Genomic DNA, 70,787 nt, shown 5'->3' with positions numbered 1-70,787 from the left:
GAAGACATGATGCCATATCGTCATTTTTTTACATCAAAAAACATGTTTTCAAGTGTATTATTAGTCTACAATGCACCAACTCTTTTACTCACATGACACTTCCAACGGCCAAAAGTCATCTTCGTTGAAATGATTGGCCTAAATGACACACCCTCCACCACCCACTCCTATAACTATGCACTATAAAATAAACAAGATAATTTTTTTCATATATCAAGAACTTTCTATGAGATAAGACATATGTGAATTGATTTTGTAGCTTTCACCCAACACATACTTTTAAGAAAAATGTTAGGTGAGAACATGCACTATTTCCTTAAAAAAATAACCTATATGTGCACCTACTCGATCTACTTATCATCGTCATCGTGTAACATATGCAATAACCTAAACAAATCTTCATTGAAATGAGGTCTAGATCAGCGCGACGTACTCGCTCCACCTCTCTCCTTCTATAATTATGCACTATAAAATAAAGAAGACAAATATTTTCTATATCAAGGACTTTTTATAAAATAATAAGACATATGTGTACTAATTTTGTTGCTTTTACACAACATACACATATGAAAAATATTATGTGAGAACATGCATTCCTCTAAAAAATAATCTATCATGAACAAACTCATTTTACTCATCATCGTCATCGCATTCATCGTCATCATCGCATGACATATCCAACACTAAAAGACTAATCCCCGTGCGCGTGCCGGCGCATCACACGGTACTTTTCTTTTTCTTTTTTTTACTTTATAAAATATTTTTTTAGTTTATGTGTACAAAGTTTGCGTATATAATTTATATCTATAAATATTTTTCTATGTTAAGTTTATATCTATAATATTTTGTGCAGATATATAATATTTATATCGATATATCTATGCAGATTTTCATATAGAGTGTCTGTATGTAAATAAATACATACATATATATATATATATATATATGAGAAAATCTACTATATACCATTAAGTTTGCATCGATTCAACGATCAGCCATTGACTTTGTCGAGTTCTAAGATATACTCTCGGTTAGCAGTTTGCTCTACAATATACCCTTAGATCCTATGCATTTGTAATAAATGTCCAAAATATACTTTAGACATACAAGATTGACTATTAATTTATCGTGTTAGAAGATTGAGAAAATTATGAAAATTTCTGCCTAGCATCCTAACAAATCATTATAGTTTGTGGGTATGTTTTAAGATCGAGAAAATATTTTTCCAAAAAATAAAATATGAAAAATAATCTTAAAATATACCTACAAACTATAACGATCTGTTAGGATGCTAGGCAAAAATTTTCATAATTTTCTCGATCTTATAACATGATAAATTAATAGTCAATCTTGTATATCTAAAGGGCATTTTGGACATTTATTACAAATACATAGGATCCAAGGATATATTGTACAGAAAACTGCTAACCGAGGGTATATCTTAAAACTCAACAAAGTTAATGGCAGATCGTTGAATTGATGCAAACTCAACGGTATGGAGTAGATTATATATAGAGAGAGCAAGACTAATGCGCGCACCCCCTTAGTATAAGCTATTCTACACACTCCCTCCCTTCCAAGGCCTCCCAAGGCTCATCACATCTCCCATCCTCCTCCCAAGGCCCCAAAATCACCCCACCTCATTTAAAGCCTGGTCAAAGGGTTAACCCCATGGGTCAATCTCCTTATGGACTTACCCTCATGTCTATCTAGGCTTATCTCTCGCTTCACAGAAATTATGCAGTAACACGACAAATAACTACTGTATTTTTGTCGTCGTGTTATTGCATAATTCCTCTAAGACGAGAGATGAGCTTAAATAAACATGAGGGAAAGCCCATAAAGAGGTTGACCCACGGGATTAACCCTTTGATAAGCCTTTAAATGAGGTGGAGATGATTTTTAGGCCTTGGGAGGAGGGTGGGATGGGCCTTGGGAAGTCTTAGAAGGGTTGAGGTGTAGAATAGCTTATACTAACGGGTGCACGTATTAGTCTTGCTCTATATATATATACGCTAAGAGGGTGCATATATATATATAGAGAGAGAGAGGAACACTAATATGTGCACCCCTTTAATATAAGCTATTCTACACCCCCACCCTTCTAAGACCTCCCAAGGTCCATCTCATCTCCCGCTCTCATCCTAAGCTCCAAAAACCACCTCCATCTTATTTAAAGCCTGGTCAAACCCCGGTGGTCAATCTCTTTATGGGCTTTTCCTCATGTCTATTTAAGTTCACCTCTCGTCTCACAGAAATTGTGCAGTAACACGACGACTAATTTGCAGCAACAACGTCGAAACATACACATGAGAGATCTACTTTTTAGAACATTTTTTCAAACAATATGGTACAAAAGTTCTTAAAAATAATATATGAGGTGAAAGATAAAGTTGTTTAAAGTTCGAAATTTTAAGAAATATCTATACGTGCAGTAATGATGCGTCTTCTATGCACTAATAACGCTACGTTGCTTTAAAATATGTGTATTATAACTGCACAATTGCAGTAATGTTGTGATAGAAGTGCAGTAATATCGCGATATACGTGCAGTAACATGTGTGTTGCATAGTTGCAGTTACATCGTGATAGAAATACAGTAACATCATAATAGAAGTATAGTAACATCATGACTGTATACCGTTGTACAACTAATACATGTGAGAGAGCTAAAAATATTATATTTTTAATCTTTAGAGAGCAATATCTCATGTGTTTTATATTATTTTTTAAAACCATTTTCACCATATTGGTTAAAAAGTGTGATTTAAAAAACTAGATCTGTCATGACTATATTTTGACATTATTACTGTATTTTATAAGGCATGTTACTATTTTTTTTTGTCTTCGTGTTACTGCACTTTTCAGACAAACGGAACTGGACAAATGTGAGATATGAAGGAAGATCAAAGGACGGATTTAACTAACGAGTGGCAGCTTTAACCAAACAGGAAAGAGGTTTTGGGCCCTTTAAAGGAGGTGGGAGGTGAGTTTTGAGCCTTATGAAAGAAGGGGACGTAGAATAGGTTATTCTACGAGGGTGCAAGTATTAGTTAGTTATATATATATATATATATATATATATATAATGCGGTGGAAGCAATCTCGCCCGGACGCACATTAGAGCGCCCCTATCCAACGGCCTAGACTCATCTTCATTGAAATGAGCGGCCCTGATCGGCCTGAGACACTCAGCTCACTTATAATTATGAGGTTTGCTTAAAATAGTTGTTTTCATTAATTTTAGCCTGCAGGGTTTAAATTTTATGCTAATATTATATGTGAAAATAATTATTAACCAAAATTGTTCTGGTGTGAACTTGTCTACTGATTCTAAAATTAGTGTCAGAAATATGTGCGAGCCTACAATTAAATTTGTAATAAGACAATAGTTACTATTATTTTGCTGCTATTTTATTTACATAGACAATTTCAAATATTTAGATCATAAGATTGATTTAAAATAATTTATTTAGGTAGACAATTTGAAATATTTAGATAATAGGATTATATTTAAAATAGTTTAGGATATCTTACTTACGTTAAAGCAACTCTAACAGTTGCCCAAATGGTTGTTTTAACAAATTTGTAAATAATATGGCAAACGGAAAATTGTTTTATCTCCAACCATTAAGGATATTGCCAAAAACCGATTAAGTCATCGAAACGGTTGGAAGTTGAGAGAGATAGCAGATTGCCGTCTCTGTTGTCGCTCTCATCGCCCAGCAGTGGCAGCCACGACGTCCCTTCCGTGCCGGCCGCGCCGCGGCGGCCCTTCAGCGCCGCCCTGCGACGCTACCGCCCCCGTGACGCCCCATCCCGCGCCGCCCCGTGACGCCACCGTCCCCGTGACGCCCCATCCTGCGCCACCGGTAGTGTTTCAATTGCACTTCTCTGAGAAATGGAGCATGAATGAGCAAATAATATATCAGAACTAATCAACCAAAAAAAAGAAAGAAACTTCAGTTTTATGAAATCTTTTCATAGATCACTGGAAGAACACAGGTCAACGGCCAAGATGACAAATTGTATCGTAGCTCACAAGCACCAAATGCTCTATCGATCGAAATACGAAAGATTGGATGGAAGATGCAAACTTTGCCTGCACTTGAGTTGTATTGCACTGATAGAGAAAATGAGAACTAATGATGTTGACATAGTGTACAGTATGCAAGTAATCTAGGTGCCACAAAGATCTGATCTTGGCTGAAAACCTCCTCGTGACCACGAATCAAACATCACGAGAAAGCCTGAAACTTTCTCCGCTAAACCGAAAAGTAAAAAAAAGAAGCAAAGCAAGCACACTTCACACTAGGCCGCAAGGCAGCTCACCTTCTTGTGGTTCTCGACAGGGAGCGGCATCTTGCGCTTGGGCACGCAGATGGCGCGGAGGCCGACGAGATCCGGGTCCTCGACGACCTCAATGTTGGACGCCGCCTCCTCGCCGGCGTTGGACGACTGGTTGGAGCTGGAGCCGGCGACCCGTCGTTCCTCATTATCGCCACGGTGGCGGTGCAGCCGACCGTGAAGGCGGCGCGCGGCGGAGGGGCTTGAACCGTCGGATGAGCGAGCGCAGGACGGACGAGTTAGCGCCGGGGCGAGCGCCGATGTGGAGGGGCCGGCGGTGGCCGGGAACAGGCCTCTAGGGCGGCGGCGGCTCAGCCACTGGATGGCGACCAGGGTGACGGGACAGCAACGTCGGGACTCCACGGAAAAGAAAAACGTCAAAATTTACAGGCAGGCGTCGTAATTCCTGCATGCAAAGTGAAATCCGAATCCAGACTGCAAACTGAAATCTAAACGCAAACTGTTAGAGACGTCATAGTCAAGTAAAATCCGAACCCGGATAGCAAACTGTTTAAGACGATAATTTACCAAAAAACAGAGATAGCAAGTAATACTTTATGCCAAGTGAAATCCGAACCCGTATAGCAAACTGTTTGAGACAGTTTTTTTACAATTAAAAAAACAGAGACAATTTCCAAAAAAACAACAGAGACAATTTCCAAAAAAACAGAGATAGAGTAGGAAGCTGTTGGAGTTACTTACAGGGTGGCCCGTTACGTTGGCAGCTCAGACATGGTGATTATTTTCGCTAGTCAAAACAGAGAAAAGAAAAAACGATGAATTAAAAGGAAGAAATCTTAGGAAAATAAACCACACCATGTATACAGTGTCATCTAATCAAAACCGATCTTCAAGTGTCAAAACGTAAGAAAACACTTTTTTGGAGTGTTAATTTAGCAAATTTCTCACACGATTCATGGTGATCCAAGTTGGGGCAGACTCCAGAGTAGAATAAAAGAAAACCACCAAAAGATACGGCAGGTGTATCGCTGCTTTCGTAGATAATTCAATACGGCAATTGCAAACATAGAGGAGACGGCACCTAAACATTCTGTAGTGCATAAAGGTTCAATAATTCAAAATTTGGATTTTTGGTACATGAGTTGAGGGCAAGAAAGCAGTTCCTGCTGTCAAAAGGGCAAAAATTTCTTTATAAGCATTTTACTCCCAAAATTTCTAAGCCTCTAGCTTCTCAGCTGGTGCTTCGATCAAGAGCCCCTTTGTTGGCTTCGCCAAGAAGTCTGTGTACTCCTGGAACGGAGTCCTGATAAACATTGTCTCCCTCCAGAAGTCAGGAGTCAGGAAGCCATAGGTTTTCATGAGACAATCGAAGGTGGCCTGTCAAGAACACAAAGTTCAGGTTGTAAGAATGGTGCAAACTTCAATAATTACAATACTTGGACGAAGTGCATTAAAGATTGAACAGTAAGATACCATATTCAATATTCTTGACATGTAGATGAAAATAACGAGGTCTAACAACCCCATGTGACATGCAATGGTGTACATGAAATTATAATTCAGAGTCCAAGGGTGAACACTATCATGCACTGCTGCAAGTATGAAGGCTATTTTCAGCTAGCAACTACAAGGATGAAGCGAATCAGTGGCAACATTACAAACAAGGCAGATAACCTCATCAGAATTTGTAGCAAACAACAATCATCCCAATAATCAAACAAATCAGTCTACAATTCGCACACAATGATGAACCATCGTAGCAGGGAAGCGATTCTATGAATAAAACATAACCCTAGTCAACATACCTTGAAAAAATACTCATAAAAAGGTGTACTAGTACTTAAACAGAACGATGCACTTGAAATGACAATCAAAATGCATAGCAACAGTACTAAGCACATGACAATCAAAATGCATAGCAACAGTACTAAGCACAACAGTACAGAGTTCACTGGCAGAATATGTCCCAGATATCAAACGAGAACACCAAGCACACAACTGAACTGTACTCACATGAAAAAGATGTGTACTAGTACTTCAAACAGAACTATGCACTTGAAATTACAACCAAGATGCATAGTAAAAGTACTAAGCACAATAGTACAGAGTTCAATGGCAGAATATGGCTCAGATATCAAACGAAAATACTGGGCACACAACTGAATTGTATACCTACACCATGGGACCAATGTCAGAGTTCATGGCAGAATATGACTCAGATACTAGATTCTTGTTAATATTGTAGTAACAGGGATAGTATGACCGTGTGATAAAGGTCCGATACGTCAGAATAAACTATATACTACAATGACTACCTATGTTATTAATCACACAAAGTCATGCCATTTTATTGCAGTCAATGTAGATATCATCATTATTTTCAGCATTTAATCACAGTCATGTCATTTTATTGCATTCAATGTAGATATCATCGATATTTTCATCGAATATTTTCAGCAGTGGTATTATCTCAGGAGCAGATAAGGGATTTAAGATACCTTGACGAAGTTGCCGAGGGTCTTGGTGGAGCCGCGCGACGAGGTGAAGACATCCTCGATGCCGGCGAACTGGAGCACCTTCTTGGGGACGCGCGCCGCCACGATGCCGGAACCACGGGGCGCCGGCACCATGCGCACGGTGACGGAGCCGCACTTGCCGGTGACCTTGCACGGCACGGTGTGGGGCTTGCCGATCTTGTTCCCCCAGTACCCCCTCCTGACCGGCACGACGGAGAGCTTGGCGAGGATGATGGCGCCGCGGATGGCGGTGGCCACCTCCTTGGCGCACTTGACGCCGAGCCCGACGTGGCCGTCCCCGTCCCCGACGACCACGAACGCCTTGAACCTCGTGCGCTGCCCGGCGCGGGTCTGCTTCTGCACCGGCGTGATCTTCATCACCTCGTCCTTGAGCCCCGGCACGAGCTGCTCCACGATCTGGTGCTCCTTGACGGGGAGCGAGTGCAGGTAGATCTCCTCGATCTTCTCGATCTTTTTCTCCTTCACGAGCCGCCCCAGCTTGGTCACGGGCACCCACTTCTCCTCCTCCTGCCGGGGCCCGCGCCGCCCGCCGCGCCCTCCCCTGCCGCGGTCGCCTCGGCCGCCGCGCCCGAACCCTCGCCCGAACCCGCCGCGCTCCCCGCCCCTCTCTCCGCCGCCGCGCTCCGCCATGCTGGGCTAGGTCTACTTTGCTCTTGCGCCGCGATGCTCCGATCGCCGGGGTCGGTGGAGTTGCGGCGGCGCGAGGGGTGGTAGAGCGGAGGGGAGGAGGAGGACGGCGGCGGCCTTATATAGGGGTTGCCGTGGAGACGACGGGGTTAGGGTTTTTGCTTGGGCTTGTGATGTGGGCCAAGTTCGTGGGCCTAATTGGGCTGCCAGTTTGTGGGCCTGTTGGTAGATGCAGTCGGCCCAAAGTGAATGGGCTTTGGGCTTCTGGACATCTACTCCTGGGTAAGTCTTGGGCCGGTCATAGTGACCAATCTGTTTCGTCTATTAAACATGTCAAGACAATCAGCCCACTATACATTACTGGGCTATATTGAGCCCACATCATAAGACCATCTCCTACCATAAGAAAAAAAATGTCTAGGGCCTCATCACTTGGCCAAACGCGAAAATATGCAAAATAATTTATAGTTAAAATTTTTCTTAGAGACTTAAATGACAATGCTAAAAATAAACTACGATTAAAAAAATCTCAAAAGAAGTTCCAAAGTCAAGCTTTCAAATTTAAATATTGGCAGTGGCATATGTATTCTAGGCCAAATTAACTTGTCTCAAAAATAAAGGAGCATGTTAACCATTGAGGGCTCCCTGCAAGATGAACTTAAAGGGAATAAGGTTATGGTTGTCTTTCACCACTATATTATTTTAAGCCTGTGGAGAAAATATTTTTTAACAAAGGGAGCATGTTAACCATCTAGCTGTCAACCAAACAGTTTACATAACAGTCACCATTTTTTAAGCCTGTGGAGGAAATATTTTGATATAGGCAAGTGGTCAACATAAAAGTATACATACCTTGGAAAAAAATACCATCTAAAAAATTCCCATGCAAAAAGGAAGCCTTGTTCTTTGGCCTAACTTCTCATAAAATTTTTGTATTTAGCTTTTATAATTGCTTGATCTCCAGTCTCCACAGGACAGAAGTTCCCTGTTTCAAGGGGAGACAAACTTGGGCGGCTCAGCTAGCTAGCATGGAACTAAAAAGAAATTAAAGGGAGCAGGGCATGCAATTAATAATCTTGTATCTGTATTAAATGTACCTTAACAAGCTAGCATCAAGTATTCAAAGTGCTTCCCTGCCTCCAAGGTTGCACAACAGAAGGGACACAGTACAAATCATGTACAACATTAACACACTCATTCATCGATCTACATCACATCAGTAGCATGTGCATGTACTCAGCTTCCATATCCATCCTGCCATGTATATTTATCTACAACATATATCAAAGATAATACACTGGCGGGTGTATACATGTGGTGTGTATTGATGATTATCTCGTAATGTAAAAATACTTTGTCTGTTTCAAAATAAGTGACTACTTTGATCAATTTTAGACAAATTAGTACGCATATAAAATAACATCCATGTCGCTATCTACTTATTATTTTCGTGATAAAAACATGTGTAATAATTGTGCACACTCATATTTAATCTGTTTTATTTTCTTTTTAGCTCTAAAATAATCACTTATTTCGGGACAAAATTTTTAACCAAAATAATCATTTATTTTGAGACGAAAACTATATGCATTTCTATAAATTCGTCTACCAAAAGTTATTTGTCCAAAACATGGCCTCAAATAGTACCTACACCATCGATGCCCTGTGAACTGAATTGTATAGTCTTCATGTGCATTGACAACACTAGTAATTTCCATGAACAAAAGAAACCTATTAATTTTTTGGCCTAACCTCCAGAAAGGAAGAATAATTTCTTCTCCTTTTGCTGAGAGCATGCAAAAGATCCCATCATATTTTTAGCCTACCAGCAGGTTGCTCAATGGCCATGCTATAAAATCATTGTAATCATGATGGTTAGTGGCTGTCATTTACAAGCACAAAATGATGATTAGTCACACAAGGAATCGATTCATCTGCAAAGCTGATGATGAAATGGTCCAGAGAAAGAGGAAGGGAAAAAGGAATCAAATTATGGCTTATGAGGACGTAGCTAGTTACCAATCACCTTAATCACAAAGCAATGGAAAGAGGGCAAAAGAAAAGGTTAATTATAAGATAGAACCAGCATGATTACATCAGCACCATGCTAGTGCTAACCTTGGTTGGGAAGCCTTTCATCAATGCCAAGGACAAAGGCACCCTTAATGTCAGTAGACTTAAGACAATCCGTACAGGTTAATTAGAGTAATTTAACTGGCTGGCTGTGACTGTTTGGATCAAATCAAGGTAGGGAAAGGAACAGAGCACAAAGATTCACCGGCTCAACAGCCGAGAAATTCACTATGTCCATCCGCAAAATGCTAGATGCACAGGATATATTTGAGTTTTTGAGATCCCAGGGAGAGTAAACTACCAAGAGCATCTCCGACGGCTCATCTAAATTTGATCAACCATATCTTTATTTGGATGATCATCTAAACTAGTTTCATCCTTCATATCTCTATATACTCCATTAGATTATTCATATATGACATCTTTTATATCTTTTTGGAAGATAGAAAGAGATCATCCAAATATGAAGGTTCTCTAATATGGATGACATCTAAAAATAAATGATAGGATGACTATCCTGTTGGAGCTCAATTTATATTCATCATCCTCTATCTTCAAAAGATAGAGGATGAGATAAATGAGCTGTTGTGGATGATCTAAGGCCGCGTTCGGCTGGAGAAGGAATCCGGCGCGAAAAACACAGTAATAGATTAATACATGATTAATTATTAAAAAATATATAATAGATTAATATGATTTTTTAAAATAACTTTTCTATAGAAAATTTTTAAAAAATTACATAGTTTGGAAAATATACGTGTAGAAAATAAGAGGCTGAGATAATTTACTGCCGGTGCCGAACGCCGCCTAGGTTGACGAGAAAAGACTTATCTCTAACCTTGGAGACGATATATATTTTTAGGGTTTAACAAGCATCCTGATGATGATAAAGTAAAGGTGTTTTTTCTTTTTTATATAATGATAAAGTAAATATACATTGCACGATAAATTAATAAAACTCACTTAAATAATAATATTATGGACTTAGGATTTTATAATACTTTCTTTTTATGACACTACCATGTAGATAGGCATACAAGTGCATATTTGAAAATCCTTGATACTGGGAAACTTTATATGATTTTCACGTGTTTGTTTCTAAGGACTAAAGTTTAATCCTAGTTACATCGGATATTTGGACACTTATTATAAATAGTAAATGTAGACTATTGATAAAACCTATCCATAATCTTGGACTAATTCAAGAGATGAATCTAATAAGCCTAATTAGTCTATGTGATGTTACAGTAAACATTTACTAATTATAGATTAATTAGGCTCAAAAAATCCGTCTCACAGATTAGCTCTCGTTTAAAAATTAACTTTTTATTAGTTTATATTTAATACTTTAAATTAATGTCCAAATATTTGATGTGATATGGGGTTAAAAAGTTTAAGCGCATCTCAGCAACCAGTTAGTTTATTTGTTCTAAAAATCATCTAAGCTTAATCGATTTCCAAAGAAACCTCGAGAACAAAAAAGTATACACGATCAGTTTGTTAACGTGCCATTCCCTTGCTATAACAAATGTTCCATGATGTGATTTATCTAGCACACCAGGAATACTTAAATTAATATACTTGTCGCTGTCACTTTAGTTTGTGCAAAGGGAATCTTATTCCGCAAAAGATATTGAATAAAAGTCCCACGCATACTTTAGATTCCAAAATTCACCACTAGCGCTGGCAAATATACAACATTCACCAGACAAGTGTAAATTTTAATATTACGGTTGTGCTCTTTTGGTTGATGAAACGAAAAGATTATCTGATTTTTTAATAGCTATTTAATAGTATAAATTATGGAATTTGCTATTATAAAATTAAAAATCTACTCTGATAAAGATAAGATGATGAACTTTTTTATATAGAAACTTTTTTAAATATATCATTTAACGGTTTAGAAAGTATACATATAAAATCCGAGAAATAATATTGTCGAAAAGGAAACACCCTACGCGTCATTGTCACTTTAATTTAATAGAGTACTGTGCAATCTAGGAAGGATAGTCAGGCAAGCTGATTAATTTTACTTCATTTGCGTCTAATAACTTTTTACGCCTACTGTATAAAGCATATACAGGTAAAATTGATTCTAACCATAGTTAAAGACCCCTTTGGTCTGTAGAAAAAAACACGAGATTTAGAGGATTTTCATCCTATAGGAAAACTGACGGTAAGCTAGCTACAAACATATTTTAACAAGATATGAGAGAAGAAAAATATAGTAGGTTATAGATTTATAGTCAACTGTTATATAGACTTCAATGCACAATGTGTGTATAACAAGTATGACTATGTATTAATAATATAATATATGTTTTGTTGGTAACTATTGCATAAATTAATATTAGATTGACTATAGATAATTTAGAGCTAGTTCACTGTACTACTGAACTTGCTCGTAGTCTTCAAAATAAAGTATTAATTATATCCTTGCCTTCGAATTATTAAGAAAGAAAATTCTATAGACATTTTAGAGAAAAAGTTAGTAATAGCCGCAACCTATCGGAAAATTTTTTGTGAGTTCATTCCTCTCATTTGATTCATATGTTCCATACATGTTCAAACTACAATTTCTATATTTTTCTAATATTTTACGATCTCTATTTTGCACGTACAAACCTATCAAAACTTTATGTTTTTTATATTCCTGGATTATTTCGGCCATGTGTTTTAAATCGCCATAAAATCTGTCGTCGCATGGGACATAAAACATTAGACGACTCTATGTACAATTCCATGTGTTGACATAGCCTTTTGTAGTTCTGCCCCTAGCGCAAAAAACAGTGCCCTTCCACAGTGGAATTCAGCCCCCAAACCCCCATGCGTTGAGCACGGCGCCCCCCTCCCCTCCCCTCCCCTCCCCTCCCACCTCTCTCTCTACAACTCCTCTCCGGCTCTCCCCTCCACCGAGAAGAGAGAGAGAGAGAGGGAGTGACAGTGTCAGTGTGAGGCTGCGAGGAGCTGGGCAGGCAGCTGCTGCAGCAGCCACAGCCCCTGTCTCCTCCTCCTCCCTCCGCACAAGGAGGAGAGAGGCGCGACGCGGGCTTTGGGGGTTGGTCGCCGGAGTGTGTGTGAGTGCGCCGGCGGCTGTGGAGTAGAGCCAAGAACCCTCGCGCACGGTCACCGCAGCGGCCGGTGATGCCGCCTGCTGCGTTCTTGGTGTGCGTTCTTGCCGCCGGGTGGGTCCTCGTGGCCGCCGCCGGCGCGGGGGAGGGGGAGGGGGCCGCAATGCTGGAGCTGCGGCGAGCGCTGGCGCCGCCCGACTGGGGCGGCGCGGGCGCGGGGGAGGAGGGCAACCACTGCGCGTGGAGGGGCGTCACGTGCGCGGGTGGGGGCGGCGGCGGCGGCGGCGGCGCGGTCGTGGCGATCGACCTCCCGCGGCGGGGGCTGAGGGGGGACTTCTCGGCGGTCGCCGGGCTGCGCGCGCTGGCGCGGCTCGACCTGTCGTTCAACGCGCTCCGGGGCGGCGTCCCCGGCGAGGCGCTCGGGGCGCTCGGACGCCTCGAGTTCCTCGACCTGTCGATGAACAAGCTGTCCGGCCCCGTCCCGGCCTCCCTCGCCGGCGCCGTCGGGCTCAGGTTCGTCAACCTCTCCAACAACGCGCTCTCCGGCGCCATCCCCGACGAGCTCAGGGCGCTCAGGGACATCGAGGAGCTCCAGATTTCCGGCAACAACCTCACCGGTGGCATCCCCCGGTGGCTCGCCGGGCTCCCCGCCCTCCGCGTGCTGTCCGCCTACGAGAACGCCCTCTCCGGCCCGATCCCCCCGGGGCTCGGCCTCTCCTCCAAGCTCCAAGTGCTCAACCTCCACTCCAATGCCCTCGAGGGGAGCATCCCGAGCAGCCTCTTCGATATCGGCAACCTCCAGGTCCTCATCCTCACCGTGAACCGGCTCAACGGCACCATCCCGGACAGCATCGGCCGGTGCGCCGGCCTCTCCAACGTGCGCATCGGCAATAACCGCCTCGCCGGCGCCATCCCGGCGTCCATCGGCGACGCCACCAGCCTCACCTACTTCGAGGCCGACAGCAACGAGCTCACTGGAGGGATCCCCCCGCAGTTCGCGCGCTGCGCCAATCTGACGCTGCTCAATTTGGCATACAACCGCCTCGCCGGCGAGGTCCCCGACGTGCTCGGGGAGCTCAGGAACCTGCAGGAGCTCATCGTCTCGAGCAACGGGCTCTCCGGCGAGTTCCCAAGGTCGATACTGAGGTGCCGGAACCTGAGCAAGCTCGACTTGAGCTACAACGCGTTCCGCGGCGGCTTACCGGAGAGCATCTGTAACGGGTCGAGGATGCAGTTTCTTTTGCTTGATCACAATGAGTTCTCCGGTGGCATTCCCGTCGGCATCGGTGGCTGTGGCCGGCTGCTTGAGCTGCAACTTGGCAACAATAATCTTACTGGTGAGATACCACCTGAAATCGGCAGGGTCAAGAGTTTGCAGATTGCTCTGAATCTTAGCTTCAATCATCTTGTTGGACCACTGCCCCATGAACTTGGGCGGCTCGATAAGCTCGTTGCGCTGGACCTGTCAAGCAATGAGATATCCGGCGAGATACCAGGTGATATGAGAGGGATGCTGAGCTTAATTGAGGTCAATTTATCAAACAACCGGCTAACTGGCGCCATCCCTGTGTTTGCACCATTCCAGAAGAGTGCAGCATCCAGCTTTTCTGGCAACAACAAGCTGTGTGGCGACCCGCTAGTTGTTGATTGTGGGCCAATTTATGGATCCAACTATGGAATGGACCACAGGAAGATATCTTACAGGGTGGCTTTGGCGGTTGTGGGGTCCTGCGTGCTCATCTTCTCTATCGTGTCACTGGTGGTGGCGTTGTTCATGTGGCGCGAGAGGCAGGAGAAGGAGGCTGAAGCAAAGATGGCCGAGGGGGGGGAAGTTGTAGTGGAAGCGCCGCAGGTCATGACTTCAAACATGTTTGTTGAGAGCCTGCAGCAAGCTATCGACTTCCAGAGTTGTGTCAAGGCAACTTTCAAGGATGCCAATATAGTGAGCAACGGGACATTCAGCACAACCTACAAGGCCATCATGCCATCTGGTATGGTGGTCTGTGTCAAGAAGCTGAAGTCAGTTGATCGTGCGGTTATTCATTACCAGACGAAGATGATTCGGGAGCTCGAGTGCCTTTCGCACATCAACCACCCAAACCTTGTGCGCCCCATTGGGTATGTCATCTATGAGGATGTTGCACTCTTGCTGCACCATCACATGCCGAATGGAACCTTGCTTGAGCTGCTGCACAATGTCGACAACCCTGAAAGTGACAACCAGAAGCCTGACTGGCCAAGGCTGTTGTCAATTGCCATTGATGTCGCCGAAGGGTTGGCGTTCCTCCATCATGTCGCCACCATTCACCTGGACATCTCTTCGGGGAACGTATTCCTTGACTCCCACTACAATGCACTTCTTGGTGAAGTGGAAATCTCCAAGCTTCTGGATCCATTGAAGGGCACTGCTAGCATCAGTGCAGTTGCCGGCTCGTTTGGTTACATACCTCCAGGTCTGAAGTCTGAACCTTGCTCCACATCTGCCCACTAAACTAGTTCTTTTTTTTTTCATAAACCTAACAATTCGTTGCGGTTGCAATTGTTCCTTTTCAGAGTATGCCTACACCATGCAAGTGACAGTGCCAGGCAATGTGTACAGCTTTGGTGTTGTGCTGCTGGAGATCCTAACGTCAAAGCTGCCAGTGGATGAGGAGTTCGGGGAGGGTGTGGACCTTGTCAAGTGGGTGCACTCTGCCCCTGCAAGGGGCGAGACACCGGAGCAGATCATGGACCCGAAGCTGAGCACCGTATCATTCGCGTGGCGCAGACAGATGCTCGCCGTGCTCAAGGTCGCGATGCTCTGCACCGAACGTGCCCCGGCCAAGCGTCCCAAGATGAAGAAGGTGGTGGAGATGCTGCAAGAGGCCAAAAACAGCTGAGAATCCTGGGGACAGCATAATCCTCTAGCTGAGATGAGATTGCCCCTTTCTGGGATGAAACAAGAAGCGTAAACAACAATTCCCTCCCGTGAATTTTTCGCGATCGATTGATCCTGGTATAGAAGTCCAGTGATGTCTTCTTCTTCAGTGTATATAACCTTCATTTGGGTACCCCAGCCAAGCAGTGTATGTGCTGCCAGATGTTTGAGCCATCAGTCTGAATTCTGAAAGGCATCAAGGAGTTGAGCCCATGTCATAGATTTGAGCACAGTGACTGCTGTACTGGAGAATGTTTTGGTAGTACAAGATCTGGTTGGAACTTTAAAATTTCAAGCAACCTGTTCTTGCAATTCCATGCTGAGTTTTGGTGAGGTGGTGTTGCTGCTTGTGCACCTAAGACCTATTATCATCTTTTTTCACTCTCATTTCTTCCTAGATTAGGGTGGTCTCATCTGCTGCTGTAAAGCTTCTTCTCACCATCAATGCCTGTGAATTGAGTTCCTGGCCCATTTGGCTGTGGCCCCTGATGATGAGTGATCTACTGATCTATGTGTTTGTACGGCTTCTAAATCCAATGGTCCCTTTCGTGGCAGCTTGGACTGGAACTTTTGGACGAAACAATGACGAATGGCTGGCTGGCTGGCTGGGACAAGTTGCTGCATGATTGGGGGAAAATCTGACAACAACCGCACTTGTGAATGAATTCACCTATGTTTGACAGACATTCCCACATGCTGGCTAGCCATTGATAGCTCACTAAGGTGATGATCAGTAGCAATCAGGTAGTAGCTTACCAAGGTCATGATCGGTAGCTGGTTCGAGGTGACGGCCGAGTCATGAAAAATAATTTTTTGGAAGGGGGAAAAATAGCTTATCAAGACGATGATCAGTAGCTGGTCTGAGGGGACAATGAGTCTTCAAAGGCATTTTTTTTGGAAATAAAATTCCTATAAATTGACAACTGTGAAAGTCCTACCAAATAGTTAAATCTTTTTAGAAACTAAATTAAGTTATAGTACCATGACCATCCCAGCATATCAACTATCTCATCTTTTATTCCGAAAATAGGGGACGAGGGATAAAAGTTAAATTCCACGTAGCATTTATCGTATCTTTTATTTTTGGATGTTATCCATAGAAAAGAAAAAAGTCATATTTAGTTGTTCTCCCTTCAACCTCCGAATATATTTTTGGATGTTATCCATAGAAAAGAAAAAAAGTCATATTTAGGCGTTCTCCCTTCAACCTCCGAATAGATACGAAGAATGTTATATACTGATGATCTTCTAAAGTATAAAGAGATATAAAGAATAAAATATTTCAGATGATCATTACAATATAAATATAAATAATTAAATTTAGACGAGCGGACAGTGATGCTCTAGTTGGCAGTCTACAATGTGGGGGTGGGCATGAAAGCAACGACAGATTCTGCCTGTCGAAATCGCGTCGGTCAAATGGTTCATGCCGGGTTCCTTTCTATTGGTCGCGACAAAGCGACCGCGACTTTCCGCGGCAGCGATGATTGAGGGGGTACGTGTCACCTCGACTTGAAATGTGGGGATTTCATGTGGATTTGGATGGAAACGAAGGTCCGCTATGCATGCTGGTTTCATCTTTGGCTTTTTTTTTAAAGAATTTTATAATTAAATTAGAGGTTCACGTTGCCTTGGCCAAATGAGTCATCGACCATCGACCAATACTGGGAGTCATGAACAAACGATAGCAGTGGCGTATTATGAATTTTCGATGGTCCAACTTACATAAATTTTTAAAAATGTATTTTCATATGTTAACAAATGATATTTTTCCTCTTTTTATTTTTTCTATATATGTGTGTAAAGGTGTAAGTGGGCCGATCCGTCAACCCGCTTATATGCCAATTAAGCGGGTAGCCTACAAACGGATTCGAGGGCCGGTCCACTTACACCCTTATGTGGGTGGGTTTAAGCTTGGATTTTTTGGATGATCCTAGGACCACCCTCTAGATCCATCCCTAGGAGTGCTCCTGCAGCTATCCAACGGGCATATGACCACATGAGCTTCTATTTATGTTTATAAGTCAAAATTTAAATTTTTAACCTTAAATTTGAAGTTAATTTTAGAGTTTTTTAATCATAGTTTATTTTTCAACCATTGCTTTTATATAGTTAACACTTAACAATACATATAAAATTTCTATTCACAGATTATTTTTTATTTATAAATACGTCGTCTAACCTTTTCAATTAGAAAGCCAAACAACGAGGTACTTGGCTCCGCTGTTGCTGCCTGTGGGGACTGTGTATTTGGGGATTTTATTCAGATGAGGAATTTCAGAATTCTGGACGCATTCACCCGGTCTAGCTCACCCACACGACGAATTGGGCTTGCGTCTAGCGGTAGCGGCCAAGTTGTTAGGATCAGCGGTTGTGGGGTTAGAACGGTAGCAGTGGGCTGTGGGCAGCCTTGCCCTGCAGGGTCCAAGTAGGACCGTCACCGAGCTCGAGTCCTTACGCAGGCTCGGCTCAGCTCGATTTAAGTATATGATATAGTTATTTTGATAATATTTTTTTAACAAAAACAATAATTTTAAATCAATCATATTAAATAAATTATAAATAATATTTAAAATCAATATATAATATCAATACAAATTAATTTATCATCTAGATATATAATATTTGATTCATAATATACTGTCTTATCAAATAAAAAATAAAATAGCATATATAGGTAAGCTCATGAGAAGCTCGAGCTTGACTCAAGAAATCTCGCGAGCTTCGGATCAGGCTTGGACTCGGCTCGTTAGGAGCTCGAGCCGAGCTTTGAGTTTTTTGATAGCCCTAGGAGACTAGCAGCGGCAGCTTGCAGTCAACAGGATGTCATGGGAGAATGGACTGAAGCGATAGCCTACAACCTGAACCAAGTAAAAAAAAGGCAATTAATGTTCATCAGTTCATGTACACAACCTATGAAACGTTGTAAAACTTACGTAATTTAATTGTTATGTTCATCTATTCTCTACAAAGCTCTTTGTCAGGTCTAGTGGAGTTACAATTTAGAGAATGAGCTATAAGAGAATATACTATCCGACCCAGTTAAGTTTAATCTAGAGGGATTATTGCTTTCCAGTACATGGTTCTGAATTTTCTGTAGTCAAACTCGGCCCCGTTTAGTTTGGAAAAGTTTTTGCAAAAACATCAAATCAAGTTTTTGACACTCATTTGAAGTATTAAACGTACTTTAATTACAAAACAAAATTCATATTTCGTCTGGAAACCACGAGACGAATCTTTTGAGTCTAATTAATCCATCATTAGTATATGTTGGTTACTGTAGCACTTATGGCTAATCACGTCCTAATTAGGCTTAAAAGATTCGTCTCACGATTTTCCGCATAACTGTGTAATTAGTTTTAATGTTCAGATATATTTAATACTTCATTTAGATGTCCAAAGATTCGATGTGATGTTTTTTGAAAAAAATTTTGCGAACTAAACGCGGCCTAAGGTAACAAACAAAATCGGTGTCACTTTTGAGGATCTTTCCATGCGTGATATAGATTTAGAAGTAGCACGTATCCCCTCACCAGTGCTAGAAAATTTTGGGTTGTCAAGTTTTGTAGTTTTGAACTATTATAATAAACTATATCTGCAGATCAGGTGTCACTCTTTTTCTAGAGCAGGTACAATAGCAGACTATAAGTCAGCTGTAAATATATTTTAATGAGATAAGAGAGGAGTGGATTACAGATTTATAGCCAACTATATCATAGACTCCAAGATGCAGTGCGTGTATGATATGTGAGACATGATAATATATATTTTGTAGATAACTATTGTATGGATTGTTTCTTAGATTGGCTATAGATGAATTGGAGCTGGCAGTTGGTTATAGTATTGAGCTTGCTCAAATGTCTTGTGAAATAAACATGCTCAGTGCCTTGCCATTTGTATCGCAGGTAAGAAAAACGCAAGCATTGCCCTCGTTAAGGTGCGCTTATATGATAAATAAATATTTTTTCTAGTGCTGGATCACTAAAAACAACAAACCATGTTTATTTTGATAATTGATTAAGAAAAGCAAATTTGTTTGGATGAATATTTTCACATAAGTTGCTCCTAAGTTAGGTCAATCTTCTCCGTGGAAGAAGTGCGATAATGGCTCCAAACATCTATCACCCAATGAATTGTTTGTGGGGCAATATTTTTGTCAAGTTTAAAGGTTGAATTTCAATCCATTTGACATTTTTTTTTGAAACGTATGGTTTCAAGGTAAACAAGATTCTAATTTTGATGTTGTAGTCTTGTTTACACTAGATGTATACCCTGTAACTAGGTCTATCCTTTTTTATTTATGAAACGCAATAGGTGTAAACTGCTGTTATATAAATGCAGATTTTAAAACCAAGTATACCACAGTTGGTTATGCTAAATAATTCTGGAAAATTTGCTTGCTGTTATATTGCTTTGTTCTAAATAGTTCTGGAAATTTAACTTCTTTGAACATATGTTCCTCAAGGATAACATGACTGATGGAGTGATTTCTTCATTTCCTATTTACGAGTTTAGATCCGTCTGGCCCAAACAAAACCGGCCCAAAACTAGCCCAGCACAAGATCTATGGAGTACTTGAAATAAACTTACCAGTAAAAATAGTTCCTTTTTAAAACAAACTCCCATGAAATTAATTCAAACCATTTAATACTCAAATAGTCAAATGTGAAAATAACTCCCCAATTTCATTCAAGATCAATAATCCCGTAGCCAAATCCTGCTACATTGCACATTTGCACTCCTTTTAATTCCTAATCACAACATTGAAAACCACAGATTTTCACCTCAGAAAAAAGTAAAAAAAATATATTTTTAAAAAAACACAAATTAAACATCAGCCAACGCAAACGCATGCAAGCAAGATTACGAGCAGCTGAACACACACAATTAACTGATTAATCCATGCAGTAGCTAGTAATTAAGCTAAGCTTTCCTCATCAATGGCTGCACCTTGACCTGGTCGAGCACCGGCCCGCACGGCGATACGCCGTCGCCGGCGCTGGTGTGGTAGTAGGAGCTGTAGAACGTCACCCTGGTGCGCCGCCCGGCCGCCACGAACCTCAGGCTGGCCTGCCGGGCGCCGCCGCCGCCGCGGGACGCATAGGGCACCGTGGACGTCGCGTTCCCGGCGACGGCGTGGACCAGCATGGCGCCCTCGCAGCCGTCCCCGGCGTCGCCGACGGCGAAGGAGAGGTTGTAGGCACGTCCCGGCGCGGTGCGGATCACCTGCGCGATCGCGCCCTCTCGGCCGGCGACGAGCTCCACGGCGCGCTGGCCCTGGGGCACCGCGAAGTGAGGCGCGTCGACGAGGCGGACGGGGCGGAGCGACTCGATGATCCACCCCGGGAGCGGCGACGTCGCGTCCTTCTGCTTCGGCGGCAGCAGCACGCCGGCGGTGGAGTTCGGGATCGCCGTTGGCCCGGCCTCAAAGTCGCCGTTCCGGATCAGGTTGTCTGCAGCCAGCAATGGCGGTGTCAAATCCAAGGAGAATAGGCTACCTTCCATGGATGCCATGATGTCATTGGGTCGTACCTTTGGATGGCAATGGCGCGGGGAGCTCCTTGATGGCGACGATGGCGAGGAGGGGGCCGCAGGCCGGGTCGCCGTCCTGGCCGTCGCCGCGGGGGTTACTGAACACGACTTGGGCATCCCTCTCAGCGGCGCGGAAGCCCCACGCCCAGGCGTCGGCGGCGGCGGCGCCGTAGAGCGTGCGCACGGGGACGTCCACCGGCGCGGAGAACGACGGCGACGCGGCCACCCGCAGGAGCGCCTCGCCGTCGTCGCGCGCGCAGGCGCGCGTGGCCGCGAACGTGAGCGCGTACGCCGCGCCGGCGCGCACCTCCACCGCCTGCGCCGCCGAGGCGCGCGCCCCCAGGCGGAGCGCGTGGGCCCCCGGCGCGGCGGCGAAGTACATCCCTCCGGGCTGCGGTCCGCCGGAGACGTACTCGACGTGGCCCCGCAGCGCCCACCCCGGCAGCGAGTCCCTCCCGACGATCACCGTGTCGTTCATCTTCCGGGGGCTCATCGCGAAGTTGCCGTTCACCAGCACGCCTGAACGCATCCCATCATCAATCCAAACACATGACATCCGTCACACCAAACCGAATTTTTTTTATTTTTTAAACTTTTTAAGAAATAATTTTATTACTAAAATATTTTCAAAACTAAACCTTTTGGCCACACCAGTGTTGGTGGATGACAGACTGGCACGCCATTGTCAATGGTATGATAGGCTGTTTGGCTACGTCAATGTCGGTGACGTGGCCAAAAAAATTATGTGATGGGAATATCTTTTTCGGAGGTTTAATAATAAAATTATTTCTTAAAAGGGTTTAAAATATAAAAAAAGTTTCCACCAAACCCATGTTTACGAGCGAAGAGTAATATGTGAATAAGAATTTTATATCGGTGTTTTCAGCGACGTTAAAAATAATTTTGATAAATAACTAAGATCAAATTAAATTTAAGATTAAAAATTTAAATTTTGGTTTATAAGCCTAAAGGAAAGGAAAGAGAACGGAAAGAGAAGGACGTGAGATTTTAGCAAGATATTACCGTTGAGGTTTTGAGTGTGAGCTCGAGGTGGCGGCGGCGGCGGCGACCCTGGAACTGACGTGGCAGTGGCGATGGCTACGGAGGAGAGGAGAAGCAAGAAGAGCTCCATTTTTCTAAAAGTAATGATTTAGGTTTTAGGTTTTAGGGGTTTAATTTAATTTTAGCGATGCGATTAGAGTTGTGAGGTCGTCCATATATATACACGATGACATGAGCTCTGTTTATGGATGACAGATGAGACGGCAGGGGAGGACACATGTACTTAGGCCGGCTAAAGCTGCTTTAGAGCAAGTAACTTGCTCTAATGAATTACTGATCCACTCAAACACTAGCAAAAAAAAAGAGGCAGTGTACTGTACAGTAACTCAAGAGATATGTATGGCTTAGCACGTACGTACTGAAGCTCACTTTGGAGCTAGTAGCTTGCTCCAACAAACCAACTTAAATACCCTGCTAAAGCAAAATAATTACTCCCTTCATTCCTAAATATTTAACGCCGTTGATTTTTTATATGCGTTTGACCGTTCGTCTTATTTAAAAAATTTATTTAATTATTAATTATTTTTATATCATTTCGTATATTGTTAAATATATTTTTATGCATATTTATAGCTTTACATATTTAACAAATTTTTTTAAATAAAACGAATGGCCAAACGCGTATAAAAAAATCAACGGCGTTGACATTCCAGCACGGAGGTACGGAGGTAGAGGTAGTACTAATTACAGTACATTACACACACGTACAGGAAAAATAAAATCAGCAGCGAGTCACTGCATTGATATGGGCCGTCGGCCCGGCCCATCTAGTGTCGCCAAGGTTTCGTTTCCGTCACTCCTAAGTCACCCACGTGGCGTCCTCCGATTGGACGGCGTCTTCTCACCACGCGGCGAAGTCTCTCCACTCCCCCCCAATCGCGTCTCGCAACCCCAACACCGGCGATGGCGTCCGGACCGGCGGCGTACGGCGTCGGCGACGGCGAGAAGCCCTCGGCCCACCTCGGCCAGCCCCTCCTCCCTCCGCCCACGCAGCCCCCCTACTACGCCTTCCCCGCGTCGGCCTACGCTCCCCCGCCGCCGCTGGCGCAGCCTCCTCCTCCGCCGGCGCCGACGCTCATCTTCGTGCCGGCCTCCCCCGTCCTCGTCCGCCTCCGCCGGCTCCGCCCGCGCCGGGTCCCCTGCCTCCGCGCCTTCTCCACCCGCACGATCCCGCTCCTCCTCCTCCTCGCGCTCCTCGCCGGCCTCGCGTGCCTCTTCTACCCCTCCGCGCCCGTCGCCCGCGTCGCGGAGCTCCGGCTCGACCGCTTCCGCGTCAACCCGCCCCCGTTCCCGGCCGTCGACCTCGACCTCGCGCTCCGCCTCAGCGTCCGCAACCCCGGCCTCGTCCTCCCGCTCCGGTACCGCGCGGTGTCCGCCGCCGTCTCATACCGCGGCCACCTCCTCGGCTCCGCCGCCGCGCGGCCCGGATCCGGCGATCTGGACGCCAGGGGGACGACGTACGCCGACGCGGAGGTGTGGGTGGACGCCGGCAGGGTTATCGATGACGTTATCGACCTGATCGGGGACCTCGCCGCGGGCTCTCTGCCGCTGGAGATCGTGACTGAAGTGGTCGGCGCGGTCAGGGTCTTCCGCTTCGACATCCCTGTGAAGGTAATTGCATGTTCTTGTCAGAGGTTCACGAACTACATTGATTTGATCACGGCAGAATGGTATCATGAATATTATGTGCAAAATTTTGGGGGACTTTTGAATATAGTAGTAGTTACAGAGACTGTTAGGATAAAGCGTATTAGGTTATCAGGGTGGAGCGAAACTTTCCTCACTTATAAACATTTTAGTTCATATGATGTGCATACTGGATCATATGAGTTATGCTTAAGTAACTAAAGGGCGTTTGTCAATTTGATCCTTGAACCTGTAATTCGCTGATGCTTTAGACAGTAGACTAAAACTTATGAGATTTACTAGATTTTACTATCATTAGTATGATAATTTAGCTCCTTAGTCTACATACTCTCCAAAGTATCATACTTGTCTCGAGTCTGGACAGAACTATAGTGTATGGGATAAGATTTGCGTGCTGCTACTATGGTTCATATGTTCTCTCTGTTTTCCATTTGGCAAAATTTGCTACAGAACGCAAGAAAATGTGTAGTCAGCTATGGACAACGTAAAGACATGAATTGGCTTGAAGACACTCCAAAACACGTGTAATTAGTTGATGAACACTCTTGGCATTATTTCATTATGTCGGTGTATATGGAGAGAGAAATAAGGAGGAAAGTACTAATTTGACCCTGTCTCAATTGACTTGTAAGGCAACCTGGGTCAAATGGTTCAGACCCACTTGTCATTGACACCATGCCATTTCCCTAGGAAACATAACCTGTAAAATAATAAAGTCATGGTCCCGCTTGTCAACCACTGTAAGTTGTACATGCATCTGTCATCAGGGGGGCAATAATATCTTTTTGAAATGTTTCTCTCCCCATTTGGTCACGGAATAATAAAATAATGCCAAGAGTGTCCATCAGCTAATTAGATGTTTTTTTAGAGCGTTGTGGTGCTCCATCTGTAGCATTTTTTTCCCTTTCATTTCCATGTTGGTAAAGTTCAGAAGGTCATTTGTTTCATGGTTCTAAGTGGTAACGCATATTAGTGCAGAAGACATGTGCAAAAGGTATAGTGTGTGATCAAACAGAACAGTGTAAGATACAGCTGTATAAGCTAATAATTTCATAGCTGTCTATAAGATAAGGATAGATATGTTGAATATGCTGATGATAATCCTATCTGATCGTAGGAGCAGCATTTATTGGAACCAGGAAGTGTGGGTTTAGCTGAAAGGCCTAGAAAATTATGTCTTCTACTTGAATCTGTCCTTGAGTTATCTTGGTCCAAAAGGCAACCTCATTCAGAAAAAGAGTGGATTTCTTTTTATTTCAACCATCGGTACATTTTTTTGAAGATAAAAAAATAAAAATTCAATTGAAAGATGACTAAGCATACTAAATATTATTGCTATTGATTCTAAGCAATAATAATATCGTAGAACTAGCTATAGAAAAATTAAACTATGAGTTACAAAAGTGTGAGGGCATTGGCAAAAGGTTTTAGCTTGAGCGAGATTTTTGATACTAAGCATGCTTAATTTTCAGAGCCTCAATGTTAGTAGGCACTGGAGGGGTGATATAGCAAGGGTGCAGGAAGAGTTGTAGAATGGAGGATGCTGAGTGGAGGTTAGCTGCGACTGAATTGTTAGCAGATTAACCCTGCATTGGAGAAGGGGAGTGTATAATAGCTGAAGGGAGGTCTGAAGGGATACTTAAGGGAAAGGTGTTCGAAGCATTGAAGGAACATAATTGAAGGTTATATTTTAGGTCATTTCTTCTTAGGATTTTATGCATAGCTGAGCACATGCATGCTGGTCCTAGTTTTGATCTTGTTGGCAAATGAAACGGGGTGAAGGTTAATTTTACAATAGGCTTGTCCCCTCAAGCTGCCAAGCATGAGCATTTCCTAAGTGGTCGGTTATCGGCCAACCCATGGTGGAATACTTAAGGCTTAAGCCAGAAATGATAATTACTTTAGAAAAATGCCTATGGCATAGACCAAGATGGACCGGAGGGCTGGGACTCTGTCCAGAAAACTAGTGCAGAAATCAAATTAACTTAAGTTTTGGAAATGTGGCTTAGATAGAAATAGCATGCCCAGAAATGTTCTAACATAGAGTGGAATCAAACATTGAAAAGATTAGTTGACAACAGTCTAGAGAAAAGATGGGGTGCATAATTATTAAAAAATAGGGGTCTTATTTGCAAGTCAGCTGAACACCATAATCGCGCGCGGAATGTAGTGCCCCCCTGCCTGCCAACTTGTGCGCTTTTATTTAGGTTAACTAAATATTATACTTTGTCCATGTAATGGAGATCACGGGGATAGATGCCGATACGTCTCCAGCCTGTATTTCAATCACCGTAACTCAGTCAAGCTACCTGCACCTGCCTGGTTTGATCATTTAGTGTCTCTTTCTAAGAGATGAGAACGTAAATAGAAAACATCCCTAGGAAAGCCTCACGGCCTTGTGGTTGGCATAACAATAATGTCATTTGTTGATATGCTACCGCCTGTTTACTTTGATCATCATATATTATTAAGGCGCGTGTTCCATCATCGCGGAAATATGCCCCCATGGCATACCCTGAATATGGGGCCAGACATTGGCAAATTGCAGAGGAGCAGGATCTGAAGCGGTGGCTGCTAAAGCATTTGCTTCTGAAAGAATTTGAACTAATTGTTACACAGTCGAGCGTTTTTGTCCATTCACAACATAGACACAATACAGTGTCTCACTCTCATTTGTGCCCCTTGAGTTCATTTGCTTTTGGTTTAATATAGTGTAGCTATTTTAGTTTTTCTAGCTTGTCTGTCCCCAATTATATAAATTCTCGTTGACAACAGCCTATAGGAACCAGTGGATACAGTGATTGCTACTTTGCTGGAGACCACGATACATACATGTCCTTCGACTAAAGTCTTCAGCTTAGGGTCTGGGTGTCTTGGTGTTGCAAAGAATTCTTCTACATGCTCTATTCATCTTTTTTCTGATTGACCTACTTAAATATTTTGTTAAGACATGTTATTTTTGGCGGGGATGGTTAAACCATGTGATTTGATTGCACACTTGTGCCTTTTGCAATTCCTAAAATATATTAGTTTGGGTGAAGTTTTACCAAGTATTGGTACTTCCATTTTTCAAGAAGGCAATCAAATTAGTCCTTGTTTTCAGTAAGGTAGGATTTGTAATCTCAAGTCTTGACAAATCTGTAAATCCGATTTGGCCCTGCATAAACAAATCTATATTTCTTATTATTCAAAATCAGATGAAAGTGCTTAATCTGCTAAACCAAAAGTAGTGGTGCAACAGCTATACTCAAAATTAAGATAACTTGTTGAGCACTTGAGCTTAAAACAAGAAATTAAGATAAACATAAGAATTTCATCAACTGTAGATAAACAACCTTGGATCTTGTTTTGCACTCCCTCCATTTCACAATATAAGATTTTCTAGCATTGATTAGATTCATATGGATGATAATGTATCTAGAAACATATAAAAACTATGTACATTGATGAATGAATAAATCTAGGCACAACTCGAAAGTCTTACAATATAAAACAGAGAGAGTATGAAATTGTTAACAAAGGTTGTGGTGGGCTGATGTTACCCTACCACACCAGCATGCACTAGATGAGTTAGGTGGGATCAGAATCATCTGATCTATGCTCTTTAGGTTTTGGTGAACAGTAATGTGTTTTAAAAGAAGAGAGATGGGGCTGTGATCATTCCGTTGGATCTATGTGCTGTACCTCTTTACAATATTTCCTCGTTTCAGTACTAGATTACTAGTAGGTGCTGAGATGTTTAACATAATCTGCATGAGTTGGATGGTTCCTTTTTTTTTTGGCAAGAATTGCTGCAAGTTAATCCCCAGAAAATAATAGGAATGACTTCTTAGCATTGCCCATGTCTCAACTCGCAATAGGTTAGAGAAGTCGGAATACTGACCTAAATGCTAAAGCTGTAATCTGGACTCTATAGGACTGCCCTAGCACTTCTCTTAAAGGGAAAAAAATGCCATCCCATTGTTTCTCAATCAGTATTTTGGCATGCATTTTTTTAGTAGTGGCAGTGCACAATTGCAGCAATTCATTTATCCTTACAGGATGGGTACATTTTCATCTTTTTTGTGTTAAACCACTAACATTTTCACTGATCCAGGGGCTCATATCATGCTCTGTGAATGTCAGCCCAGATACCCAGAGAATCATAAGCCAGGATTGCTATTGAGGTAATGCCCTGTCCTTCTGTCTTACAGTTTATACTGCATTAGTTCTTAATGCAGGTTATAGAATCATGGTTGTATAATCATTATTGTATTTTTTTCTCCAGTGACAATGCATTTGGACTTGTGATGTAATGCTGTTGCCAAGTTTCAGGGCCTGCTATATGAAACTGCTGGAGTATGTGTCTGTAAGTAGTGTGTAGCATGTTATTCTATAGACATGAATAAGAATTATAAGATACCACTGAATTTGACCACTCTCTGTTAACCTATTCCACCAGTAAAGATTATTATAGCATCTCATTTTCATGAAATGCTACTTCTGTATTTGTAAATACTACCTTCCCAGATATGTACCAGAACCAATGTAGCAACTAATCATGGTGTATGATTTGAACTGAACATGTATGGTGCGATTGTAACTTGGTAATTTAAGCTCTGTGTAATTTGTACTTAAGCTTGACAATCAATTCTCAGATGTCTGCTCCAAGATGCTTAGATTTCCAATTTCAACGTCTGCACTCTCTGTCTATAGAAGTCCTGTCGCTGCTACATTTTGCTCTGGTCTTATGCGTTGTGCCGAGCACGTCAGTATCAAATGGAAAAGGGTGGGGGTGATGAACCTTTTCCTTGCAGCTGGAGGTTCAGAGTGACCCACCATACTAATAATTTCGACCTGTCCAGAAGGCCAGGACAGGAGGGCATGATGCTGTTAGTATTTTATTTAAAATGATCGCCGTTTCATTCTGATTTGTTTTAGAAAGAACTTATTCAATGTTTAATTTGAAAATTTTAAAAACAAACCCTGCTGAACAATGTTATGAACTGAATGACTGATTGGCAAATGTTGGTTGGCATGGCATGATGGCAAGGTTCACTTTCAACGTGGGAGTGGTGGGGTTGTAAGGACTGTTCATGTTCAGAAATAAATTTGCAGGTGATACTTTTCTCAAAGAAAGAGAAAAGATTATGGACAGGCAGGCAACTCAGGTTCTCCATTTTTTTTTTCTGTTTGCAATAACCAGTGGCTCTGCACGAGCCTTCTGAATTGCCTTCTTCTGGATGACAGATTATTGACAGGAACGGCTGATGGGTGCCTGGATGGATGTAGCGTTATGGCAACATGGGGCGACCTTTATCCTGGTGTTCTGAAGAGTATGGTCGCAGGTACGTCCTGGCGACCTTTTAGAAATATGAGACGATGCGTTTGTATATATAAACTTTTTGCAAGAAATGCATTGTTTAACGGTTAAAAAAGTGTGTAAACTGAGGAATAATTAGTGATAAACCGGTAAAAGAACGCAGCAAAAGGAGTGTCAGTGAGAGAAAACAGCAGTGATCCATGCATGTGCTTCCTGCATGCTTCACCTCACTGGATCGTCAATGACACAGCCAGGGCATCTCCTATAGCATGCATGTGAGCTGTTTCTCTGACCTGCTGCTAAATTTTGGCCCAAACGACCACTTGTATGTTGTATAGTAACATTCACATGTGCAGGCACACCCATGGGGTGAGTGAACCTTTTCCTGTCCGAGAAAGACCCTATGTTTGTATTATACTCACCTTTCTAAAATAACTACGTATCCAAACATCCATCTATTGAGATGCATAGCCATAAATATTTATATTTTAAAGTAGAGGGAATATATTTGTATCCATATCAAGAGAAACTTAAGAGTGTCTTTTAATCCAAGTTTTGCAACCTAACTACCTCTAGTATTCTACCAAGTAATATTATCGAAAAAGACGATCTAGGTCATTGATTTATATATTCTTCTTCTATCAGTGGAAACAGTTATACCATTAATTCTATTAGTAGTAATTAAGGTGATAAATATAAATACGATTAAATTAATGAATGGTCTAGAATCATTTCCCTGCTCAATAAAACCCACCGAAAAAGTTGTTAACAAATCAATAGTTGTCACGTATTTGAGTTTGTGAAGGTAGTGAACTAACCATTGCCTCTCAAAAATTCCAATGCCGGCCGCTAGCGTAGCGACACAATTTGCTACGGTGCCTGTTTATATCAAGCACTTTAGCATACACTCAAATAACTGAGGATGGCATTGTTGTCATTTTCTACTTGAACTGATATAGCATGTGACATGTACACGGTGCCAAAATCAAAACATTATGGGCAAAGAAAATGGGACATTTGAAGCCAGAGCACAGAGCACATCTATCTGTTCGCTTGTGCTTATGCTGATATGTTTTGAATTTTCAATAGATTTTGGGATTTTTCTACTAAAATTTATTTTCAGCATTGGCTGTTAGATCGCTAAGAATAAATATATAAGAAATTTATTTATAAAATTATTTTTGTTTGTAAATAAACCGTTTGGCTTTTTCTATAAAAGATCCAAACAATCACCCAGATCGATCGCCAAGAAAATAAGGAAGCTAAAGAAAAATGATGGACACAGATGTCAATAGGTCTGATGTCTATCCTAGTTGTATATATACGATCGATCATGCTGTTTATGTTTATCTAGAAAATGATTATGCGAAGGAAAAGCATATGAGATATAAAAGAAAAAACTTGCCTAAGGCCGTGTTCGTTAAAGGGGTGATAAGTTAACTTACTCGGCGTGAAAAACGTTATAATAAACTAGTACATGATTAATTAATTATTATTAATTATTAAAAAAATATAAAAGAGATTAATGTGATTTTTTAAAACAACTTTCCTATAGAAATTTTTTTAAAAAATACACTGTTTATCATTTAGTAGTTCGGGAAACGTGCATACGAAAAACGAAAAGATTAAGTTAACTTACAACTAGGGCGAACGCAGCCTAACTCGGAGGATGGTGATGAGATAAACTTGGCCCTTTGTCCATAGCTACCATTTATATTGAACCCCTCTTTCAAATCAGCCAGAGGAAGAGAATCCTCCGTGCTTGGAATTCCTTGACATATTTGTCTGTTTGGTCCGCTGAAACTGGAGTTCTCTTCTCTGAGGTCAAAGGAGGTTCCCTCTACGGCTCTAGTACTAAATTAATTTGTTGATAGCTACGAACTGCGTTATCAACCCTATTCTTTTCTTCCACCCTTTATCACGTGCACGCCTCTCATGCTCCTAAACATTACTACGTTTATTTCACAGTATACGAGACTTTGTAGCATTAATTCCCTACATTTATAAGACACTAATAAATCTAAATATGTATATAATATATATTTATTAATAGATAAATCTAAGCATAGCCAAAACATTTTGCAATATGAAGCAGAAGGAGTATGATTTTGTTAGAAACTTTATTCACCAATGTTTCTTATAGACCATCTTAAAACAAACTATTAACTATTTAATATTATCATTTGTTTATACCCTTAGCCATGGAATATTATTATTCATAGGAGTTAACTGCAGTCCTATTTGTATTTGTTTTAAGAGTAAATTACGATACCGGTGGTAGAACTTGGTGAGCGAGTGTAATTTAGTACTATTTTCGTTTCATACTGTAAGACTTTTCAGCCTTGTCTAAATTCATCAGTTGATGATGAATTTATATATATGTCTAGATTCATTAGCATCCATATTAATTTAGACAATATTAATTTAGACAAGGTTAAAAATCTGAAACGGAGGCAGTACAACTTAAGAGTTGAACGAAATGGTTGGCGTGTGCATTTGTACCAAAACGAGTGCCACTCAGGACTTGGTTGCCACTCCACTCAAAGCTGTTTAGCCACGCTGATCCAAACACAAATGCAAAATCCCCTTGTTATATTAACGGAAAAAAAACAATAGATCAAGGATTATCTGTTGGCACATATATCATATATGGTTTTTGGCACTTTTGAGGATGATTGTTCGGCTTTTCTTTTATGGAAAACGCTAAACGATATATTTATAAGAAAAAGTAATTTATAAATAAAAATTTTATATACGTATTTTTAGAAATTTAAAAGCCAAGACTGGAAAAATAAAATGTTCGGTGAAAAAACAAACAGTGGCTCGCATTCTCAGACTGCTTCTGCATAATTAATTAGACCCATGAGGCCGGTCATGGTGCCTTAAGGAAAAAAAAAAGATTGCTAGCTATAGCATCGTGCCATCGTCTTCTGCTCGTCTCGTATAGTGAGCGGCTCGAGCAGAGGCAAATGTTAATTAGCAAGCTTAATTCGATTTGGTATCACACTAGCGCGCTTTAGGCCTTGTTTTTTAGTTTTCAAAATTTTTTTCTAAAAACATCATATTAAATTTTTGGACACCTAAATAAACCATTAAACATAGATGAACCAAAAAACTAATTGCACAGTTATGAAAGAAATCTTGAGACGAATCTTTTAAGCCTAATTAGCCCATGATTAGCCATAAGTACTACAGTAACGAACATGTGCTAATGACGGATTAATTAGGCTCAAAAGATTTGTCTCGCGGTTTCTAGCCTAGCCATGAAATTCGTTTTTTCATTCGTGTCCAAAAACCCCTTTCAACATCCGATCAAACATTTGACGTGACACTTCTCCAAAAATTTTTCAATCTAGACACCACCTTAATTAAACCCTGTCTGCCACAAGCTTTTACTTTTATGCAAGATTCATCTGGAGAAGTCAGTGGAAGTCAGCTAGATTCTGCTTTGCTTAAAGAACCATTAGTCTCCCCATATATATATACCCCTTAACTTTTTATACACATTTAATTATGCGTCTTACTTAAATTTTTTATTAAATATATAAAGATATATATACATAAAAATATATTTAACAATAAATGAAATGATATAAAAATAATTAATAATTATGTAAATTTTTTGAATAACACGAATATTCCAACATGTATAAAAAAATCAATGGCGTTAAACCTTTAGAGACGGAGGAAGACGGAGGTAGTATATAAACTCGTAAGGTAGCTTTGAAGAAGTTCTAGCCACATTGTTTTAGGGTGCACATGTGTGTGAGGGGGAAAAATCTCTGGATGAGACACGCAACTTTGGGGTACACATGCGTGTGAGGGGGAAAAAAAATCTCCGGATGAGACACGTGAGTTGGGATCCCAGGAATCGAACTCGCGTGGGTTGCTTGCGTGCCCGCGCGGCTAACCAACCGAGCACCGCTTGGTTCTCAAAGTTTATTCCTTAAAAATATCTAATTGGCTCCTACTAAAAATATGTTCAATGATAGAGCTTATTATGGGATCAATCTCAAGCTAGGTCCGTAGAAAACCTCCTTATAGAAAGGATAATCTCTCAAGCCGACTCTTCATAATTCTAGACTAATTAATTATTTGTTTACATTCTATCTGGTCGATGTCTCTGATTAGGTCATCGCACGTACGAAGCAGATTTTCTAGTTGTCTCATCATTTTATACATAAAGAGTCGATGTTTTGCTGACACTATGCAAAACAATCCATTCTCTCTTATCATCCCTCTTCCACATTAGTGAGCATGTAGCGATAGATACAACAATTAGAGCCTTCGTGCATGCTCTAAATAATCGGTGTCAATAATGCGGTGAGTTATGTGTATCAAGACAGTGACACAAAAAAGTTCAGCCTAATTTCAGCCATATTGTACTGTTGCTAATAAAGGTTGTGCTACATACCATATCATACGTGTATCTGGTTAGGCAGGTTAGCGGTGGCAGCACAGCACTGTCACTGCACTTTTTTGGTATATTTGATATAGTAATATGGAAGATGATGCAGCTAGCAGCCATGCAGATGCAGGGGCACTTGTTGGTTTCGTTGTCGCCACTCTCTCTGACGATCTGATCTGATCTGCCCATTTGTCCGCAGGCCTGCAGTGAAATTTTTTTATTTTTAAAACCTTTTTAATAAATAATTTTATTGCTAAACCTTGAAAGAAAATATTTTCACCAGATTAACCTTTAGCCACGTCACCAATGTTGACGTGATAAAACAACACTGCCACATAGGGTTTTTGGCGTGGCACGCCACCAACACTGTCGTGATCAAAAGATTCATACGGTGAAAATATTTTCCCCCGAGATTTAGTAATAAAATTATTTATTAAAAATGTTTAAAAATAAAAAAAATTGCCTGCAGTACATACTAGTATTATATCTCTATTATAACTCGTTTGCCCTAAATCAAAATTTATTTGGTTTGGTTAAATTTGTAGAAAAAATATAACAATATTTTTAACAAATAATAAATATATATTTAATAGTGGAGGTAGTGGAGCCAATTTGGTATTGTGAATATAGCATATCTTTATATAAAGTTAATTACACTTGAAGATGTTTAACTTTAAACAAATCTAAAGGGATGTCTTATACTTATATCTGACACCAACTGCTTGTCAGTATATACCATACCATGATACCAACATCCATGGTCTGTTCCTATTCCTACTAGACCAGTGGCACATGTGGCTCGTAGTCGTAGCTACCATTACTCCAGCTATAGATCTTCCTCGTTTTGAACGGCAACATATTGGCTGCTTCTTTCATAACTGTAGTTTGTGTGCCTGTGGCTACGATATAGGAAGATCGTGGGCTCATTTTTTCGCTTTTTTCAAAAAAAAATCTAAATAACATGTTTGTAAAAAAATAATTTATAAATGAAAAAAATTATATGTATCTTTAACTATATAAAAATAAAGGCTAAAAAATAAACTACGACGAAAAAACTCTAATATCAACTTTGAATTTAAAGTTAAAATATAGTAGAAATGAGACGACGAGGCAGCTTGAAGATCCAAGTTTGTTGGAACATGTTATGACCAAAGCCAATGTTATGAGCTGTTTTTTTTTTAGCGGAGTGGATCGAAGTAGACGGTGTGCATGGAGGCGAAGGAGAGGGGCAGCGTGTATACGTCGTAGACGCATGCCTTTTATATAAAAGGTATTCCTATATAAGTCCTGAGGTTACAATGGAAAGTTTCGCACTTCCTCTCTATAGAATTCGACTGATTGTCTTATTCAATTCTTTTTGGAAACATCAGTGAGATAACTTTTATCTTTAAGAGTATTTTAAGTACCATATATATTTTGAATATTTGTAATCATTTTCAAAATAAGTTGAATGGTCGTCAAAATGCTATACGTGGAAACAACATATAGGTGAATAATTAACTTTGTGTCATTTGGTGCTAACATATTTGTCACTAGGTCTATATGTCATAGATACATGAGGGGTGACAAATATGATAGAGGTCATTTCTAAGAGTGGCAAGAAGTTAAATGCCTCCTATATAGGAAGTATGATTTAAGTAAATCCTAACCCTTAACCACATGCGGACAGTTGAATAGTAGGTATAAGAAAAGCTAAATCTTTCGTGGAATTAAAAGGTAATCGAACCAAAAATCGATGAAGTCTCTGTAAGCCACTGGTCTGACCGTTGGCTCTCGTGCGGTTGGACCGCTGCCTGTACTCCGTATAGTACAAACGCAAACACTTACACACGTATATTCACCCCTGCAAACATACACATATATTCTATTCATATAAACATAATAAAAACTAGACCAATACATATACATTGAGATTAAGAAAGTCATCAAAGACGTCTCGCCATCAATAGTTATACCATCTACCACCAAAAAATCATTATTAGCCTTAAATATAAACACATGTGTGATGTGTTAAGCGTAGGACATCAACTCGGGTGAACCGTGAACATATACCACCGGACGGAGCCTATATGCTTAGTTCACAACTTTACTAAATATTTAGTTGTGGCAGCGTCGTTTTGTTAAATCATATCAATTCAAGGGTGTACCAATTCAACAAATTGGATATAGCAACTAAAATAAAAGACAATGCCCTTCGATGCAAATCCAATTTGCATCAATAAAATAAATCCAAATTTCGGTAGTACATAAGTAATTGCAACTTTTTTTGGTATGTACGAGATAATTAAGATGGACGTCCCTAGTAAACGTTTTTATTTGCATGGACGGTCTTGGCTGCAGCAGGATTAAATCAAAACTATATATTCCCTCCATACTTTTTTTTGACGTGGTTGACTTTTGGTCTGATCATTCGTCTTATAAAACGCTTATATAATTATTAATTATTTTATTATAATTTAATTTGTTACTAAAAGAATTTTAGAATAACTTATAATCTTATATTTCACAATACTTTTGAATAAAAAACAAACTGCCAAGATTCAGGAGCCAATAAAGTTAAATAAAAAATAAACCCGAGGAAGTTCAGACGAGAAATCGCACACGAAAAAAAAGAAGCGAAATGTGTTCTTGAACACCATTACTGTCTTCAGAGATGGCTCAACTGCTACCTGCAAGCACGTACGATTCGATGCATGCATGCATCGCCTCAACCAGAACAAATTGACTCACAAAATTATTAATCAATTTAGCGATGAATGCGAACTTTCTGGTACTGGTGTGATAGAGACGAAAGACGATGATGTGTGTTCTCCGTCTTTCTCGTCGTTCTTTTCTTCTTCTTTTGCCTCTTAATATTTATTTTTTAAAGACAGTAAAACGTAGACGTTTATAATGTACTCATATTTTTCTCTAAAAACACACGTACAGATCTTATCCCTACGAGTACCTCTAAAGTCTGAGCAACAGGGTACGACGCTGACCCTTAAAAGCACAAAAATCATTAGAATCTAAAAAAATTCGCTCTAGTTGAACCCAAAACTTCGTGTCTTTTGTCAACTCAACAGTAGTGTACGCCATATTTTTTATTAAACGGACCGAGTACATGCCGGGGATGTCTGACACGTGCTATCAGAGCACTTACATCTAACTACTCACTAAAGTTATCGTCTTTTTCGCTTATTACATTAATTAATAAACGAAACAATATATTTATAAATAAAAAATAATATAAAAACAAACTGTTGTATAAATATTTTTTTATCGATCTAAAGCCTACAACCTGCCCCCTTATTCGAATTTCTTCTTGTCTTATTCCCAACAACCATCCCACTCTTAATCAATATAGTATTTTTCTCTCATGTTTATCTTGGCTAAACAATCGACGAGTGTTTATATTTCTGTAACATGTGAAGTATTTTGCTTATAGATTTTTATACTCAAACCAAATTTATCGATGATGTTAAGTACTATAAATTTGACTTGATTGTGTGTACTTATGAATAGTTTGGTACCAGTTACTATCGAAAATAGTGCTCCCTCAGTCCACAAATATAATGGTATACATCTAGAGTGTGAAATTTGTCTAACAATATAAAGACTTCTCTGGTCTCAACTTATCTTTTTATCTCAAACAGTTATAACTATCCCTTAATCGTAATTTCTTTGAAAACTTCATATGTTCATACAACACGATCATTTGGCCTACAATTAATAAGCTATAAAACAACCCATAAACAATCAAAAACTGATTTGTGGATAAAAAAACTGTATCAATATTGAATATATTCTTCTTCCTAGTTGTTTGCCTGTTTGTGCATTATCACATTAGTATTGAAGCAAAGTACTTTATCTATTTGCAGCATACAAGTAGATAGAGCTCGTGCCATAAACTGATAGTAAGGGCGAGTTTGAAAGGAATGAAAGAAAATACATAAAATGAGATGAACCATTAGTATATAAGTTAATTGTTATTTTAAATTTGAATGACAGATTAATATAATTTTTAAAATAATTGTTTTATAGAAACAATGCGTTTGTTTATTACTGAAAGATAAAATATGACAGTTATCTTTTTTTTTTGCACACATTTTTCTCAGTTTTTATGCCCACGCCTTCTAAATTGCTAAATAATATGTGTCTTCGGAAAACTTTCTATATGGAAATCCATTAACTTATATTTCTAAAGTATATTTTCATTGTTAATTTCATTATTTACACAATTGAATATCTATTAATGAATCATATAGTCTTTCACCTTTGTACATCAAAAGAACACAACCGATATTTTTATGAGCCGACTTCCAGACATGATCCTGTTAAGACGGAATAAGTTACGAGCTGGTATCACAGTGCGTCGGAGATAGACATCGGTGCCCGAAGAAATGGGGCGTGGAGATGGAGCGACGCCGACGAGCAACACGAAGGAGTGGTGCGCCGACGACGAGTGAGGAGACGACACGCATAAGTCGACTCCAGTCGAGAGAGTTTATGTACTTTCGTTATCCTTTCATCTAACTAAAAATCTTAACTACTGCAAATGAGATTAATTCCCCTTATTTTCATTAAATAAAGAGTGAAGTACACAAGTGGTCTCTGAACTTATGTGTATATGTCATCTAGATTCCTGAACTCTTAAAATGTATTTTGGGTCCCTGAACTTTTCTAGTGTGTCATATAGGTCCAAACGGGTTCCGATTTGCTCCATCCACTGACGTGACATGACACGGTGGCGCATACGTGTTGGTGGGGCATGTGGGTTCCACATGTTAGTATCTCCGACGACGACGTCACCGTGTAGGACCCACATGGCCCCACAAACACATGGACGCCACCGTGTCATGCCACGTCAGCGGATGGAACATGTCAAAGCCTGCTTGGATCTATATGACACATCAGACAAGTTCGGGGATCTGAAAATACATTTTGAGAGTTCAGGGACCTAGGTGACACGTGCACACAAGTTTAGAGACCGTGGGTACACTTCACCCTTAAATAAATTAGATAATACCTTTTATTATGATATAAATATTGATCAGCAAAAAAACAAAAGAGAATATTAGCACGGCCAATCCCAGCCATTAAAAACCGCTCGAGATGACTCAGATGAGCGACTCCAAACCCATTCCTCCTCCCCATCTCCCTCCTCGCCGCCCGGAGAGATCGCCGCCGGCAACCGCCCGCCGCCCTCCGGTAAGGCGCCTTCCCCTCCTCCCCTTCCTCGTTCGCCGGCGGACATGCATTGTTGGTACCCCGTACGTTGATACGTACTACATAGATACTACTTGCATCCGCTGGGCTCGGTGGCGATCCACCCCGTGGAGAGGGAGCGCCATGTCGCCGCGAGATCTCGCTGCCTCCTCCTCCTCCACGGCCTGATCTCCGCGAGGAATATTCTGTTGTCGTTGGTTGCAGGTGGAGCTCCGAGCGTCGCCGCCATGTCGAGGACGGGAGCCTTGGATCTTGCATCTGGCGTCGGGGGGAAGATCACCAAGGATGAGGTCAAGTCAGCCGTGGATGAGTGAGAACATCATCTTCTTTTTTTTCTTCCTGTGGCATTTTTAGATTTGGATTTGCAGGATTGATTCTGGTGCTGTGCTGTATTTGCATTTCTGCCGGACTTATATACTTGTAGATGCATCTCTGCAGACTTCAGTTTGACAGTTTGAATGACTAAGATTAAGCAAGGAGAACACTTAATTCACAATCTTTAACTTTCCTAGTCTCCTAAGATCATCGTACGCTTGAAATCTAACTGTTTTCTTTTTTTGTTTTGATTGTTCATTATGCATCCTGAAATTTATTGTTCTTGCCCATCTTCAGATTTTTTTTTGTGGTAGTACTGTAGAAGTTCTTGTACATCTGGAAACTCCTGATGCTGTGCACTCATCACTCATATCATCTTATTGTTAATATTTAATTTTCTTAGTATGCATTGAATGCGAATGCCATGGTTGATGTTCGTTCGCCCATCTGGTCATCACTATGTACGGCTGTAGGCCACATATTGTGTCTACTTCAAGCCATGCCAACTTTTCTATTTGTATTGTACTGCTCCCATTAATATTCCTAAGACCCAGCAATAAATATAAGAATTGAGTGTTTCTAGCATGCCATACTTTTGCTCCATCTCATTTGTTTTTATTGGTTACTGCCACAAAGTATGCTCACTCATCTTTCTGAATCAATATTGAGAGGGCGCCCAAGTACTCCCTCCGTCCCAAAATTGAATTAGAAAGATAAACTTATTTTGGGATGGAGGTAATACATTCCTCTAATGTCTTAAGTTTGTCACCTACTTAATCCTCGTGCAAAGTCAAACTATGCTCTATAGTTAATCAAGGAAGGGACTACATACCGTGACACCATTACAGAAAATTACTTAAACTAGTTTATCCACTTTTAAGATCACTCTGTACATGCCAGCCTGTCTTTTTTTTTAAAAAAAAAATATAGGAAGGATTTGTCAACATATTCAATATTTCCTCTTCATAAAAAAATATTGAAACTGAGGAGTTTTATTGACTGTCAGATTAGTATTTTTATGTTCAGAACTTGGCCTCATTTTTTGTTTTACTGTTAGCTTATTTTAAATAAATTAATTTTGCAAGGTATGAGAAATACCATGGATACTACGGAGGAAAAGAAGAAGCAAGAAAGTCCAACTACACTGACATGGTAATAATCACCTTAGAAGACAGAACTGCTATATTTTTGTGCATCTTTTTTTTGTAATTTCGTAGCTCCCCTACTCAAGTCATTGTCTAGATGTTCAGTTTCTAAAAAGACTATTATCTGCACTATTTGCTTCAACTTATTTTTTGACCAAAATTTGCTTCAATCTTTTGCATGCTAAAAGGCTGTTAACGTTTGGTTCTTAACTAGATTATGTATTTAAGTGGGCATGACTGTTTCAAAAAGATATCCAAGAATCCTCTAATGTTGTACTTCTAAAATTGCCATGACGAGGGTTGAAGCTAGATAGTCTAGTCCTAGGGTCTGCTGTTTCTGGTATATGATACTTCATTGGAAATTGTATTTAAAATTTTGGGCACATATTTCTAAGTGGTGCCTCTTTATTCTGTTTTAAACAAGGAAACTTCAAATTCAGACTTTGGGAAGTTTCCTTTGCTGCATCACCCATTCACCCCATGACAATGGCAGATAATTTTGGCTTCTTAATGTTTTTATATTAGCAGCTAATACGTCAATGCCTGACCAGGTTAATAAATACTATGATCTTGCCACCAGCTTCTATGAATATGGTTGGGGTGAATCCTTCCACTTTGCTCACAGGTCTGGATTTTAGAGAAGATCATCTGTGCTCATTGTAATAAAATATGAGAATTAGTTGATGTTTTGCACATTTCCTGACTTCTAGTGACAGAAACTTGTGATGTTCCTGAATGTTTTAGATGGAAGGGAGAATCCCTTCGTGAAAGCATCAAGCGACACGAGCACTTTCTTGCCCTTCAGCTTGGATTGAAACCAGGAATGAAGGTTAATTTTCCTATGGATGATTTCCAGCTGGTTCTACATTGCAACATTAGAATGAAATTTAATTTTACTCAAGAGTGTTTGCTTCACTTTCTTATTGCAGGTATTGGATGTCGGTTGTGGAATAGGCGGACCGCTAAGAGAAATTGCCAAATTTAGGTTTGATTCATGGGCCCCATTTGTTCTGTCCACATGCTTGTGATGTGTTTGGGCCAGATGTTTTAATATGCATAATCACTATTTACATTTAAAAATGGAATGTGTGGAAAACTGATTTTGGAGAGGTAGTGCCAGGAAACCATGTTAAGTATCAACCCTGTACTTCCTCATCATGGTTTTCTTTTGGTGAAGATGGTTTACTTAGGGCACATCTTTTTCTCCAACATCGGTATTGATGATTCATTTTCTGCTGAAAGACTGTCCTCAACTGTGTGGATATTATACTTTTCCCCCTTTTTTTCCCACACTATGGGTTATACATAAATGCATAGTTACATGTCTTATGAACTAGAAATGAGTAATATGGCCATGATCTGCTGTTTCTTGCAGCTTGACTTCAGTTACTGGATTGAACAACAATGAGTATCAGATAACTAGGGGAAAGGTTAGTTGATATTCTGATATCCGATTTGATTAATTATGCTTCTGAATTTGATTAAGAATTTCAGTTCATTGTCTTACTGTTCATCGCTTTTTTTTATTGACGTAAGATACCTCTTGTATCCAGGAGCTCAATCGGATAGCTGGAGTTAGTGAAACTTGTGATTTTGTGAAGGTATAGTTGGCTAAAATAAGATTTTTTCTTGCTCTTTGTTTCTTTCGGATACCTTTTAGTAGGAAATCATCTATTCACAACTGCTTATCTGTGCAAATGTTATTAGCCCCTTTCCAGCAAGCATCACCTATTGCAAACTACCATGCATAGACTCTGCACTTGCTTAGCTGAAAAGAGAATTCCTACTTGACAATATATGTAAGCTGAAGGACAATTACTTCTGGTGTCTATACAGGCAGACTTCATGAAGATGCCGTTTTCTGACAACACTTTTGACGCTGTCTATGCCATTGAGGCAACATGCCATGCGCCTGATCCGGTATGATTGCAAATTGTTACTTGTATATTAAAATTCATTACTCCTTGTGACGCAAAGTGAATCTGTTTTTTCATGTCAAAGGTTGGCTGCTATAAGGAGATCTATCGTGTATTGAAGCCTGGCCAGTGTTTTGCTGTCTATGAGTGGTGTATTACTGACCACTATGATCCAAACAATGCAACACACAAGAGGATTAAGGATGAGATTGAGCTTGGCAATGGCCTGCCAGATATCCGGAGCACTCAGCAATGTCTTCAAGCTGCAAAAGATGCTGGGTTTGAGGTAATATAGACACTGCATTCCCTCTCTTTTGTTTCATTGTGTGTCTTGTTTGGGTTTACATGAGGAAAACACATGGTCAAAAGAGTAGCACAACTCTATTGATAGTTTAGAAACTCTGGCCATTTACAGCAGTTTTCTGTCATAACAGAATAGTTTCATGAACTCTGCTTTTATTTGTTTCTATTGGATTTATGTAGCTCCATTTCCTTCCCCATGAGCATAATATATTTTTTTTCTTTTCATGAAGGTTATTTGGGACAAGGACCTCGCGGAAGATTCCCCGGTTCCTTGGTACTTGCCCTTGGATCCAAGCCGGTTTTCCTTGAGTAGCTTCCGTTTAACTACTGTGGGGCGTACGATTACTCGCACAATGGTGAGGCCAACAGATACTACATCTGTAATCATTCTTTGTTGTTAGTACCACTTATGTTCTGAGTTGATTATTCAAGATGCACAATGAATCAAGTTTGATGTCTCCTAGCAAGTAGTAAAACATACTAGGACAAATGTTTCTTTATTTTTTCTTTTCAAATTCCTCCCCGTGAACAACAGAAAATATTAAAATTGAAGAGTTATCACCCCAAAGACTGAACTTCAGTGCCACTCCATTGCTTCAATGGCATGTGACCTAGGCTCCCATAGTTTCACAGTTGCAACTGGTTGTAAGCCAAAATTTGAATTTTAAAACTTAATTTTGGACTTGATTTTGTGGTTTTTTTATCGTGGTTTATTTTACTATTTTTTGCTTTTGAGTCGCTATTGACATGTATATAAAAATTTTACGTGCAAATTATATTTTGTTTGTAAAAACATGGTTTTGCCATTTCTTCCGAAAGGCAAAACGGTGGTAGCCCTAATGCCCGTGAACATTGGATGGCAAAAGTTAAGTACCAATGTTGCTGGTGCTGAAGTTTTTAAGGTTCCCTGCTGCCTTTAAAATTAGTTTTGAGAACAATGGTCCATCTAATAGTTTATATTACAGGAAAACCTATAGAAGCCTCTACTGGAACTAGCTACAAAGTCATGCTATGGACCATTGGACCTTTACAATAAAGCTAATTACCCATAGCTAGCACAAAATTTAAATATTTTTTCTATAAGTATCAAACTGAGCGTATGTAAATTGCCTGTATAAGTGTATAATAAATTCAGTCAAAACTTTGTTGCTATCCTTAGCTATACTCCCATAAATAGGAACCATGGTTCAGATTTTAAGATCAGACTGCTTCGCCCACAGGAAGCTGGCCACAACAGCCCTTCATATTTTATCATGGCATTTATTCGCTCTTGGTTCACATGGAAATGAAATTGAGACCCTCTTCTGTTTTTTTAGGTGAAAGCATTGGAATACGTTGGCCTTGCCCCACAAGGAAGTGAAAGGGTATCCAACTTCTTGGAGAAGGCCGCTGAGGGTCTTGTGGAAGGTGGCAAGTAAGTCTTATCTCTGAACCATATTTTCAGTAATAGTAGTAGTTGCAAATTCAGGAACCCCAGTTCAGTTTTCTGTCTTTTTTCATTCCCTCCTGCTTAGTACTCCATGCTAAGTTCAAATATGAATAATAACTACAGGAAGGAAATATTTACGCCGATGTACTTCTTTTTGGTTCGCAAGCCTATTTCGGAGTGAACTCCCAGGAGCACATTTTCAGGTAGCATTCGATTTTCGCAAGCCAACTAAAACATGGCATAAGGTCATTCTTCTGGCATGTTTTTCTAAGCTCATAATTTTACGTGTAGATCTGCAGGGAGATAAGGCAAGTCGTCTGAAAGAAACAGGATGGAGGTCAGGAAACAGCTGATGAAGCTCAGAAACATAAAAGTAGTTCTGAAGATGATGAAATGTGTTAACTAGTGAATATTTCGTTCTGTTAGTTTGCCGTGTAAACCGTTTTGATCCAGGCATTCGTCTGCAGGGTGCCTGTTCTAGTCTTGAGATGATCTGACTGGTTTATGCCTTTGCTTGTTTCTAAGCTGTGTTTGTGACAGAAAATAAGTTGTTTGCAGTTCTTTCGCCAGTTTGTAATGTAGCTTTGCAATAAGGCTGCTGTTTGATAGGTTACTTCTCATCTTGTTATTAGACAGATAAGATACAAATGGTGTGGCTGTTTAAGCATTCAACGGCATAATTTAATTTTGAAGCATGCTATAGCATCAAAATTACGGCTTATCTTTTGCGCGTCGCGGGGAGGCTAGAGCGGGGTGGCGAGGCGTGTCGTCGGTCTGGGCGCGGAGGCGGCCTGTTCACGGCGAGCAGCCGGCGGGGTCGAACAAGGATCACACGACGGGACTTTTAACTCCAGATTAAAAATAATAGATTGTGGGCCTAATTTTATTTTTGTCTATTGAAATATATCAAAGTATTGGAGATTGGGTATAATTTTTCTTGCCATATTATTTGGAAACTTGTCAAAACACTAGATTTTAAAAACAAATTTGGAGATTTGCCAAAACACCAGATTTGCCTAACTCTTGGAGATGATGTAAGGACTTTTTTTAAAAAAAATAAAATGCTTATAATGACAATTAATAAAGATAAATTAATGATCAAATTCGTTGCACATTTTGTAGATAAATAATGGATTAAAAATCTGGTGTCTAAATCCAACATCGATGTACATGGTAAAGAGGACAAAATTTCTGAAAACAAAATACTACAAACTAGAGACATCATTTCGCTTTTTGGAGGAATAAACAAAAACGCATTTTTGTAACGAAAAATAATTTATAGATAAAACTTTTGTATATGTGTCCATAGCGAGTCAAAAGTGAAATGTGTAAAAGAAACCATGATGAAAAAAAATCACAAAATCAAGTTCTAAAAATCAAATTTTGGCTTATAAACCATTGCAACAGCGAAACGATGGAACCAAGTATCCCTACGATTTTACGATGCCTGCCTGTCATGTGGGAAACGCGTTTAATTTTTTGATTGGAATTTTGAGATTGAGGGCGAATAGATTCGTGCCACGTGTCAAGAGAACGAACGGCCCACGCGACGCGAATCCTGTCGCACGAGAACTGGTCACCGTCCAGATCGCTCGATCCGATTAATCCTAGTAAATTACTAACGACTAACCCAACTATTTTTCCTTAAAAAGGAGACTAATCCTAATTCCCAAACTGCATGCATGCATGTCTCCATTGGAAACAAGAAAAAAAATTAGCCAAAATTATCTCTCTCTAAATATATGTCCACCTGTCAGTTAATCTGTTCGATCGTTGACACAGTTTTTCTATTCAAATTCCATCCCATTTAATTTATTTTTTTTATCTATATGAACGTATATATCCTAATAACGTAATTAACCCAAACTCCTTACACTCCCGCCAGTTTATCTGTTCGTTGACCCAGCTTCTTTCTTCGTATTCCATCCCATTTAATTTATTATTATTATTTTTAAAATCTTCGTAAACAAATTATCTCTAAACATATATCCTAATAAAATAATTAATCATAACTCCTTAAACCCTCATTTAATTTAATTTTTTTATCTGCATGAAAAAAAATCATGAAATCGACCACTTTTATCCGCATCGTAATCTCCCATTAATCCTCTATATAAACTACTGGATAATCTCTTCGTCTTCATCGTCAAAAAAAAAAAAAAGTAGGAAGGTGAGAGCTCGATCGCCATGGCGGGAGGCTTCGCGATCGATGGCAAGGTCGGCGGCGGGAGGCGGGAGTTCAAGGGGAAGATCACGTGGTACGTGTGGATGTGCGGCATCGTCGCGGCGACGAGCGGGCTCATGTTCGGGTACGACGTGGGCATCTCCGGCGGGGTGACCGCCATGGACGACTTCCTGGTGAGGTTCTTCCCGGCGGTGTACGCGAGGAAGCACAGGGCGAGGGAGAACAACTACTGCAAGTTCGACGACCAGCGGTTGCAGCTGTTCACGTCGTCGCTGTACCTGGCGGCGCTGCTGGCCAGCTTCGTGGCGTCGCGGCTGTGCACGCGGCTGGGGCGGCGGCGGACGATGCAGCTCGCGTCGGCGTTCTTCCTCGCCGGGACGGGGCTGTGCGCCGGCGCGGCGAACCTGGCGATGCTGATCGTGGGGCGGATCTGCCTCGGCGTCGGCGTCGGGTTCGGCAACCAGGCGGCGCCGCTGTTCCTGTCGGAGATCGCGCCGGCGCACATCCGCGGCGCGCTCAACATCCTCTTCCAGCTCGACGTCACCATCGGGATCCTCATCGCCAACGTCGTCAACTACTTCACCTCGGAGATCCACCCGGCCGGCTGGAGGTACTCGCTCGGCGGCGCCGGCGTGCCCGCGGCGGTGCTGTTCCTCGGCTCGCTGGCGATCACCGAGACGCCGACGAGCCTCATCGAGCGGGGCCGCCGCGACGCCGGCCGCGCCACGCTGGAGAGGATCCGCGGCACGGCGGACGTGGACGACGAGTACGAGGAGATCAGGCACGCGTGCGAGACGGCCGCCGCGCTGTGCGCCGAGGAGCCGCCGTTCCGGCGCCTCCGGCGGCGCGAGTCCCGGCCGCCGCTGGTGATCGCCGTGGCGATGCAGGTGTTCCAGCAGTTCACGGGCATCAACGCCATCATGTTCTACGCGCCCGTGCTGTTCCAGACCATGGGCTTCAAGAGCAACGCCTCCCTCCTCTCCGCCGTCGTCACCGGCGGCGTCAACGTCATCTCCACCCTCGTCTCCGTCGTCCTCGTCGACAAGTTCGGCCGCCGCCTGCTCCTCCTCCAGGCCTGCGCCCAAATGCTTGTCGCCCAGGTACACTTCCATACTACTACGGTCGTTTTCAGTATTGTCTAAATTTATATATAAATACTAATAAATTTATATATATATATACCAATAGTATAAATTGATCAATATATGAATATGACATTTGTTAAAAGAAAGCTACTATCTCCGTTTAGGCTAGAAAGTCTTACATTATAGTATATGAGACTAGAGATTCAGGTTGATTGGGTATTAAGATATGTCACAATACATCTAAATAGGTAGTTATATTTAGGACATAGAAACCCACTAACAATTTATGGTCTTGATTAGAATTACATATGCACTAATAAATCTATACACATATAAAAAAATATATACATTAATTAAATGTAGACAAAATAAAAGAAAGTACTATAATATGAAACGAAGAGAACGAAGAAAGTATATACAAATCCTAGTTGTCTTCTTGTTACCATATCAACTGTACCAACAATTTAGATTAATTTTAGTGTTGATTTGGGATTTAATTCCCAAATCGATTTTTCCATATTTGCTAGATTCATACGTATGCTAATGAATCTAGATATATATACAAAACACATACATTGATATATGGATAAATCTAGACGAACCTTAAAAGTCTTATAATATGGGTTCAGTAAATTTGAATGCAGACTAGTTTGTTTTTTCGGTGTTGATTTTCCTCTGAGCTGAATCATGCATGAGCCCTAACAATGGCGGGCGGAAACCCTAACTCTAACAATGGTGCAGACGGCGGTGGGAGGGATCATGTGGGCGCACGTGAAGGTGAGCGGCAACCCGAGCGAGAAGTGGGCGGTGGTGATCGTGGTGCTCATCTGCGTCTACGTCTCGAGCTTCGCGTGGTCGTGGGGCCCCATGGGGTGGCTCATCCCGTCGGAGACGTTCCCGCTGGAGACGCGGACCGCCGGCTTCGCCTTCGCCGTCAGCTCCAACATGCTCTTCACCTTCCTCATCGCGCAGGCCTTCCTCTCCATGATGTGCACCCTCCGCGCCTCCATCTTCTTCTTCTTCGCCGCCTGGATCGTCGCCATGGCCGCCTTCGTCTTCTGGCTGCTGCCGGAGACCAAGGGCGTGCCCATCGACGACATGGTCGCCACCGTCTGGCGCCGCCACTGGTTCTGGCGGAGGTTCTTCCACGACGACGCCGATCGCCGCCGGATCGACAACTGCTGATTTGAGAGATTTTTACTTTTTATTTTTTAATTTGGATTTGTTTTTTTAGTTACCTACTATTGTTTAGTTATTCAGATTTTAGTAATTAATTTGGGTGTGGATGGTGAAATTAAGTGATGAGAGATATGCATGTACCGAATACATATTACATGAAGGCAATAATATATAGATAACTGAACATATTTATTCTGAATTTTGGTGCATTTGGCACAGTTTCTTGTGTGTGAAAGGTTCTTTTTACTCTTTTTTTCATACATATCTGTAGCACAAAATAATTTGGATGTGAATAGTCCCTTTTCATTATACACTCCATTAATTCGTTTGGAAGCCTTTTTTTAACCCATGTGGACATTGTATTCATTATACGAGGATCAGCCCGTGATATCTGAATTCACTGCGGGAAAATCACTGGGGATTGATATAAATTATCACGTATATAGGCAAAATGTCCTAAAGGCACGTACAAAGGTGTCTAATAGCTGACAAGAGAGAGATAGAAAAGTTGTTGTTATGCATTGCATGACAACGGCTTAGAGTCGACTTTTAACATTTATTGAGTGAAACTTTCTTGCATGAGCGTATATAAAAAAGGAAACTAGCGTAATAAAAATATTTTATTGCATTGATGGTGAAATTTTCTTGCATGAGTGTATATAAAAAAGGAAACTAGCGTAATAAAAATATTTTATTGCATTGATGTAGAAACAACACATGACTCTACCTTTCTATATATCATTATAGAATAGACTCTTTTGCTGACGTGACTTAAGATAGAGTCCACAATGAGCTCTACTGTTGTACATGCCGTAATGTTATAATGTTACTAGTACATGTGAAAATAAATACCATGATTAGATTTGCCATGAAAACTAGTTTATTTTATGCAGAGAGACGGTTTTTTTAAAATTTTTTTGACTATATACTTATGACAAATAATCAAATATCTGCACCTATGTTTATTAATATTGCGTTGATGTTACAATTTTCATGATTATTTAATTCTTTTATATGCTACTATATACTAGCCAACTGTAAATCATGGATTCCGATGTCTCAACTCACCCTATATGAGGCCTGATGTACAAGTTCAAATCATACATGGACACTGATTTATCGCTTAATACTTTAAAATTTAAATTATGATAAACAATTAACAAACTGAAGTAACGAGAGAGAAATGGTCAATGTACCTACTGCCGTTCTTGATTGATCAAGGGCCATTTTACTGGGATAATGATATTAATGACTACAGGAAGAGGTTTATAGGAACAAATCTGTGCAACTGTCAAGCATTACAAGTGCAAAACAACCCAATTCACAAATTGAAGTTCATATTTGAAGTCCAGAATCCAAAATATTCCTAAATAGTATATGCAAAATATATGCAAAGAGAAAATAAATGTTGACGACACAGTCTTTCAAATTTATCTTTGGCCGTGATATTATATTAAAATATATGCAAAAAGAAAATAAATGTTGATTTTTATTAAAGTACTCTTTGTGACTCATTTATACATGTCATAATACTGTTTTCAAACTATAAATATTTATAAGTAAGTAATAGTCAAAGTTTTAAAAATTAGATCACAATCTTGTCTAGAATGATAAGAATTATGAAACTGACGACCCGATGTCTTTCGGTTTCAGTTTGTTTCTGGTTGACTGCACTGATGCAAAAAAAACTAGCACATACAGCTCAGTCATACATTGACATTTTTTTATCCAATTTATGTAAAAGAAAACCAGAAAAACTACATAGGCAGTGTTCGGCTCTCTCTTCCTAACTCCCATATTCCCTCGTTTTTTCCGCGCACGTTTTCTAAACTGCTAAATGATGTATTTTTTATAAAAAAATTCTATAGAAAAGTTGCTTTAAAAATTATATTAAACTATTTTATGATTGTATAATTAATAATTAATCATATACTAATCTATTACTACGTTTTCTATCGGATAACTAGCATCTATTTTCACTCAAATAAACGCGGCCATAATATGCCTCGTTGCTGTCTATTGAGCTTAGTCTCTAGTTGGTGGGTACGCATCCAACTGTCAACTAGCACCGAGGTGAACATTATTCTTCACCATGACACATTATGGATGACTAAAAATAAGACATGGACCACACTGAACTAATTCAAAGGAGAAAAATCCACACATTTCGGATCTTGTGGCCCTGTCACAACCGGAGGTTCAACCTGTTTAGATCATCTTCCCTTTCCCACTTCATCCCATTCCTACCAACACAACATCAGGTGATGCTATACAATCGGCATGCATTTTTGCCAAACTCCATGTTTATTTCCTTGCTTATGATCTAGAGAAGGCAAGAATATATGGATGGGGTGGTGCAGGGTCAAGTGCCTGTTACATGTATGTGATGATACACCATTTATTAAAAGGAGAATCCTGATAGACTAAAATTCATGGTCTGAATTGGAACATGACATGGCAAGGCTCACAGGTTACACACTGCAGGGCCATTGGTAATTTATAGGCTAGTATGTCAAACACATATGTAATACTTCAAGGGTCTCATGCTTGTAGTTATATAAACCATTTGTACCATTCTTGTACAAAATATAATTAAGCTAGAGGCTTCTTCAACATTTTCCTTGCAAAGAAAGCGAAAAAAAAAACATATGTTGCTCCAAATTTGTTTAGCTTAAATAATGACAGCTATTTTTCGGCTAATTAATTAACAAACTCGATCTTGTGTCATTATTTTGCATTGTTAGTACATCTACTGCAATGAGTTCTCACACATCTTCTGCCACTAATAAATTCTTGTTGTGCAGGTAGTTGAACTTTGTTTGGCGGTCATATTGGAAACATTATAACTGGTTGTTGAATTTTGTCGATTCTGAAGATTGTCGAACAACTACAGTCGTCCAAGAACCTGACGAAGCAGAGCTTCAGAAAAGAAACAGAGTGTTTGTGCTGCCCAACTTCTGCAGCATTTCAGCCTCCAAACAAGGTTATTACATGCACAGTTTTACCGGTTCCTAGTACTGACCACGCCATCCCATAATTTGGATTACCAGCTCTACCTTTACTGAATCAAAACATGCACCTAAAATACTGAAGAATGAGCTAACTGAATTATGGTACACCAGACTATTTCCAGCTTGCTAATACATGCAGCTAGAAAACAAAAATTCTGAAGATAAATGAATGGGCGCCCAAGATGATCATTCTAACAGAGCCCAATTCAACCTTGGTACAACTGTTGCTTCGTGAGATTATGAACAAGTCACTCCTATAATCCCCTGAGTAATATAATTATAGTTTTTGCTCTCTTCCCCAATGCATCCCATTCCCACAACAAAAACAGCAGTGAACCATTGAAGGTCAATCGCAGATGTACCCACATTATCTAGTAGACATGACTCGTCACATCTCGATTCCTCTCCCATCCTTTTGTAAGGGTACAACAGTTCAGCTTTCTGAATGGCAACTGCTTCAAGTTTAGTGCTTGCAGTTGTAGAAAGGAAGAAAACAAGTAACTGGCAGTGGTAAAAATCAAAGGCAAGTGTGTTTGGTTATTTGTAAATGAATAAGTGAAAGGCATTCTTTTTTGCATTGTAATTATTTATTTCTTTCAATCTAAAATATAAGCTAGGTAGGCATGGATGGCCTAATGGAATTTTGTAAAAAAAAAAAGGGTGGCAGGTTGGTGAAATGATTTCTCTTCCTGAGAGTTGTGATCACCTTTTTACCTTTCACTTTGAGGAAAGAGCTATGGTACTAGTTTTGCAATTTTAATAAATGGCATATGTAGGCTCAAACACATAGACCAATCCAAATGGTTCTCATACGTTCAAGCCAGCGGTAAGGACTAGCGAGTTTGGCTAGCTCTTTCTTTTACGGTTGGTAAAAGCTTTGGAGACAAGAAAATGATCGACGGACACAATGCAACATTACTAGTTACTACTCTGTGCAATTGTTCTAGTGTGAGATGCAAACTTTAGCACAAGGATAAATTATAATCATGGAGTGTACAACAGGATCAAGTACTTCTAGAATCTTCTAAGGTATATGCACCCTAGCTTTTGTTGTCTTCCTCTATGCATCTCATTCCTACAACACGAGCAGGAGTGAACCAATGATGGTACTCAATTACAGATGCACCCACAGTATCCGGTAGTGATGAACTCCTTGCCTTTTGATTCCTCTTACATCCTTTTGTAACAGTACAACAGTTCAGCATCTCCACAGCAACTACTTCAAGTTTAGTACTTGCAGTTAGGGGCCGAGCTAGAGCAAAAATTAAGTAGGGTAACTTTGTTGGGCTGCTTAATGGGCTCATATATTCTAGGCATGCTTACACATGAGTAGTATGTTACAGACTAAAAATAAGTGGGGGAACTTTGTTGGGCTGGTTAATGAGTAGTCCGTGCTTGCAATTGTAGTAGTAAACATGGAAGGCAAGTGTTTGGTTGTTTATAACTGATGAATAAGTGAAAGTTTTTTGCTCTGTAATTATATTTTTCTTCTTCCAATGTATATAAGTGCTACGAGATTCGTGCACCATTTCATTAACAAGAAAGGAGAGGATGCATACAGGGAGGGGAATCTGTGAACTCCCCCACCCTGAACACTAACACAAGTTACAGAAACACTAAACGAGAGCACCCAAAATGCAAAGACTATAGACATAGCTTCTAGGGTGGTAAAAGGTTCTTTCCTATTCTAAAAATTAGCCATTGAGATGAGTAGCTCCTCTATTTATACTTAGGTCATTTGCTGTTCCACAACCAATGTGAGATTATTCAACGTAACCAGCACCTCTCAAAAATTACCTTTGAGGTGTGCCCAACACTTCCAAATCCTCGACCATGGAGCAAATCTGATTGTCCGGACAGAGAAAACTTTTATCAAACTCATCTTCAATGTAGATCATTGATCGTACAACTATTTTAATATTTTTTATTCAACTGGCTAGTGCCAGTGTATGACACTATCTGCTGATAAATCCATGGCAATATGGCATATGCAAAGAAATGGAAGTATGGACACGGTAGCAACATGTTGCATGGTGAGCTTTGGATGACTTTCAAATATCGCTCATCCCATGCAAATAAGAGGACCTATAGAAATCAGGCGAGTAAGAGGACCTTTTGCTTAAATATGTGTAACAATCAACCAAAGTACTTATATAGACCCACCAGACCGAACCTATGATTCAAAGAGCCCAAGAATAATTTCTCTTACAAAACTATTCTAGAATGGTGGACTGAATTTGAATTGGATATGAATTTTACGTCTGATTGAAACAAAACATATGCTTGGTATATTTTTTAAAAGAACATGCAAAACATCTTCATGGTTTCTTTTAGAAAAACAGGCAAAACACCTGCTTGGTTTTTTTTTTAAAAAAAAATCATCAAACTATAGCTAAGTAGTCGAGCTTAGCGCCAACAAGTTTGGCACTGAGCTTGAGCATGTCATCGCTAGGGCCGTTGGCGCTGAGTGCCATGCCACATTGGTGGGGGATTGGCTCGGCCTCCACGCTGGCAGGTGCTCAACGCCAATGTACTTGGCGCTACAGTGTAGGACCTCAACGCCAAACGCATTAGCGCTGACTCAACATCCTAATTTTGGATGAAGTTTTTGCCAGAGACCAATTTTGAAATAAGATTATCAAAAGGATTAATTTGTCAAAAAAAAACGGGAGCTCTGTTCCTATCTTGCTTTTTACAGCTACAGGGAACAGGAATAGAATGTGAGTTTCACCGGAGAAATCAATATTTAATTAATTGGTTCAAGTGGATGAATGTTATCATCTTTTAGTAATTACTTGTGTCTTCCTTGATTCAGTCTTCCCCATTCTTGCTAAGACTGTTGGTTAATGTTGCTTGCTATGCTCGAAAGGAAATAAATCTGTGATTTAAAACAGAGTTTTTGGTTCATTATTGCTGAATGTGTGATAGGTGGATAGAAGTGGTTGTTTCATCGCATCGAGTTAATTATATCTTTGTATGTACATCTTATTCCCACATATTGGTGATGAAATTATCTAAAGAAACATATTGGTGATGAATGATACTGTTTCTATTTGCATATTTAGACGAGAGAACTCTGTGATTCAATGTTTGTGTCACTTGTTTAACTACCTGTTAATGCTAGGATACAATATTCTAATGAACTTTAGTTATCTTATACGATGAGATATCTGATAGCATGGGCATGGCATGATGATACAACTGTTGCTTTCACCGAATTATCAGTTAAGTCTATTTTAAATTGTTAATCATGATGGCCACTTAGATCCGGGTACCAGCAGCAGAAAGTTCTATGGACACATTAGTGAGTTGGACAATCCATGTTCTCCTCCTAATACATCCCATTCCGATTCTCGAGATCACAATGTTGCTGTAAAATTTGCGCTATGGTGAGGGGTGAAGAGAAATTGATTGGATAGTTGTGGTTTCAGAGATCCACGTACACCTTATAAGCTTACATTGTCTTCCTCTTAAATGCAGCTGTACTGCTAATATTCACTGCTACTGGTTGTATTGTGGCCCTCTAGTTAGGGTGTAAAGAAATGGAGGTTTGGTGTTAATGATAAGCTTCTTCACTACCGACCGCCAATAAGGTCTTCCTTATGAGTTTTTAGTGATGACTGATGAGAGCCTTCATTCTAGCTAGGTTTTTTTTTGTGGGGGTGGGGCCATTGTCTGTACCTTGAAAATGGTGCAGTAAATCATATCTATTCAAGCCAAATAAAAATAAATAAATTGTATTCTGGGTCATCTTTTACTACCTGCGTTTCATTTTGAACTATCATTCAACCTATATTTTCAATTTAGAATGGCTAATTTGTCATTGTTACGGTTTTGACCACCTCAGATAATTTTTCTAGCCATGCCTAACCTCCCTTGTGGCAAATTTATGGACTGCATATAAATAGGGGTTTGTCAATGCACCAAAGCTGATGGGTTTCAAGTCACAGATATGTATTGAAAGATTATTCGGGTGGTCTAAACCATACTAATAGAAAATTTAGATGGTCAGAAATAAAAAAATATGTTTAAGGGTGGTGCAAAATAAAACATGAGTAATAAATGTGGCTCAAATTGTAATTTACTTAGGAAAAAAATATCTGTATGAGTAAACTGTATTTTACACCATGTATGGGTAAACACAAATTTGAGTACAGACCGAAATTTTCCATGCAGAGCATGCAAGAGAAAATATATGCTGCTAAAATTACCATCTTTGACTCATGGAGTCTCTCTAGTCATAATCGAACTTTTTAATTTAGACAAATCATTTTTAAGTATTGGACAACATCTAGAACTAGAGAAACCTTATGAATTAATTTGATATATCTGACTCGCATTCTTCGTATATTTTGGAAGCTGGGAATGTCTCATTACTCTTCTTCAAATCGAACCGTCCATGGTGGCAGATAACGACGATGCAAGGAGTGAACATGATAACAATACAAACAGCATAAACACCATGGTATTAATTACCAAGTGAATTGTCTTTTATAGATAAATTAAGCTAGATATAAAACATGAAATAACCAATGGAATTATATTGCTGATGCAACATACAACATACAAGGCTAAATATGATGATAAGAGCAGGGGCGGAGCTATAACGAAATACAGAAGTGTGCCACTCATTTGCTTTCTAGTGTTTTGAATTAGGTTTATGTTGCTACGGGTATCTAAGCTTGGATTGAGAGTAGTGTGTATATAATAAAAATAGATAAACTCATTAAAATATTTTTTAGACTAGGTTCATGGGAACCCTCAGAACTTGGATTAGAGGTCGATCGATGGCTTAGATTATTGTTTCTAAATCAGTAAACAAAGCCAAAAGGTCGATTTGTTTCAAGTGCGACACGGTGGTTCTCTACCTTTTGCAACCGCTGATCGATGATCAGCGCAGCCCTTGTTGTTGTCCTCTTTTTTAGCTTCCCAGATGCATCCTATGCCTATGTCTGTGACCGATGCCACTGACGATTGATTCTGCATCTTTGGGCTACTGGGCTCAGTCTAATGCCCCTCTATTTTATATTAGAAGATGTTTTGATTATAGATTATTGAATATCATTTATGTATGTGTCTAATTTTTTTTAATATCATATAAATATAGAGATAAATAAAACATCTTATAATCTGAAATAGAGGTAATACATGTTTTTATTGAGTTGCTACCACTGTACTTGGTAATATGCACCCTTGAGGTAGATAAGCTAATGAATGGAATCATCTATACTCCTTTTAAGAATAGTGATAGCTGTGTGTCATGAATCTACCACCCACTACTGCACCACTGACTCCAAAAATTCAGGCATGTGGGGCCACTGCCATTCAATCTCCAAACAAAACTTTTGGCAACAAAAACCTCTTTGTTAACTCTAAAAATAAGCTCTAAAATTCAACATAGATTTTCTCTTGCAACATATTGATGTAAATTTTTTGAGTTCTATTAAAGTACTCCAAGATTATTTTAGTCCATTCATTTGACATTGATCTAACTATTGGCATTCCTATTTATAAGCATGTGTCATGCATGCTCGTTTATAGGCCATAGGTAAAATAATCTTTCTTGCCATGTTTGAAGTTCAAATTACAATGTACTAATGCATTCTTTTCATTTTTGAAACTGTTTTTTTATCTATAAACATGTTTAAAAATGCACATTTTGAATTATAAGGTGAATTGCATTAAAAATATAAATTTCAGACTTAATATCTTTGTTTGTAGAAGTTGTTTAAATATCAGTGTTCATTCTTTAAATTGATTCAAACCTTTTTGTTTCATTCTATGATATTTTAAGTAATTTATAAAATAACCATTTCAAAATTTTAATTTAATTTCTTTTTTAAATTCCAGGTTTGAAATCAACGTTGCTAACTTATTTAAAATAAAACAGTCATTTTCCATGCTTGCTGGTATTAATTTAGTCTCTTTCGGTGGATGCATGACCCATAATTTTCCTTATGTGACATGTACGCATGCGTGCACAAATAGGGATGAAAACGGATCGGCCACACATGGAAACTAGATCTGAAACCTCAATTATAAAAACAGAACCATATATTATCCAATAAAGATACGAAGTAAATACAAATCAATATGAATACGATAACGAATATTTATCAAAATGTAAAAGCCCTCCATTCAGACTCCTCAAAAAGGTCAAAGTTATAAACTTCTTGTTTATCAAAAATATAAACAAGTTTTTTTAAATTTTAGCAATCGTGTATATTGGATATATCATATCGGCCGGTACAAAGTAACAGTATTACCTGGCTTCACACAAAGAGGATGGAACTGTGTGTCTAACGTCTAGGGGTATTTTAGTCTATATGAAGATGAAAAATGTGGTGACAATGACATGGACACTTAGCCGATATCGCGAATAGTAATGGTAGTTTTCTAATATGGCAAATTACAGTGGCATGGATCAAATTAACCCTAAAAACAAACATCATCATGTCCCATTAACTATATTAAGAATATAAAGGAGTGCAGAATGTACGTATCTTTCAATTTAATCTATTATTTCATTTCCACCCCATGCCGTGGCCGTCTGAGTTTTTTTTGTCTTTCATAATCTACAAACATTCCCACCACCACATGTTTTACAATTAGTAAATAACTAAATTAGCTCTACAAAATATTGATGAAAGCAAAATGAATATTTTCTATATATGAATAAATAAATTTAAACTCCACTAATTTCCTTTTTCTTGCTCAATTGAGTGGCATTTCTTACATGCCCCACAAATTTTAACATATGGTGCAAGAAATTTTGCATCTATATATTTGAAGAATTTGTTTGCCAGAGATTTGGTAATAGGTCATACATGATCAGATAGCCAACAACATGAGCATGATCAGATAACTGCTGCCATTTCACCAAGTTTTCAGCTTGTTGAGATATACAGGGCAAGAATTCTTGTAGACTCCACGACATTATAATTTTTATCTATTACCACTAGAGGCTATTTTTTTTGTTGTTTATCATGCATGGTGCTCATTAAGATCCTGCTGCCAGCAAGCCCTGTATCTTCTGAACTTCTGATGCATCCCATTCCAAGGTCACAAGATTGTTGTAAAATTTGTGGTGCGGTGAGAGGTGAAATGTAAACATAGGCAGATCATTCTCCTAATGCATCCCATTACGAGCAGTGTTCACCTAAGCGCTAGACTCTAGACAGACAGTGACCCCCAGTCTAGTGTCTAGCTAGTCTAGACGCAAGTCTAGACGGTCTAGATGATATACTGTAAAATATACAATTGACACTTTTTTCAGTATATATATAAATAGAGTCACCAATTCAAAGAGTTCTACAGAATACTTAAGAACAACAAAAGTGTGATTTAAAGATTACCTTATTTTCCAGGAATCAATATTCGGTTATCCTCAAATAAGACCTTCCATTATCCTCAAGATCGCCAGAATATTTTGACTTGTGTTCCTAAAACATAAACAAATGTGACATTGTTAGTATGTACACTTATAACCATGTCTTGTATAGCAAAAAGCTACAGTGATCGCCTAGATCATGGTTTAAATGTGACTTTTGCGATTTAGGCTTGGCTTGATGCAGTCTAATTGTGTGGACTAGACGGTCCTGGACCGTCTTTAACCGACTAGATGAAAAAATGGTCTAGGGCACGGTCTATGCTATAAACTAGGCGATTTATGTCGTTTTGCGTCTAGACGAGGTCTAGACTACGTTCTAGGTGAACACTGATTACGAGATCATAGGACATAATGACAAATGATCTCACTAGATCATCTAAATGTTGTTCCAGTTAAATATGGGCTGGGCTTGTTGGCCCAAAACATAATGACAAACCTTCCTTTGTGTGAAGTATGAATTTTAGTAAGTACCATGTGATTTATTTCCATGTTTACCCTCCCATATAAATCCTACTACATGCCCCCATGTAGTATAATTACATCTGAACCATTAGTCCTAGCCTAATGAACATTCTACGTTCATTTTAAGGTACCTCAAAAGGCTCAAAAGAATCTTACTTTTAGTTGTTAATCATGAATAGTGCTCACTTAGGTTTTGCTACCAGCAAACCCGAGCTTCGATGACATCTAGAGCGACACAAGTGAGAAAAGCAAGCCTACAATGTATCTTCTCCTAGTGCATCCTATTATGAGATCACAAGTGTGGGATACCCGGTTATGGTGTATATGTATTTGTATATGGAAGGAGATTCTAATTATAAATGAAGATGTAAAACTTAGATACTAGGATAAGGATATAATAGATTAGGTGTGTGGCAAGGATTAGTATTCTACGTTCGGGTTACATACCCAGTCGAGTATGAGTCAGATAGGCTCAGTCTATACAGATTAGTACTCTATCTCTTGTAACTCGGATATGGGATATACCCATGTACTGTATGTATTCATATAGGGAAGAAAATTCTTAATTGTAAAGGAACCTGTTAAGTATATGGCAAGGATTAGTATTCTACGTCTGGTTTACCATACCTAGTCGAGTATGAGTAGGACGGGCTCAGTCTTATCAGAATAGGACTCTATCTCTTATGATTAACCCTATCTCTTGGTATATAAGGGGAGGCAAGGGTCCTCAAGGATCATAGTCTAACAGATCATTGCTAAGCCTGTTCTAGGGTTTTAGACTATCAATCTACATACAAGCAGGAGTAGGGTACTATTTCGTCTTGAGAGTCCAAACCTGGGTAACTTCTATTCTTTGTGCACCATAGTACTTTTGGTCTCATGTGCCATTCCATATATTATTACTCATACAAAACATCGACGGTTGGCGTGCCAAGGTGGGGATAGTGCTAATATCAATCTCGACAAGTACGATGGCCCCATCGCCAACATTGTTGGTGCCTCTTTCATATTCTGTAGGAGAGCATAGGTTAGTCCTTAACTTTTTCGCCATCAATCATCGTTGTCGAGTGGTGATCTCGTCACCACGTCGGCCACATCCATCTTCATCGTCGGGTGGTGATCGCATCACCACACTAGCCACATCCACCTTTGTCGTCCAGAGGTGATCTCATCACCAGACCAGTCGCATCCACCATCTCCATCAAGAGGTGATTGCATCACCACGCTAGCCACATCCACCTTTGTCGTCGGGTGGTGATCTTATCAACATGTCGACCGCATCCACCATCGTCATCAAGACTATCGTCACCGAGCGGTGATCTCATCAAGACGCTAGCCACATCCAGCTTTGTCGTCAGAATTGTTGCCGCCGAGTGGTGGTCTCATCACCACACCAGCTGCATCCACCTTCATCGTCGTGTGATGATCTCATCACCATGCCGGTCACATCCACCATTTCCATCTAGAATGTCACCGTCAAGTGGTTATATCATCACCACGTCAGCCACATTCATCATTGCCATGTTGGTCATATCCACTGTCGCCATCGGTATTGTTGCCATTGAGTGGTGATCTCGTCACCACACCGACCACAATGATCATCGCTGCCGGGTGGTGATCTCATCACTACGTCGTCATCGTCAATGTTCATCGCATTCATTGCCACCACCAAGTGGCGACCTTATCACCAAGTCGGTGGTCTTCACTGCTAACAAGTAGTGATTCCATCCCAATCATGGTGTTTGCCACTGCTGAGTGGGTATGATGTTCCTACATCAGCACCTTCGTCACCGTTGAGTGGTGATCTCATCACAACATCGAATGTGTCTGTCATCGGACTTCTACCACTCTACAGACAGTTGTCTTCACTACTATCAAGTGGGTATCTAACCACTAGCGTTGGACATTTATTGCCCCGTGGTCAGCTACCTTCATCGCTGCCAACGGACATTCATCACCCCATGGTTAGTAGCCTTCACCGTTGCCATCGCACGTCCCCTGCCCCACAGTCAACAGCCTACGTCACCCCCGAGCGATGACCTCTAGGCCACCACTACCGTCGTCGCCATCAAACTTCATCATCTCCACGCGGGGTCGTCTTTGCTACCGCTGATTGGCAACTACATCTCCACACCGGCTACCTTCGTTGCCGCCAACTGGTGACTTCATCGCCACTCTGGCCACATTCACTATCGTCAAGTGGTCCTTCCTCTGTCTTCTCTATATGTTTCACTAAATTACACCATTATATTCGTTATAGTTAAATCTTTGCAACAAAATGTCACATTATTATATCTTAATAAAGAATATATATATATATATATATATATATATATATGTTTCAACTAGTGGAATTCGATATTTCACTTGTGGGAAGCAAATGTTTCAACTAGAATTTGACCATGTTGTATGTTTTTAAGTTTTGTGTTATAATAAATTTTTATTTAGTATTAAACACGGTGTTATTTAGATGTTTCAATAAATATTTTCTAATGTATCACCAGTTTACTTGTGAATGCTGCATGTGTTATTCTTTAGATGTTTAGTAAGTGTGTTTCAATAAGTATAACTCAACGTTTCACTTGTGAGGAGTAAATGTTTCAACTAGAATTTGACCATGATGTATGTTTTAAGTTTTGTGTTATAATGAATTTTTATTTAGTGTTGAACATGATGTTGCTTGGATGTTTCAATAAATATTTTCTAATATATTCTAGTTTACTTGTGAATGTTGCATGTGCTATTTTTTAGACGTTTTAGTAAGTATGTTTCAATAGGTATAACTTGAGGTTCATTTGTGTTTCAATAGGTATGTTTTGAGGTTGTTTCATGGCCACTATAGAAGAGCAAGAAACATATGTAAAATAATACTCTTAGTGATTTTTTTTGATGTTTTGAACAATATATTTTCAATGTTTATTTAAGTAAAATCAATATGTTGTAGTGGTTTTTTTACTTTTACTTTTTTTTTGCTTTTCATTAGATGGACAATAAATGTTTCATACTATACAATGAAAAATGTTTTAGAATGTTATTCAATTGTGTTTCATTATTTTAATATAAAACATTCTAGTGAAAAATGAAAGATTTTTATGTGACCATCTAATTTTTAAACAAAAATCAGGTGTTAGATTTGTAGGTGGATCCCACAAATATTAAGCACCCATGGGTCATGGCCCCTGCCTCTCCCTCTATATAATCTCAAGTAGTTGTATTTCTCTTTGTCTACTTGTCTCGCTTGACATACAACTTCTCTTTGCTCATATGTGTGCTTCTTTGTACTATCCATACATGCATGCAAGTTTTAAGTGATATCTAAAATGTTTTTTCAATTCCCCCCTCTATAGGCCAATTACATTGTTATAATTGTTACATTTAAATATTTATAACAAGATCTTATATAATTATATTCTAAGTAAATTAATAGGTGCATCTGTCTCAATCTTTACTATTCGTTGGTAAATGTATTAACTCAAGTTTAACTATGTTGTGTATTTTCAAGTTTGTGTGTTAGAATGTATATTTTTTGAATGTTGCATACGATGTTATTTGGATATCTCAATAAGTTTTCTCTAACGTTCATTTTCATATGTTGCATGTGTTATTTTTTTTATATGTTCTAGTAAGTATTTTATGATTTTTCAATACTAAAAAGTTAATGTGTGTGCCATATAAATGCTTTAGTTAGGATCAATATTTTTCTAGACGCAAGACGAACTTAAATGACGAGCCAATGTCTAGCACTCAGACAAACTAAGTAATATTTAGACACATTAGACATATTTGACGTATTAAATGAATTAGACAAATTAGATGTCGTCTAGACGATATGCACTCTGGATATATACATAAAAAATATATGATAAATGGTAACATTGATGAGATTTCTTAGTTCTAAAGTCTCATCAGAAATGACAAACATAAAAACAATCTAAATAAGTAAATAATAAATCAATAATTACAGGTTCATGATAACTTGATTAAATATAGTGGCTAACATCATACAATTCCACTTGCTCATAACCCTAATATGTTTATGTTGACTTAGGCAGGATGGAAAAGATCTCATGCTCACTATGCCAAAATTCGAACATCATCAAGATGCAAGTTTGGACACATATTGCACCGTCTAAACATGTCTCGTGCTCATCTAAAACCCTCGTATAGACTGTTTAGACCATCTACGACTGTCCAGACGTGATTGATGTCTTGGGCAGTGACTAAGGCCTAAACTAGACGTTAGCCTGACGTCTTGTGTGTGGACGTGGTCTAGACGTATTAGACAGACGTCTAGAAAAAACATTGGTTAGGAATATAGCAATTTTGTTAAAATATAGTCATGGAAGATTTTATTGTAAATATTTAATTATGACAAACACAACGGTGTAAATATGATTACAAGTTGAATAAGAAATTTAGAAAAAAATGTTTAAAGTTTTATTAAAACTGTTGTTGCAAAGATGGGTAGATGGCCATAGATGTACTCATGCATAGCACCTAAGCAGCATGCACCAACAACTAGGAGGTGCAGAGCAGCCTATGAGGATAACTAGGAGGTGTAGGGGCTAGGGTGTCTAATTTTTGCCGCCGCCTGGTTGTACCCCATAATATTGCATTATTTAGAGGCTTAATATACATTTATTTTAGACATGCGGCCAACTGAAGCCATGGAGGTTGTGAACGAATGGGGCCCTGGAGTTTCGGCGCCTACTTCGCTCGCACCAATAGCGCATGGCGGCCACCCCCTCTCCGTTTCCTCCTCACCAATGCCAACGCAAGGGCTCTGTTGCATGCGCGCGTGAGTGCCTCCTCTCTCCCTCCTTCTCTCCCACCCCACGTCTCCCTTCCCACCCCCACCCCAGCGCCATCTCTCAGCTTGGCTGGAGCGGCAGGAGGTGGCCGTCGTCCGTCCCCGCCTTCTCCTTTGCCTCTCATAGTAATGTAACTTACCTACTTGTTGGATCCACTCATGGTTTCATCATATACAATATCAGATTTGTTTGAGTGGTATATATTGGTCGTGTTGTTGCATGCTTTTTCTTATAGATCATTTTTTTGTTTTGACTTTGGTTTTAGTTCGCATCAGAAATGTCATTCCCTAAAATTTGATACATTTTGTCGTCTCGGTTTTGAACAAAATAGTGATGTAGTTTTCTTTGATATGTTTTGGAGGTTGAAACGCAACCAAAGTATATTGAAGGTCAAATTAATCCGCTGATTTGATCAATCGAATTGTTGGTTATCACGGCAACCGATTAAGGTGTTTGCTATTGCATTGAGCAAATTGTTAGAGTTAGGATCCTAATTGTTTGTGATGTTAATAACATTTTCTCTGCCAATTAATTGAACTTGCAATAGTAGGGGATGGGTGTGATATCTCGAAAGGTCCTGCCGGCGTGCGGGAGTTTGTGCTATTTCTGTCCTGCATTGAGGGCACGATCAAGGCAACCTGTTAAGAGGTACAAGACAATCCTCGCTGAAATCTTCCCCAAGACGCAGGTTGACTCTCGTTGCATAAATCTCTATGTTGTTGCTTTTATATGTATGTGTGGGAAACACCAACTCAATGCATTATTGAACGATTGTTGCTCCCAAACTAGTTAACTACTTGCTCATACATTTTCATGTTTTAGGATGAAGAACCAAATGAGAGAAGGATCGGGAAGTTGTGTGAGTATTGTTCGAGGAACCCTCTTCGAGTGCCCAAGGTTTGTGCCCTCACCTTCCGATGTGATTTTTTTAAGTAGTATTGTTCCTCATATCCACTTGTTATTGTTAATTATATATTGATTGGCAGCAAATTCACCTTAATCATTTCTCAAGAAATTAACACTTGGTTTAACTTCATTATTTTCATATTGGTATATGAACAGATCACAGTTTTCTTGGAGCAGAGGATTTATAAGGAATTAAGAACTGAACAGTATGGTTTTGCAAAAGTAGTGATGTTAATATATCGTAGATTGTTGGTTTCTTGTAAAGAGCAGATGTGAGTCTTCTTTTTCCCTCCTGCTGCCCTTTTCGTTAATAAGTTGTTGAATCATATTGAAACATGTGATTCCATTAATCAGATGTTAATACTATCACTTGGTTTGCTCAATGCAGGCCACTATTTGCAAGTAGCTTATTAAGTATTGTACACACTCTTTTAGATCAAAAGAGGCAGGATGATATGCGCATCATAGGATGTGAAACCTTGTTTGACTTTGCAGTCAATCAGGTATTTCCATAGCGTGATGACGACAAGTGGTGAAGATTTCTTTCAAGGACATGATTATCTTGTTTATGCTTTTATTTATATCTATTTTAGGTGGATGGTACATATCAGTTCAATTTGGAAGGTCTTGTCCCAAGACTATGTGAGCTAGCTCAAGAAGTAGGAGAGGATGAGAAGACCATTACCCTACGTGCAGCAGCCCTACAAGCCATTTCAGCTATGGTAAGCTTTACTGTTAAACCATGTCAAACATTCATTATATGATTCAGCCTAGAACAAATGAGTAGGAAGGAAAGAAACATGGGAACATTGTATGTTGCTAGAAAAGATTCAAATGATACTTAATATGTAAAATGTCTAGCACTGATTATAGAATGATGAAGAAGCGAGTAGGAAGGTGAAATTATATAAGTATTGTTTACATTGACATAAGGGATCCAAATTGCATTTCACTTTTAAGCAAACATAAACATGCATGTTGCATAACACATATAATTTGCACTCAACGTTTGATGCATTCCTATGTGATGAACAGGAGCTCCTAATCTTAATACTAACTGGATATATTACTAATAGTTTTCTTGCGGATACTATTTTGCAACATAACTTGTAGATAGATCCTTTTTGTTCTCACTATTTTTTTACGTAAAACTAATATTATCTACAGTAGCATACTGCTTTATTATTTTACTGCAAATTATCTTCATGGTAATGGTGTAAATGGATGGTCTATTCTTGTTTCATTTCTCTTCAAACATATGTTCTAACTATTCTATGCATTTAAACTTTGCAAAACAAATACTTTTGTTAGTTATAATATCATTTAGTTTCTTGTGCTAAGCAGATTTGGTTCATGGGTGAGCTCTCACATATTTCATCAGAATTCGACAATGTAAGTTATAATTGAGTGTAGTTCATTTCATTACATATTTTAATTGCATACAGTTTAAATGGGAGTAATTAAACATTACCTAGTTATGGATCATGCATGGACTTGAACTGCCATAGTAGTTAGTATTGCGCTATATTGATAACTATGCCTTTTGTGGTGGACTGTCTGAATCGTACACATGCAACTATAGGTTTATGTCTCACTTATTTATGCATTTTCAACTAAACATCAACTAATTATTGCTCGTGAGATCTTGGCACGAAATTCATGAAGTGCTATATCCAACAATCCTAAAGAAATAGTGAAATAAATATGAGCCCGGTAATGCATACAATTTTCTTCCTACTATCAATTTTGGTTTATCCATTTTGGTTAATTTCTATAGTATTATGCTTACACAAGCATGTTGCAATTCCAAATGTTTCATCATGGACTTTTCTCTATTATTTTCATTCTTAGGTTGGTCAAGTAATTTTAAAAAACTAGAGTTCTAAATGTTTCATCATGGACTTTCTCTATTTTTTGTTTTCCTTCTTAGGTGGTTCAAGTTGTACTGGACACCTACAGACCCCAGAAGATGCAAAATGATGATCAAATTACCAAGGATTCAAGCAACCAGTTGGAACAAGAAGCCCAAAAAACAGAGGATTCATCCCCCTTTGTCATCTCTGCTGTTCCCTTGTGGGAGAGCATAGTTAATGTTAAGGGAGGCGTTAACCTTCCTGAGTAATACTATCTCTTTCTACTCTGTTGATTTGGTTTGTCAATTCTTTTTTCAGTAAGTGGTTTCTCAATGGATGCATGTGATGTAGGGAGGATGCTAAGGATCCTAAGTTTTGGGCCAGAATAAGTGTGCATAATATGGCTAGACTTTCTAGGGAGGCAACAACATTCCGTCGTATCCTGGAGTCTTTGTTTCGGTACTTTGGAAACAACAGTTCATGGTCACCGGAAAATGGACTTGCTCTTTGTGTATTGTTGGACATGCAACTGTTAGTGGAAAACTCAGGTGCTTCATTTGCATTGTTTTCACACAAATACTCAAATTATCATGTGGAAAGAACTTAGAGATTTATTTTGTTTAAATACTTTTACAGGACAAAACATGCACTTAATGTTATCTCTACTGATAAAGCATATTGAACACAAGGCCATGGTGAAGCAACCAGAGATGCAGCTTAGTATCGTGGAGGTAGCGGCCACCCTAGCAGAACAATCCATTGCTCAGGCCTCGGCAGCAACTATAAGTGCGATAAGTGATCTTGTGAGGCATATGAAAAGAACATTTCATATTACTCTTGGTAGCAAAGATCAAGAACTAGTAAAATGGAATGAAAAGTTCCGAAAGGCTATAGATGAATGTCTGGGACAGTTGGCAAAGAAGGTATATTCCTTTTCTCTCCCTCCGAACTTTATTTTTTCTTATACCTGTTACATTAACATCACATTGTTTATATAAATATGAGGGATTTTAATTGATGCCCCTCAGTGGTCTATTTGTTTCGTGCAATACTATTAGTTTTAGAAGATGGATCCATTATGCATTGAAGATTTATTAAGAGTATTTTGTTGAATAGGTTACTGATGCTGGACCAGTTCTTGACATGATGGCCGTGATGCTAGAAAATATTGCTAGTACTCCTATTGTAGCTAGATCAACTGCAGCGGCTGTTTATCGGACAGCTCAAATAATCGCTTCGGTACCAAATATTACCTATCAAAATAAGGTATATTGTCAAAACTAATAGAATAAGGTTGCATTACTTTCTTCTAGTTTAAAGACTTATCTCCTTCTATATTTGATGTTAGGTGTTTCCAGAAGCTCTGTTTCATCAATTACTCTTAACTATGATCCACCCTGATCATGAAGCCCGTGTAGCTGCGCATCGCATTTTTGCTATTGTATTAGTCCCCTCTTCTGTTTCCCCATCGATTCAAGCAAGTGTCTCAAGCCAGGCTAAAAAACATGACATGCAAAGGACACTCTCTAGGGCCGTCTCAGTATTTTCATCTTCAGCTGCCATCTTTGACAAGTTAAAAAAGGACAAGTACTCGGACAACTCACAAGGTGAAATCAAGGATAGTGGTGGCTTACATAGTATCAACGAAGATACTAGTAATCCCAAATGCCACAACCTACCTGTGTCTCAAAGTCGTCGACGTAGCATGAAGATTCCTAATTTCTCCATGAAGAGGGGACCTTCAATGGCAATGAGAGCTCCTTCAGTGGCCATTAGAGCCCCCTCTATATCTTTGAGAGCTCCTTCGATGTCTTTGAGAGCGCCTTCTATGTCTTTGAGAGCACCTTCTATGTCTCTAAGGGCAGGCCAAGGTTCCTCAAGCCATGAAGATGAAATGGTACGTTAATCAAATCAGGCATCTTCTTTAACTCAATATGTATTAACTAAAATCACATAAATGTTTCTACAATATCTTGAATGCACTTAGGAATCAGTTTTGCTGAAGCTGAGTAGTCGCCAAATCACACTTTTGCTATCATCCATTTGGGCTCAAGCAATATCTCCTGAAAATACTCCAGCAAACTATGAAGCCATTGCTCATACTTATAGTTTGGTTCTGTTGTTTTCTGGATCCAAGGTAATCTTTCTTCTTGTAACATATCCCATATGTATATGTTATTAAGAACATTGTGCCAAACATTGATATCATACTAACTAAGCCCTACTATCAGTGGCTAGTGTTGATATTTTTTTGCCAAGCATAGAAATATTTATCTTGATTTCTTATTTTTATGATTCTACCTTGTTTTGCTCTTCCAGGCATCAGTTTTTGAGGCTCTCACGCAGAGTTTTCAAGTTGCATTTTCTCTAAGAGGCTATTCACTGGCTGAAGCAGGTAGCTATAGCCTTTAAGTAGCATGAATACCAAAGAGAAACACATCGTTCAATGTATCACGAAAACTTGATCTCATGTTGTGCACGAATCGGGTTGTTGTACCAATGACTTGCACTAGAATTTGAGTTTGGTTCCTTTTCATTGTCTTAACTTTTCTTTTTAAACCTTGCAGATTCGTTAGCACCATCTCGACGTCGTTCCTTGTTTACTCTTGCTACAGCCATGATTATTTTCTCTTCAAGAACTTTCAATGTGTCACCTCTTATTCCTATATGTAAACAAATGCTTAATGAGCGGACGGTATGTATATTCACAATAGTGTCTAATATGTTTTATCCATATGTGGTGTAACTTCCTAAGCAAATACATGATTTTAAAAGGGAAATGTTTACCTATTTGAAGTGGTAAAAATACATTTTAATATTAAGTTCATGGACATAATTTACTCTTTATTATAATCTTATTATGATTCGTTAGCTTACTATTTTGTCCATCCCTTGTTTTTATGTTGTGCTTGTTATCCTATATATATATTTTTTAAGTACGATTGCAGTACACTGATAATGGTATCATATGTGGTCTTGCCACCATGATTTAAAATCATTTCTCCAAATCTATGCAATTTATATACCAAAATTGGATTTTAATTACATCTATATTTAGTCTGGAGAAAAGCAAACTAGAATTGCTTGTATTGTTATTAGAGGCATTTTTATACCATTTTGACTTCATAAATAGTTAGTCCATATTTTTGACATGTGCGTCTTGTTCTATCTAGGCTGATCCCTTCCTTCATTTGGTGGATGAGAGCAAGCTTCAAGCAGTGAAAGATTCCCTAGATGATCCATCAAAAATATATGGATCACCAGAGGATAATAGCAATGCGCTGAAGTCCCTTTCAGAAATAGAACTTTCAGAGAGTCAATCCCGAGAATGCATTGTCTCCACAATCATGAACAACATAACAAATATGCTTGATGTAATACCCATCTCAATTGTCTATTACATTCATTGTTCAAACATCAGATCAGTGAATGTGATGTGTTCCCTAAAAAATGTAAGTGCTATTGATTTTTGCGTTTCTGTAGGCGGAGTTGCATAATGTGAAGAATCAACTATTAAGTGATTTCTCCCCTGATGACATGTGTCCAATGAGCACTCAATTTTTTGAAGCACCTGGTGAAAACTCATTATCAGGATCTCATGAGAATGGTCATCATTCGGAGGTATTATAGGCTTGCACATATATTTGACTCCTACTATAATTGCTAAAGTTGTGTACTTTCAATAGGCTGCGCTGATCGACCTAGGAAATGACCATGATATCTTTGGGGAAGCTTCAGAAAGTACAATTGCTTCTGCAACTGCTGTGCCTGTAACAGATCTTCTAAGTATAGATGAGCTTCTTGAAACAGTATGTCTCACTCTCTCAAACCCTTCTTCTATGTTCTTGATGTAATGTTACGATGAGGTAATTGGCATGAATTGAGTTACTGATGTGTTTGATAGTTTGCCTTATAGTAGGGTTTCTAGGCAAAACAGGTAAACAATATTAGATTGAAGATGATTCATGCAACTTTAAAATTCAACAATACATGCATCCATGTGATACATCAATATCAATGTTCCTTTTGTTGGGAGAGAACACATAATTCATATGCCTAAAATGCTACATTGTCTAGCATATGTTAAATTAATATATTTCTTTTA

At 39.6% G+C, this 70,787-nt stretch overlaps 7 protein-coding genes across 8 annotated transcripts in view; 5 read left to right on the top strand and 2 right to left on the bottom strand.

Annotated features, from left to right (window-relative positions):
* Positions 1-5,318: 5,318 nt before the first annotated feature.
* Positions 5,319-7,551, bottom strand: LOC102714607 (40S ribosomal protein S2-3). Its single transcript, XM_015843449.2, has 2 exons — positions 6,807-7,551; positions 5,319-5,685 (listed from the first exon to the last, which is right to left on the bottom strand). The coding sequence occupies exons 1-2, from the start codon at positions 7,473-7,475 to the stop codon at positions 5,524-5,526; spliced, it is 831 nt and encodes a 276-aa protein (XP_015698935.2). The 5' UTR covers positions 7,476-7,551; the 3' UTR covers positions 5,319-5,523.
* A 4,889-nt stretch (positions 7,552-12,440) lies between these two features.
* LOC102713512 (leucine-rich repeat receptor-like tyrosine-protein kinase PXC3) lies at positions 12,441-16,389 on the top strand. The gene is made up of 2 exons (XM_006664833.3): positions 12,441-15,069; positions 15,170-16,389. Exons 1-2 carry the CDS (start codon positions 12,690-12,692, stop codon positions 15,493-15,495), a joined length of 2,706 nt encoding a protein of 901 aa, XP_006664896.2. The 5' UTR covers positions 12,441-12,689; the 3' UTR covers positions 15,496-16,389.
* A 4,067-nt stretch (positions 16,390-20,456) lies between these two features.
* On the bottom strand, positions 20,457-22,197 carry LOC121054882. The gene is made up of 3 exons (XM_040525683.1): positions 22,089-22,197; positions 21,066-21,584; positions 20,457-20,986 (listed from the first exon to the last, which is right to left on the bottom strand). The coding sequence occupies exons 1-3, from the start codon at positions 22,195-22,197 to the stop codon at positions 20,457-20,459; spliced, it is 1,158 nt and encodes a 385-aa protein (XP_040381617.1).
* A 767-nt stretch (positions 22,198-22,964) lies between these two features.
* Positions 22,965-28,424, top strand: LOC102714338. Its single transcript, XM_040526109.1, has 3 exons — positions 22,965-23,738; positions 27,871-27,940; positions 28,042-28,424. Exons 1-2 carry the CDS (start codon positions 23,031-23,033, stop codon positions 27,937-27,939), a joined length of 777 nt encoding a protein of 258 aa, XP_040382043.1. The 5' UTR covers positions 22,965-23,030; the 3' UTR covers position 27,940; positions 28,042-28,424.
* A 10,164-nt stretch (positions 28,425-38,588) lies between these two features.
* On the top strand, positions 38,589-44,493 carry LOC102713236 (cycloartenol-C-24-methyltransferase 1). Of its 2 annotated transcripts, none has more exons than XM_015843452.2 (14): positions 38,589-38,674; positions 38,897-39,002; positions 40,093-40,159; positions 40,704-40,777; positions 40,897-40,981; positions 41,082-41,137; positions 41,528-41,582; positions 41,706-41,753; positions 41,989-42,072; positions 42,154-42,354; positions 42,602-42,727; positions 43,688-43,785; positions 43,924-44,003; positions 44,100-44,493. In XM_015843452.2, the coding sequence occupies exons 2-13, from the start codon at positions 38,920-38,922 to the stop codon at positions 43,979-43,981; spliced, it is 1,035 nt and encodes a 344-aa protein (XP_015698938.1). In that variant the 5' UTR covers positions 38,589-38,674; positions 38,897-38,919; the 3' UTR covers positions 43,982-44,003; positions 44,100-44,493. The 2 variants fall into 2 exon arrangements, with proteins under 2 accessions (XP_015698938.1, XP_006664895.1); XM_006664832.3 differs by having other exon boundaries at positions 44,092-44,493.
* A 1,412-nt stretch (positions 44,494-45,905) lies between these two features.
* LOC107304613 (sugar transport protein 8-like) lies at positions 45,906-48,448 on the top strand. Its single transcript, XM_015839549.2, has 2 exons — positions 45,906-47,085; positions 47,812-48,448. Exons 1-2 carry the CDS (start codon positions 45,988-45,990, stop codon positions 48,253-48,255), a joined length of 1,542 nt encoding a protein of 513 aa, XP_015695035.2. The 5' UTR covers positions 45,906-45,987; the 3' UTR covers positions 48,256-48,448.
* Positions 48,449-64,285: 15,837 nt separating this feature from the next.
* The window catches only part of LOC102712271 (protein SEMI-ROLLED LEAF 2-like), a 7,536-nt gene continuing 1,034 nt past the window's right edge, over positions 64,286-70,787 (top strand). Inside the window, exons 1-18 of the mRNA XM_006657485.3 lie at positions 64,286-64,372; positions 64,471-64,611; positions 64,746-64,820; positions 64,986-65,101; positions 65,218-65,332; positions 65,423-65,551; positions 66,174-66,221; positions 66,760-66,947; positions 67,034-67,230; positions 67,319-67,605; positions 67,799-67,948; positions 68,031-68,579; positions 68,670-68,819; positions 69,002-69,077; positions 69,250-69,377; positions 69,856-70,056; positions 70,166-70,303; positions 70,369-70,491. Of these exons, the coding sequence (XP_006657548.1) occupies positions 64,477-64,611; positions 64,746-64,820; positions 64,986-65,101; positions 65,218-65,332; positions 65,423-65,551; positions 66,174-66,221; positions 66,760-66,947; positions 67,034-67,230; positions 67,319-67,605; positions 67,799-67,948; positions 68,031-68,579; positions 68,670-68,819; positions 69,002-69,077; positions 69,250-69,377; positions 69,856-70,056; positions 70,166-70,303; positions 70,369-70,491 (2,805 nt within the window). The 5' untranslated portion in view covers positions 64,286-64,372; positions 64,471-64,476. The remainder of the gene's footprint in view (positions 64,373-64,470; positions 64,612-64,745; positions 64,821-64,985; positions 65,102-65,217; positions 65,333-65,422; positions 65,552-66,173; positions 66,222-66,759; positions 66,948-67,033; positions 67,231-67,318; positions 67,606-67,798; positions 67,949-68,030; positions 68,580-68,669; positions 68,820-69,001; positions 69,078-69,249; positions 69,378-69,855; positions 70,057-70,165; positions 70,304-70,368; positions 70,492-70,787) is intronic.

This window comes from Oryza brachyantha, chromosome 7, assembly GCF_000231095.2.
Source record: "Oryza brachyantha chromosome 7, ObraRS2, whole genome shotgun sequence".
In the NCBI taxonomy this organism is placed as follows: Eukaryota; Viridiplantae; Streptophyta; class Magnoliopsida; order Poales; family Poaceae; genus Oryza; species Oryza brachyantha.
Note: the sequence above shows the minus strand (reverse complement) of the source record. Positions and strands in the feature narration are given on the sequence as shown.

Bases quoted from the DNA above. Each gene is read 5' to 3' on its own strand.
- LOC107304613 (XM_015839549.2), top strand. From the start codon at position 45,988: ATGGCGGGAGGCTTCGCGATCGATGGCAAGGTCGGCGGCGGGAGGCGG. The intron at 47,086-47,811 runs GTACACTTCCAT...ACAATGGTGCAG, and splicing joins CCCAAATGCTTGTCGCCCAG to ACGGCGGTGGGAGGGATCAT.
- LOC102714338 (XM_040526109.1), top strand. From the start codon at position 23,031: ATGGCGTCCGGACCGGCGGCGTACGGCGTCGGCGACGGCGAGAAGCCC. The intron at 23,739-27,870 runs GTAATTGCATGT...TCACTGATCCAG, and splicing joins GCTTCGACATCCCTGTGAAG to GGGCTCATATCATGCTCTGT.
- LOC102714607 (XM_015843449.2), bottom strand. From the start codon at position 7,475: ATGGCGGAGCGCGGCGGCGGAGAGAGGGGCGGGGAGCGCGGCGGGTTC. The intron at 5,686-6,806 runs GTATCTTAAATC...TGTTCTTGACAG, and splicing joins CCCTCGGCAACTTCGTCAAG to GCCACCTTCGATTGTCTCAT.
- LOC102713236 (XM_015843452.2), top strand. From the start codon at position 38,920: ATGTCGAGGACGGGAGCCTTGGATCTTGCATCTGGCGTCGGGGGGAAG. The intron at 41,754-41,988 runs GTATAGTTGGCT...GTGTCTATACAG, and splicing joins AAACTTGTGATTTTGTGAAG to GCAGACTTCATGAAGATGCC. The intron at 43,786-43,923 runs GTAAGTCTTATC...TAATAACTACAG, and splicing joins GGTCTTGTGGAAGGTGGCAA to GAAGGAAATATTTACGCCGA.
- LOC102713512 (XM_006664833.3), top strand. From the start codon at position 12,690: ATGCCGCCTGCTGCGTTCTTGGTGTGCGTTCTTGCCGCCGGGTGGGTC. The intron at 15,070-15,169 runs GTCTGAAGTCTG...GTTCCTTTTCAG, and splicing joins GTTTGGTTACATACCTCCAG to AGTATGCCTACACCATGCAA.
- LOC121054882 (XM_040525683.1), bottom strand. From the start codon at position 22,197: ATGGAGCTCTTCTTGCTTCTCCTCTCCTCCGTAGCCATCGCCACTGCC. The intron at 21,585-22,088 runs GTAATATCTTGC...GGATGCGTTCAG, and splicing joins TCACACTCAAAACCTCAACG to GCGTGCTGGTGAACGGCAAC. The intron at 20,987-21,065 runs GTACGACCCAAT...TGCTGGCTGCAG, and splicing joins CGCGCCATTGCCATCCAAAG to ACAACCTGATCCGGAACGGC.